Here is a 70510-nt window from a genome sequence, read left to right on the forward strand (position 1 = left end):
CTACACAGTGAGCCAGTTGCCTGGAACCAAACCAAACCAAAACGGGGCTGTGTGCCTGCAGTTAGGCCAAACAGGCACTTTTAGACCAGACTCCTATACTTAAGGCTGTGGTTGTCAACCTTCCTAATGCTGCAACCCTTTAATACAGTTCTCCTGTTGTAGTGACCCCCCCCAACCATGAAATTATTTCCTTGCTACTTCCTAACCATAATTCTGCTACTGTTATGAATCGGAATGTAAATATCTGTGTTTTCTGATGGTCTTAGGTGACCCATGTATTTAAAACATGGGTCCTGATTTAAAACAAAAATATTTTTTTAGGGGGGCTGGAGAGATGGCTCAATGGTTAAGAGCTGTTTGACTCCAAATTTGTCCAAGACTCACAGGTTGATAACCACTGCTGCCCCTTTAAAGGGCTGTAATGGGGAAAGAGAGGGGGGCCTTTGTCTCAGCTTAACTAATGCTCTTCGGAAGAACCCGTAAGTACTAAACCCTACCCTTGGATGCCATCTTTTCGAACATACCTTTATGGTGTAGAATTGCACAGGACTATGCCCCTCTGCAAGTGAAGTGAGTCTCCCCTATGTAAATGGGCACGAGCTCCCTTCTTCCTTTCTGCCATGCACCGACCTGATGCCACTCCTCTACCCTCTGGCTGCACCCATGACTGACTCCCCTTCACCAAGAGGTGAACCCTTCACCCGATGTCCCAGAACTGGAGGATACTTTGGCAAGCTTTGTTTTATTTTCCATTTCAGAAATATGTTTTTCTCTGTCTTCCTGATTGTTGTGTTGGGGCGTAGATCTGTGGTTCCTCGTGGTAGAGCGTTGGACTTGATGTCTTCGTTCTCTGTGTTTGCAGGGAGAGAAGGCTGGCGGGATGATGAGGTCTGTATCAGTCAGGGTTCTCTAGAGTCACAGAGCTTATGGGTAGTCTCTACATAGCAAGGGAATTTGTTGGTGACTTACAGTCTGTAGCCCAACTCCCCAACAATGAATGGTCAGCAGCGGCTGTGAATGGAAATCCAAGGACCGATCAGTGGCTCAGTCCCACAAGGCAGGCAGGGGGTGAGAGAATCTTCCTTCTTCCAATGTCCTTATGTAGGTCTCCAGCAGAAGGTGTGGCCCAGATTAAAGGTGTGTACCACCATGCATAGATCTGGGGCTTACTTTGTCCCAGATGACCTTGAACTCAGAGATCTCCTTGCCTCCGTCTCCTGGGATTCATAGCCACTATACCTCAAGATCGCCATGCCAAGATCCAGGTCAGAAACTTGTATCTCCCAGCCTCAAGGTCAGGATCACAGGTGAACCTTCCAATTCTGGATTATAGTTCATTCCAGATATAGTCAAGTTGACAACCAGGAATAGCCACTACAAGGCCTTTTCCTCTCTCAGGGCTATACCATAGATTCAAGGGACGCTTAGGGTTTTATAGAAAGCACAGGAGTTTCAAAGACACCGAGGATAACACAGTCACTGGTGCACACCCTCCAAAGTACAGGCAAGGGTCATTGCTGATCATCCTTACGGTTTTTGTTTATTTACTTTGTTTGTTGGGGTTCATGTTGCACATGTGGAAATAGAAGAACAACCTGAGAGAATCTATTCCCTCTTTGAACAATGTGGGTTCTAGGGATCAAACCCAAGTCATCTGCTTTGACATAAACACCTTTACTCGTTGAGCCATTTCCAGGCTCAACTCCATCTCCAGGACAGGTCCAGGTCCTGATTTAAAACAAAAATATTTTTTTAGGGGGGCTGGAGAGATGGCTCAATGGTTAAGAGCACTGACTGCGGGGTTGGGGATTTAGCTCAGTGGTAGAGCGCTTGCCTAGCAAGCGCAAGGCCCTGGGTTCGGTTCCCCAGCTCCGAAAAAAAGAAAAGAAAAATAAATAAATAAATAAATAAATAAATCTTACAAAAAATTTTTTTTTAGGTTTTATGTATATGGGTCTTGTGCCTACATGTATGTATGTATATGTACCGCGTGTGTGCCTGATGCCCTCCCTTGGAGGTCAGGGGGCTGGATCCCCTGGAACTGGAGTTACAAATGGTTGGGAAGGAGAAGCCAGGTCCTCTGTAAGAGCAGTAAGTGCTCTTAACTGCAGAGCCAGCTTTCCAGTGCCAGGTCTTGATTTTGAAACCGTGGACAGAGAGTTTCAAAATGCATAGCAACTCTCTCACAGTCCAGGTCACTCCCGACACATGTCACAAGGTGTGTGTTCTGCCAGTCCTCACAGTGTCTTATGAGGATGGATTCTCTCACTAGCACCTGAATCCCTGCACCCAGCAAGTCTGGCCCCCTGTTCAAGGTGGTAAGACTTAGCCAACTTCCTCTGTAGCCTCCTTTACTCAGTGTCTGTACCTGCCTGGGAGCCATTGGTTTATAAATAATAATAAAAAATGGTATTCTTTTTATTGGGCTAGAAATGTAATACACATGCATCTCCAGAAATAAATTGTCAGCCGGGAGGCAGCACATCCTTGATAGATTTTTCTGTTCATGTCCTTGAGCAGCAAAGGGCCCCATTCCAAATGTTCAAAGCAAATCCCCTGCATAGCAGCCCCAGGTTGAAAGCTTTATCCTCGCCTTTCACAGTCATTCCTCCCCAGGGTTCTAATCTATTTTCTCTCTCCTCGTCAACAATGCCTGGAGGTGTGATGCAATCATTTTAGGGCCACGGAAGGATAGTGCAGAGTCTTATTTATACTGTAGCCCTCTCCAAGGGACGGAACTCACCCAGAGAGGGCTGTGAAGCCAGTGAGGTTTTTACTTAATGTGTTAGGCGGGGCCAGGTGTTTTTTTTTTTTTTTTTTTTTTTCTGGAGCTGAGGACCGAACCCAGGGACTTGCCCTTGTTAGGCAAGCGCTCTACCACTGAGCTAAATCCCCAACCCTGGGACCAGGTGTTATTAAAGTTAGCTTTTTCTTTGTATTTTGGACATTTCTATCGGTGTGGAAGTAGGGAGGAGAGCATATGATAAACCTATCCGATGAGCATGCAGCTGCAAGGTTAAGGTGTAGGGGGAATCGTTTAACTGTAGGACGTGTGCTTAACATTCTTGAAGGCCTCCATTCAATCCTATTCTCTCTCTCTCTCAAACATACATACATACACACACACACACACACACACACACACACACACGTGTATACAAACCTAGCAACATTGTGAATCTTGTTTTGTCTGTTTCCCATGTACCCCCTTTTCTCCTTAAATTGCTTTATTTTCTAGTTTTTATTTTCTTTTGTTCTCATCATGCATGTGAAGCAAGTCATGTACCACTAAGCCACATTACCCCCAGCCGCCAGCCCTTTCTTCCTCTTAGAGGCAATCCCTAGACATTGTATTTTTTCAATACAACATGGACAAGCATTATCTACTTAATTTTATGGGAAAATAAAGGCATGGACAAGTTAAACTCTCACCCAAAACGATATATAGATATGTGGGAAAGATGGACAAAATAACCCCACCCACCCACCCAGGTAATCCTACAAGGTAAAGGAAACTACGCTACAAAGTATCTTCGTCCTGTACCTAAAGTAGTTACCTAGTTGCTTTTAGAACCCTCGGACAAAAGAACTGTAGCAACAATGTTCAAGCAGACCAATGACATGGACTGACTCCAGTCCCTGGTGTTTAAACACATGAAGGGTTTACTTCCCATGACCAAAGGAGGAAGTCCTTTAAAGAGTAAGTAGGAACTGGGCATAGTGATGTTTGCCTCACATCCCAACATTCAGGAGGCAGAGGCAGGAGCATTCCTATGAGTTTGAGGCCACACTAAGGGCTACCTAGTGAGACCCTGTTTCCTTTTGTTTTAGAAAGAGTGAATCAACACAACGTTACTAGGTTTCTACGAGCTCTCTCTCTCTCTCTCTCTCTCTCTCTCTCTCTCTCTCTCTCTCTCTCTCCCTCTCTCTCTTTCTCTCTCTCTCTGTGTAGGTTGGTAAATATGTGACAAGAACAGAGAGCCTCATGGATGTCAAATCTAAATCCAAAGCCACATTTACTTATAAGACTTGTTTAAAATCTTAGCGTGGGGGTTGGGGATTTAGTTCAGTGATAGAGCACTTGCCTAGCAAGCATAAGGCCCTGGGTTCGGTCCTCAGCTCTGAAAAAAAAATAAAATAAAATCTTAGCGTGAGGGGTTGGGGATTTAGCTCAGTGGTAAAGCGCTTGCCTAGCAAGCACAAGGCCCTGGATTCGGTCCCCAGCTCCGGAAAACAAAAAACAAAAAACAAAAACAAAAAACAAAAAAAAAATCTTAGCATGAATTGTCAGAAGGAGCATGTGACCAATGGTCACCTGAGACCCAGAGAGTGCGTCTTGTTTTTGCTGCTGCACACGGCATACTGCAATTTGTATTCCTGTGAGGAAAGTTTCAGTAAACACCACCCCGCTGAGACATCGCAGCAGTCAGTTTTCTCCTGACAGGTCTTCAAACGCTGAGTATCTTGGCTGACCATTTTCAGTAGTTCCCTCTCCCCTGGGGTGTGGTTATTGGGATGCATACCAGAGAAGCCTTACAGGGCCTTGCCTTTTGGTCTTCTGCTGTCTGGGAAGCTGCTGGACTACAAAGAATGTGGCTGGTCTCTGGCTCTGACTCCTAGAGGGGACAGTCTAAATGCATGGATTTCCTGGGTGACTTGTGACAGCCCTCAGACTAAACCAGGTGCATCTCATCCCAAGCCTAATGCAAACTTTAACCCTAACCCCTAACACTAACTCCTAAACACTAACCCTAAACCCTAAACCCAACCCCTAACTCTAACCCTAACCCTAATCATAACAGTAACACCAACCCCCAACCCCTAACCCCTAACCCTAACACTTAACTCTAACCCCTAATCCTAACCTCTAACCCCTAACCCCTAACCCCTGACCCTGACCCTGACCCTTTCTGCTGGAAAGAACAACCTTGCCATTGGAGGGTTGGGTTGGAAGTTTTTTTTTTTTTTTTTTTTTTTCTATTCTTTTTTCAGAGCTGGGGATCGAACCCAGGGCCTTGCGCTTGCTAGGCAAGCACTCTACCACTGAGCCAAATCCCCAACCCCGGAAATTTTTAACCTTACTGGGGCAGCCTTGGGTCACTGTGTTAAATCTAAGTGAGAACACGAGGAACGAGAGTTTTATTTGGCTCATGGTTTCAAAGGCTCTGCTGATTCTGGTCCCATGATGAGGCAGAATGTCATGGTGGACAGGAAGCAGAAAGAGGACATATAACAAGGGGCAAAAATAAGCTAGAGTTCCTAAGCCTCTCCCCGCTCCCCCATGACCTACATCTCCCAGTAGGTGTCACCTCTCAACAATGACATCATACATTGAGAGAGAATCCACTCACAAAATCAGGACCCCCAGGATCCAATTACATCCCCCCAAAGCCATCAGCTGGCAAGCAAGCCCCCTAATTCACAAGCCTGTGGGAGATAAGCTCTAATCCAAACCAGGCTGTTGCTGCCCTCTGAGAAGAAAGGGGCTGCAGACTGTGTTAAGTCAGGTGATCCAGTCCATCTCACTGTGGACAGATCTCCATCCATCAAAACTACCACTCACCAGATGAGCTGCCCAGAGAGTGGCTACATTCTATTGTGACCTGGTCATTCTGTCCTGCTATCACTCTGGGCCCACTATAGCACCCAGGAGCCTGGCCTACTCTCTGGCTACACAGGCCATTTTCTTGGGACACTATGGGATTCCTAAGCTGAGGAATGAGCTTTTCCTTGCTAGCCACTTTGGTTTTCATCTTTTTTTTTTTTTTTCTTTTTTCTTTTTTTCGGAGCTGGGGACCGAACCCAGGGCCTTGCGCTCGCTAGGCAAGCGCTCTACCCCTGAGCTAAATCCCCAACCCCATTTTGGTTTTCATCTTAAAGCAGATATTTGTTTTATTTTAGGTTTTCGGAGACAGGGTGTCTTAGTTAGGGTTTTACTGCTATGAATAGACACATTGACCAAGGCAACTCTCATAAGGACAACATTTAATTGGGGCTGCCTTACAGGTTCAGAGGTTCAGTCCAGTATCCTCAAGGCAGGGGCATAGCAGCTTCCAAGCAGGCATGGTGCAGGAGGAGCTCAGAGTTCTACATCTTCATTTGAAGGCTGCTAGCAGAATACTGGCTTCAGGGAACTAGGATGAGGGTCTTAAAGCCCACACCCACAGCAGCACACCCGCTCCAACAAGGCCACGCCCACACCAGCAGGGTCACGCCCACAGCAACTGCCACGCCCACACCAACGGGGCCACACCTCCTAATAGTACCACACTCTAGGGCAAACATATACAAACCATCACACAGGGTTTCCTGTGTAGTCCTGGCTGTCCCGAACTGACTTTGTGGTTTGGTTTTGTTTTAGAAAGCTTAGAACCTCCCTCAGAACCAAAGGTGCCCACTCTTTGCTAACAAGGAGAGTCCTTCCCATGTCCCTTTGTTAGGTTCCCAAGAGAAGTAGGAGGCCTCCCAAAAACCTCAATAAGGAGAAGCGACTGAGTCCGCATCTGGGAAGTAGCCTGAATGAGATCTGTCAACACACCTGGGCAGGCTCTGCTGCCACGCACCATTGACTTCTAATTTGGCCCCAACGAGAATCGTTTACAAACCATTGTCTGTTTTGTGTGACTTCATTTCAGTCATTGTATGTTCTCCCAACTCATGGAGTCCCATAACGCACATGCTGTTCCCATCACAGCCCATACCTTCCCTCCCCTAGGGAAAAGGGAAATGTGTTCCTGAGTCTTGCAGGATCATCCCATGATTGGCAGCATGGACTCAGACGTACCAATAGGGTCTCAGGCACCCTGGGCAGCGCCTGCATCATCCTGGTACCCGGGAGACTTTACCCGGGAGTCTCTGGATGACTGCCATAGTAGCGACACTGTCGATAATGGTGTGTTCCTGTGATCCCAGAACACAGGGGATGACCCCAACTTTCAAACATCATGGTACCATGGTATATATGGTTTCAGGGTGTGGCACTATTTGAAGGCGTGGCTTTGTTGGAGTGGGTGTGGCCTTGTTTGTGTGGGTGTGGCCTTGATGGGGTAGGTGTGGCCTTGTTGGAGGGGGTGTGGCTGGCCTTGTTGGAGTAGGTGTGCCACTGTAGGTGTCTGCTTTAATATCCTAGTCCTAGCTGCCTGGAAGCCAGTCTTCTGCTAGCAGCCTTCAGATGAAGATGTAGCACTCTCAGCTCCTCCTGCACCACGCCTGCCTGGATGCTGTGATGTTCCCACCTTGATGATAACAGACTGAACCTCTGAACCTGTAAGCTCCAATTAAGTGTTGTCCTTTATAAAACTTGCCTTGGTCATGGTGTCTGTTCACAGCAGTAAAACCCTAACTAAGATTATATATGTGTGTGTGTGTGAGTGTGTATGGATATATACATACATATATATATATATATATATATATATATATATGTATATATGTGTGTATACATGTGTGTATGGATCATTCATGTGCACTTGTGACAAAGCCAGACCCAGACCTCCCACTTCATGCTCTTCTTCTCATGGACACATAATGAGACTGTCCCCTGTCAACAGTAGGGGGGGGAACATGCCTGGAGGCCCATCCATATAGGAGGCTGAAACAGGAGATCACATGAACCCAAGACTAAACAAAAGCATGAGGAGTCATCCGTCTCCTTGAAGTCAGTGAGAAAGAGAAAATGTTTCTGTTTAGCTGACAGGCCAAGGTTCTGACTATAAGTCAATCATGACTGTCAAGTTTCCTCTACTCTACCCAGGGCCAGCCCATGGGAAGCGTCTCTAGGCTGCTCTAAGGCTTGTGGAGCCCTACCCTGTTGCTAAACTTCTGGTAACTGATGGCCTCTATGTCACTCACAACCACCTGTAACCCCAGCTTCAGGGGATCTGACATAATACCCTGTTTTGGCCTCCAGAATATCTATCTAAATCTATACCTATATATAAATATAAAATTAAAACACAAAACAATATCCTTAGCTAGCATGATGGTGCACATCTCTAATCCCAGCATTCAGGAGGCAGAGGCAGATGGATCTCTGTGAGTTCAAGGCCAGCCTACACTCCATAGTGACTTCCATACCAGCCAGGGCCACATAGAGAGACCTTGTCTCAAACACATCCCTCCCAAAACTGAGGGAGAAAGAAAAAGCCTTCATCAACGAAGCAGCCTGAATTGAGCCGGGGTGAGGATCCTGCCACTGAGGATCCCTTTGTTTTTGTTTTTGTTTTGTTTTTTTCTTTTTCTTTTTTTTCGGAGCTGGGGACTGAACCCAGGGCCTTGCGCTTGCTAGGCATGAGGATCCCTTTGGAAGGCAGAGCGACACGACCTTCCTGGCTGGCCTTTATCCATTTGTCACTGTAGCCTCTGCTGACAGTGAATGGTCCTCTCGATGGGAATATCACAAGAGCCTCTGTCGCTGCCAGACGCGTTCGGTACAAAAGTCCTCTGACTGGAAGCCAGCACCATTAGCTGAGGAGGAACAGCTGCGAGGGCCACACATCTGTGAGTCATTTGAACATTTTACGACTAACGAAAAGTCTCCATTACCCAGACGTATGCATTATATATGAGCCCGGTGCCTCCGATGTTCATAATGCCAACGGGCCCTTTTGTTGTAGGCCCCCCTTTTCTCCCCTAATGACACGCTAACTCCAGCAATAAATCCAAAAATGAAAAACTTTAAGTCTCTGGCGACACGACATAAAATGTCCTATTCTGCCGCGGCATTCCCAACAACCACAATAGCATTAAGGACAGTGTTCCCTGCAAACATACAGGCCTGGGGACCCCTGGAAGGCCAAGAGCTTGCGGTGAAAATTATGCACTTTTACGGAAAACAACTGGAAGATTAATGCAATAGCGAGCCAAAAATAAACCTTAAATACACCAGGGAGAGATTGGGGCGGGGGCGGGGCCGGGGGCGGGGCATATCCCTAAGATGCCTCCTGCATGCAGATGACCTTGGTTTACAAGACGTTTCTGGCCGAACAAGGATCTTTTAAAGGGCCCAGTACCACAGTGAAAAGGAAAGGTGGATACTGAGCCAGGAGGAGCCGGCTACCTAAAGGGTCTGAAGCCGAGCAAGGGCTTGCCCGGCAGTCCAGTGTAGCCTGCGTATCGAGAGCGACACTAGACAACTAACCTGCCCCTCCCCATCCCCAGGTATCTCAGAGAACCTCAGATCCCTGGGAGCGGCTTCTCCTCCCTCTCCCTTCCTTTCCCTCCTCTCTCCCTTCCTTCCCTCCCTGCAAACTCTTTAGTTTAAATAGCGTCCTCCTGGAAATAGCTTTGATGACATGAAGCCTTATTCCCGGTGTGGGAATGAACTGGCAGACACTTGGAGCCTTTTAGGGAAGACGGTGCCTACTCCTGGCTGGCTCAGAGCTAAGGATAGGTATGGAAAACTCTGACATTTTGAAATAACGCCCAGGCTGTGAGAAGCCCCAGTGCTGGGGTAATGTGCCCAGCCTTGGCACTTGCTCTTGGGCACTCAAATACACACACACACACACACACACACACACACACACACACACACACACCACGTGTCTCAAAAACAAAGCAATGAGTCTGATGATCTGACGACAGACTCCTGCAATCATCCTAGCACTTGAGGAAGTCAGCTGGATTGAAGGCTGGACAGTGAGTTCAAGTCCTCGGCTACACAGTGATACATTTAAACTAAAGAGAATTAAAACGCAGCCTCTGGTCCAAGGCTCTGCTGAATAGAGAGCCTCAGACATTGTCGCCTCCTCCTGCTGGGCTCCCAGTGTTTTCAAACTTGAGTCTAGGAACATAGCAAGTGCTTATAAAGAGTGGTGGGCTGGCTGGGGATTTAGCTCAGTGGTAGAGCGCTTACCTAGGAAGCGCCAGGCCCTGGGTTCGGTCCCCAGCTCCGAAAAAAAAAACCAAAAAAAAAAAAAAAAAAAAAGAGTGGTGGGCTGTGTGTCTCAAAGCGTTGACCCATCTGTCATCATATGGAGGCTGCTCTGAAGCTCTGGGAGGGCACTGCTAGGGATGTCTCCTTATTCTAGTCTTGACCAACCCGCAGTGCACTAAAAGAACCCCAGCTCTACAGAATGTCTTTCCATGCTGCTCACTTACAAGACAAAACATTTGGACCCAAGGGTTGGGGAGGGGCGACTCTGGGACATGATTCAGTAGTCTATGTTTGTTCAAACTTTGGGAATCCGACCCTGAATTCTTTATTTGAGACATATTTAAGCACAGCATAATTTGGTGAAAATTATTCTTGTGGCGATTAGCTCGATCCCACATGCTCAACAAAGCGTGTATAAATCTCCTTGAGTAACAGAGCAAGCTAAATATAAATCAGATATGAGTACACTGAAACTCAAATCCATAAAGATGGGTTCTATAGATTGACTGAAAAAAAAAAAACATTTATGATAGAGAACTAGAGGAGGGGCTGGGGCTAGAAAAGTTTCTAACCATACTGATACAAAAGTCACCAGGCTGGATAATAATACATCTGCTCCAACTTTCTAAGCAGAAAACAGGTTTTGCATTCCTTCTCTTGAAGGGAGAAGCCTGTTTGCTTAACCTTCCAGGTGTCCCTAGAGCATGTCTGTGAGTGCAAAGAACTCCTAGCTTCCTGTATCAGGGGAAGAACAAGGACTGGCTTCCGTGATTTGTCTTGCCTGCTACAGTCATTGCTGGATTCAGGATTCAGGACTAGAAACAAGGTAATTCCAACCACTTTTGATACAAAGGTTTCATTTGTTTGTTAAGCAAACAAAATAAATAAACAGAGCTGGAGAGATGGCTCAGTGGTTAAGAGCCCTGACTGCTCTTGCAGAGGTCCTGAGTTCAAATCCCAGCAACCACATGGTGGCTCATGACCATCTGTAATGAGATCTGATGCCCTCTTCTGGTGTGTCTGAAGAGATCTACAATGTATTTAAATATAAATAAATAAACTTTAAAACAAACAAACAAACAAAAAAGCCCCCAGGATCTCACTATGTATCTCTGGTTGGCTGGGAGGGACCTCCCTATGTAACCAGGCTGGTCTTTTTTTTTTTTTTTTCCTTCGGAGCTGAGGACCAAACCCAGGGCCTTGCACTTGCTAGGCAAGCACTCTACCACTGAGCTAAATCCCCAACTCCAGGCTGGTCTTGAACTCACTGCAGATCAGCCTGCCTCTGCCTCGCAAGTGCTGGAATTAAAGATAAATGCCACCTCACCTGGACCAATACAAAGTTTTTGTATCTTTTTGTTTTTTGAGACAGGGTGTAGCTGTAAAGCCCAGGTTTGCCTGGAACTTACAACCCTCCTTTCCCAGCTATCTGAGTCCTGGGATCACAGGTTTGCATCTCTATGTCCGGCTTGGAAACATTGTTGGTAACTGACACTCCAGAGGTCCACTTTCCAGGGCATCCATTTCTATGCACCCTACACAGAGCAACTGAGGGAGGGCACTCTGTTTCCCATTTGTGTCCCAGAATCAGAGTATCAGATAGCGCAGGCAGAAGGTGTCCTGTGTTTTTGTTTTAAGAATTTTCTTGGGGTTGGAGAGATGGCTTAGCCATTAAGAGCGGTGACTGCTCTTCCAGAGTTCAATTCCCAGCAACCACATGGTGGCTCGCAACCATCTGTAATGGGATCTGATGCCCTCTTCTGGTGTACCTGGAGACAGCAATAATGTACTCATATACACAAAATAAATCTTTTTTTTTTTTTCCCCCCGGAGCTGAGGACCGAACCTAGGGCCTTAAAATAAATCTTTTTTTAAAAAAAGTTTTCTTGGGCTGGAGAGATGGCTCAGTCGTTAAGAGCAGACTGTTCTTCCCGAGGTCCTGAGTTCAAATCCCAGCAACCACATGATGGCTCATAACCATCTGTAATGAGATCTGATGCCCTATTCTGGTGTGTCTGAAGACAGCGACAGTGTACTTGTATATAACAAAAATAAATAAATCTTTTTTTTTTTTTAAAAAGGAATTTTCTTCCTGGGGGGAGTCTCAATGGCAAATCTAGGTTCCATTTCACCAAAGTTAAGCCTTGGGATCCAGTGAGTTTGTTAGGCTTGTTTAGTATTGATGGTGGATATGGGCAGGAGTATCAGTGACCTTAAAATAGCCACACCGGAAGGTCTGTACCCAGTGTGAATGATAACACTCCGGTGGCTGTGTAGATGGAGACCCTTCTCATTCTCCCCAATCTACACGCTCTAGCCCCTCCATCGAACACTGGAGACCACGTGCAATCAGGACAGGATTAAATACGATTGTGGGGAATGACTGGACACTCAGGCGAGGGCCCCATGATTCTCCCTGCCCCATCCTCCTCTGAGGGAAGGTCACCAGTCAACATGCCTAGCTGTGGTGATCTCTTGCAAACAGACACAGCTGAACTCAGGAAGGTGGGATCTGTCTGGCTCAGAGGATAATCCTGTGCAACAGAGCTCTCTAGGAGAGCAGTCCCTGAAAGGCAAAGCCACTGCTGTTCCCTGGGCAACACCCAAGACTGGTCTCACACACATGTGCACATACACACACATACACACACGCATGCTGAATGTGACAAAGAAGGCTGAAGTCCCTGATTACCTAGTCCATTACCAGTACAAATAGACCAGTCCATTCCTGGAACTCTCTTTGCTGACCCAAGACACTCCTCTCAGGCCGCCATCTTCCAACACTGCTGTGTCATAAATTCAGGATTCTGACGTGTGTCTTTGGAGGATGCACACAGCCATAGGAGACAGTTTGGAGAATGTGAAAGCACAGATAGTCAGTGACTGTCCTAGCCACTGCCTTGTCACAAGCTCCTTAGTCTAGCTTACCTGACACTCTCTAGAACCCACAGCAAGGACATAGCTGAAGCCTGATGAAGCCTTTCACCAAGCCACAGTGAACATTTGTGGCCATGTTTTCCTGGCCTTACATACAGGTTTCAGAACAAAACTGTGGTGACTGTGGTGTCCCACACGGCCTGTGTTGGGGTGTCAGGTCTTCAGGAATGCGTGCTATAAAGGAGCAGGGATTGAGGGTGTTAGATAATCTATGTGGGCCTTGACTACCCTCCATTGAGTTGGGAAGAGGAAGTCTGGAGACCGCCCCAGGTTGCAGGCCACTTTGCCTCCAGCCTTGGCAGAGTCCAGACAGCTCATAGAGCCCCCCAGGATAGACCCAGAATCACCAGTGCTGGCGTGCTAAGGGGGACAATGGCGGGAGCTGTTTACGGCTGTCATCATGGGGTCTGCATCATTTTAAGGAGACAAGAACAGATGGTCCCTATCTCCTACTTATCAATGTGATACCTTCAAGGAAAAGGCAGATGTTGGGGGCTGGACAGTGGTGGTGCAGACCTTTAATCCCAGTTCTAATCCCAGATCCATCCACACAGAGAAACCCTGTCTTGAAACAAACACAAAAGAAGCACATGTTAGTGACGACGGCTTTATATTTTTTCCCCAACTCTCAGGGAAAGCATATTCATTGATTATTATTAATTTTTTTTTTTGGCCAAGGGTAGCACTGTAGCACTGCACGCTCCCAGTTCTTATTTTATTTATTTATTTTTTTTTTGGTTCTTTTTTTCGGAGCTGGGGACCGAACCCAGGGCCTTGCGCTTCCTAGGTAAGCGCTCTACCACTGAGCTAAATCCCCAGCCCCTTATTTTATTATTTTATCATCTCATTTCATTATACTGGATTACATGAGACCATGTCAGACAACTGGAGACAGCCGCACTGAGTGAATCAAGGTGGTCTCAGAAAGACAAAAACCCCGTGGATTCTAGATTTTGTACAGATTCATAAGACCTTGTACGTACAGGTGACGTGAAAACTGAATCAAAGGGGACTAATGGGAGGGGGAGAAAGGAAGGGAGGAGGGAGGGAGGGGAGGGAAAAAGGGGAGGGAGAAGAGGGGAGGGGAGAGGGGACAGGAGAGAGGAGGGGGGGAGAGGGGAAGAGGAGAGGTAAGGGGAGGGGAGGAGAAAGGAGGAGAGAAGAGGGGAAGAGGGGGAGAGGAGAAGAGAGGAGGGGAAGAGGAGGGGCAGGGGAGAGGAGGGAGAAGAGGGGAGGGGAGGAGGAAAGGAGAGGGAAAGGGGAAGGGAGAGGGAGGGGAAGAAAAGAGAGGAGGAGGAAAGGGGAAGGGGAAGGGAGGGAGGGGAAGAAAAGAGAGGAGGAGGAAGGAGAGGGAAAGGGGAAGGGAGAGGGAGGGGAAGAAAAGAGAGGAGGAGGAAAGGAGAGGGAAAGGGGAAGGGAGAGGGAGGGGAAGAAAAGAGAGGAGGAGGAAAGGAGGAGGGAAAGGGGGGGAAGGGAGAGGGAGGGGAAGAAAAGAGAGGAGGAGGAGGAATGTGAGGGAGGGGTAGGAAGGGAGGGGAGGGGACAGGAGAGGAGGGAGGAGAAAGGGAGAGAGTAAGCCATAGGGACATGCTTTTTTTTTTTTTTTTTTTTTCCGGGGCTGGGGACCGAACCCAGGGCCTTGCGCTTGCTAGGCAAGTGCCATTCCACTGAGCTAAATCCCCAACCCCGGGACATGCTTTTTTTCACATGGACTTTCCTCATCACTGTCCCTCAACCACATCACACGTCCCACAGGCACGGGCTGGATGTAAGGAGGAAGGGCTGAGGCTTTCCACGTAAGCCATGCACTTGACGTCGCTGTTGCTCTTGGACCAGCCACAGACGGACTTCTGAGAAGCCGATGGGGGAGGTGCGGGGCCCGGTCAGGAAATTCACAGAGCCAAGCCGTCCAATGTGCAGGGGACATTTCCAGCACACACAATGGGAGCGATCTTTCCACTCGAGCACTCTGCCATGTTCCCCTGGGCTGTGTGGGAGCAGCCGCTGGCTGGGAACCTGCCAAGGGAAGCAGAGCTGTCTTTGTGCCGCCACAAAATGCCATCAGTGCTGTGGCCCATAAAACAACAGATTTATCCCTCACTGTCCTAGAGTTGGGGAGTCCAAGACCGGGGAGCCGGCAGATTGAGTACGGCAAGGGCCGTTTTCCTGGTTACTTTGTAAAGTTAAATAAGAAAGGATGCGGGCCTGACCAAGCACAGAGAAGGTGACTTCCTTTTGTTCACAGTGTCTAACAAGGGGTGAGGGAAGAGAGAAACCTTGGCTCTGGACGAGTCTGGGTAGTTCTGCCTACTTAAGCCAGAAGGATGTCAAGCCTGACTAAAGTCAGAAGGCTCTCTGAGATGGGTGTGACCAGAGGATCGGAATGGGCGAGGGAAGATCTTATTGGACATGTGTATGGTCACGCTGGGCATGTGACTGTTCAAACTGGGCCATGTGAGCGTTCACACGGGACATGTGAGTGCTCCCGTTGGGCATGTGGGTGTTCCCACTGGGTGAATGTGTGTTCACACAGGGCACAGGAGTGCTCCACCGGGCATGTGAGTTCTCCCACTGGGTGCAGGAGTGCTCCATTGGGCATGTGAATGGTTCTACTGGGTGCAGGAGTGCTCCATTGGGCATGTGAATGGTTCCACTGGGTGCAGGAGTGCTCCCACTGGACTTGTGAGTCCTCTCACTGGGTGCAGGAATGCTCCCACTGGGTGTGTGAATGCTCCCCCTGTGTGCAGAAGTGCTCCCCCTGGTCATGTGAGTGCTCCCACTGGGTGTGTAAGTGCTCCCCCATATGCATAAGTGCTCCCCAGGTCATGCGAGTGCTCCCACTGGATGCAGGAGTGCTCCCACTGGGTGTGTGAGTGCTCCCCTGTATGCAGAAGTGCTCCCCAGGTCATGTGAGTGCTCCCACTGGGTGCAGGAGTGCTCCCACTGGGTGTGTGAATGCTCCCTCTGTATGCAGAAGTGCTCCCCAGGTCATGTGAGTGCTCCCACTGGGTGCAGGAGTCCTCCCACTGGGTTTGTGAGTACTCCCACTGGGTGTGTGAGTGCTCCAAGCAGGTACATGAGTGTTCAGGCTGGGCAATGGTGCTTATGAGAAAGAGGCTTTGGAGATCAGCTCAGAGGTCAGTCCCTGTCTCCGCTGAGCTCTGAGTGTCCGTCCAGCCCCTCGGTTGTTGACAAGCTGAGGTCTTGGATCTAGTAGTTGAGACGGGTATTTGGTGAGGTACGATGTGATTCTCTCAGGAAAGGTGGACTGTCCTCCAAATTCATGACCCAGTGAAGCATAGACCACTCAGGTAGCCGATGGTGTTTGGAGTCCTTTCCAAGTGACCTAGTACTGGATTAAATGGCGCCTGCTGACGGCATCTTCACATAGGAAGGGGATCCCCTTGTAGGGACAGTGATGGTCTGAGCCTCCCAAAGGCTATGCCTTTTCCCAGGGCTACCTGCCTCTGGGTTTTGTTGGTGATGTTTGTGGTGTTTGTGTTTTGTGGTGTGTATGTGTATTATATGTACTTGTTAGTATAGATATGTATATATGTGTGTGTTATATGTATCTGTTAGTGTAGGTATATACACGTGTGTATTATATGTACCTGTTAGTGTAGGTATGTACACGTGTGTGTTATATGTACTTGTTAGTGTAGGTATGTACACGTGTGTGTTATATGTACTTGTTAGTGTAGGTATGTACACGTGTGTGTTATATGTACCTGTTAGTGTAGGTATGTACACGTGTGTGTTATATGTACTTGTTGGTGTAGGTATGTACACGTGTGTGTAGGTCCGAGGTCAGAATCAGGTGTCTTCCTCAGCTGCTCACCACCTTTATTTTTAAGACTCTTATTTAGTGTGCATGTGCACGGGTGTGCATGTACAGTGGATATGCACCTGTGTATGTACATGTGTGGATACGTGTTATGGTTTGCCCTGGAGTTATCTGTATTTTGATGCTAATTCCACTGCCCCAAGGACTCAGGAATCAGGTGACTTCACCAGAACCTTCTCCCCATTGAATTTGAAAAATACAAGTGAGGGGCAGCTACAGGATAGAAGGAGGCCTGTCATTGGAGGAGAAGGAAGGATGGGCGGGAGAGAAGTTTGAAGGAGGAGGAGGAGACTGGACCGGAAAGGAGGAGACAGGAGGGAGAAGGAGAAGCCGTGGCAGGACAATGGAGGCTGACATTAAGATTCCGCTCTGTGTATTTACAGGTTGTTATTAATGTTCTTTTTTTTCCTTTTATTTGTGTAGGCTAGAAGTATATGAATAGAGTAATATTCTCTATTCAGTAATTTCCCTCAGCCAATTTCAATGTCCCAAAGTTTAATTAACAGAACAGGGAAGTTGCCCTGAACTGAACTCAACACTTTGGAGTGTTATTAATGTTCTTAAGGGATGGATGGTACTGGGCTTTGTATGTTTAAGTGGGCAATTATATCTTACCAATTGGGTCAAAGATTATTGTGTTGTGTGTTCTTTTATGTGATGGTTTGAATGTAGGAAAGTGTGTGGCGGCAGGAGACACTGGGCTGCCGTGGAGTTGGGATGTGTTTCCGCCAAGATATCTAGGAAATATCTTGGGGCACTGTGGTGTGGACCTAGCAGGATAATAGACACCTATACTTTTTTTATTTTTTATATTTTTACAACAACAGATATGCACATACCATGGTACACAAATAGAAGTGAGAAGGTAACTCATAGGAGTTGGTTCTTTCCTAGAGGGCCCTGGGGCTTGAACTCAAGTCATCAGGCTTAGCCACAAGCGCCTCTCTGCTCACTGAGCCATCTAGCTGGCCCTCACCCATCAACTTCTGCTTATCTCATTTGCTTTAGTTCTGGGTACTCAGGTGTGGTGACTTGCTTGTTCTGGAAGGTGGGTGGTGCTCTGACCTGCCATCCTACCCTCCTCCTCCCGGTTGTTGGCTTGCCTCATTCTTACTCTCAGCCTTCTGAGCGCTCCACACCATCTGGCTTCCATGATTGTTCAGTGTGAGATCTATCTGTGAGGGGGCTCTCGGGTTGACCTGTCTTTCACTGTAAGTGATGTGTACCCTGCACAGAAGCAGTGAGATGGTAAAAGAGAAGAAGGTGTACAAACCGATGTGTGTCTAGGTGAGGAAAAAAAAAAATAAAGACCGTGTATGTAGAGCTACATCACAAGACGCATGCTCCAGACACAGGCCAGGCCATAGATAATCATTCAAAGGACATGTACACTGATATTGAGACCATAGTGTGATGGTTTATATATGCTCGGCCCAGGGTGTGGCACTATTAGAGGGTGTGGCCTTGTTGGAGTAGGTGTGGCCTTGTTGGAGTAGGTGTGGCCTTGTTGGAGCAGGTGTGTCACTGTGGGCACAGCTTTAAGACCCTCATCCTAGCCACCTGGAAGCCAGTCTTCCCCTAGCAGCCTTCAGATGAAGATGTAGAACTCTCAGCTCCTCCTGCACCATGCCTGCCTGGATGCTGCCATGTTTCCATCTTAATGATAATGGACTGAACCTCTGAACCTGTAAGCCAGCCCCAATTAACTGTTGTTCTTATGAGAGTTGCCTTGGTCATGGTGTCTGTTCCTAGCAGTAAAACCCTAAGATAGACTCCGACCAGCCAAGTAGCTTGCCCTCAGGGTTCAGACTGCAGAACTCTCATCCCAATGAGCCAAGGCAGAGGTACCCATCAGACAACACACGGAAGGGACAGGCAGCCCCATGTCAGCATGGGCATGAGGTTGGAAAGACCATGGCCTGGACTGGCTTTCTTTCTTTCTTTCTTTCTTTTTTTAATTAATTAATTAATTTATTTTATGTACAGCATTCTGCCTGCATATGTGGCTGCAGGCCAGAAGAGGGCACCAGATCTCATTACAGATGGTTGTGAGCCACCTTGTGGTTGCTGGGAATTGAACTCATGACCTCTGGGAGAGCAGTCAGTGCTCTTAACCACTGAGCCATCTCTCCAGCCCCTGGACTGGCTTTCAAGATGGTGATTGAACGATGGCTGTCTTGGGCTCCAACTTTACTACCCCGTGCTTGACAATGGCAGTGTCCTGATCCTTGCTGGCGCTGGCTCAATCCTTCTTTCCTATTCCATTTGTCAGGAGACTAGCAGGAGTGTTAAAGGTCTTTTACTATGTAAGTCTACACCCAGAGTGAGAACAGAATCTTCAACCCTCGCAAGCCCTTCCAGACCCTTTGCATCTCTGCCACTTTGCCTCCTACAGTGAGAATTTCAATCAAATTATAGTTTTGTTTTTTTTTTTCCCTTCAAGATCTCCAAGAGGCCAGAGCTCAACCCTAACGGTTTGGACTAGCCTCAAACTGTGACCACAGCTGCTGACAGTCTGATGCTAGTTCAGCTCCTGGGCAAACACTAAGGCCTTGAGGACCCCTTTCCAGGGTTTCTGTTATCAATCTCATGGTGGTCTGTCTTTCTCTCTTCCCTATAGCCTGCCTCCTACCATCCTGCAGGTCCCTTGCAAAGGTAACCAATATACGGCCCCCTAAGCCCCATCCACCCCACCTCTCTGCACACCATATGATGTGTTTATAAAAAGATAAGGGGGGGTATGTTCTATGGAGGTGTGGTGAGGTGTTGGGGAAGGGGGTGCCTCTGTCGAGGCATCCTTTCTCCCTGAGGGACCAGTCACAAGACAGTATAGTATAGAATAGAATTTATTGGGGTTGGGGATTTAGCTCAGTGGTAGAGCACTTGCCTAGCAAGCACAAGGCCCTGGGTTCGGTCCCCAGCTCCGAAAAAAAGAATAATTAAAAAAAAAAAAAAGAGTTTATTCGGGGGCACAGGGAGGGGTCAAGAGGGTAGTAGGGGAAAGGCAGAGAGAGAGAGAGAGAGAGAGAGAGAGAGAGAGAGAGAGAGAGAGAGAGAGAGAGAGAGAAGTAGAGGCCAGCCATGAGCACATTGGGGGGGTAATGGGGAGAGGGGAAGGGAAGGCAAGAGCAAGAGCAAGGGGGTGGGCAAACAGCCCTTTTATAGTGTCAGGTAACTGTGGGGCAGGGCTTAGACAGAATGCTAACCTATGAACTCCAGGAAGGAGCAGTGCCCTTATTTGGATGCAAGGCCACAGTACTAACAGGCAATTAGGCATTTAAAATAAGGTTCCTACCAGGTATCTGAGGTGACAATTACTCTCATCAGCTGTTGTGAACCCTTTGCATCATATTGTTTCCAGGTTCTTCTGGCATAGGGTGAGAGGAGAGAGAAGAGGAGCGCTGGGTGAAGGCGTCAGGTACCGAAAGCACTCTACCTGTTCCAGCTTCCTTCTCTGACCAGCCCTTTGCTAAAGAACCATGGTGACACCTTGGTTCCTGGGGATTGGCAAATCACAGCCTCACAGACCAGGTCTTGTTTGCCCCGTTTTGTTATCCAAGTGTGCAAGCCCGACTTTGTCGGGGAGATCTGAGCCTGCTTGTTTGTCTTAGAAGCCAGAGGAGCACAAGCTATTCAAACACAAAGTGGGTGTTTAACTCTCTACAATGGATATAGCCTGGAAGGCTCTCTCTCTCTCTCTCTCTCTCTCTCTCTCTCTCTCTCTCTCTCTCTCTCTCTCTCTCTCTCGCTCTCTGTCTGACTTCTGTCTGTGTCTTCTTTCTGTGTTCTTTCTTTCTGTCTTCTGTCTTTTTTCTTTCTTCCTTCCCTTTCTTTCCTTCTTTCTTTCTTTCTTTCCATCTGTCTTTCTGTCTATCTTCTGTCTTCTTTCTTTCTTCCCTTTCTTCCTTCCTTCCTTTCTTTCTTTCCATCTGTCTTTCTTTCTGTCTGTCTTTTTTTCTTTCTTCCTTCCCTTCCTTCTTTCTTTCTTTCTTTCCATCTTTCTTTCTGTCTTCTGTTTCTTTTTTCTTCCTCCTCCTCCTTCCTCTCTCTCTCTCTTTCTTTCTGTCTTCTTTCTGTCTGTCCAGACTTTCTTCTCTCTTTCTTTCTCTCTCTCTGTCTTTCTTTCTTTCTTTCCATCTGTCTTTCTGTCTTCTGTTTTCTTTCTTCCTTCCCTTTCTTCCTTTCTTTCTTTCCATCTGTCTTTCTTTCTGTCTTCTTTTTTCTTTCTTTTCTTTCTTTCTTCCTTTCTTTCTTTCTTTCTTTCTTTCTTTCTTTCTTTCTTTCTTTCTGTCTTCTGTTTCTTTTTTCTTCCTCCTCCTCCTTCCTCTCTCTCTCTTTCTTTCTGTCTTCTTTCTGTCTGTCAAGACTTTCTTCTCTCTCTCTCTCTCTCTCTCTCTCTCTCTCTCTCTCTCTTTCTTTCTTTGAGACAAGGTTTCTCTGTTCTACAGTAGCTCTGGCTGTCCTGGAACTCCTTTCATAGCCCAGGCTAGCCTGTAACTCAGAGATCGACCTGCCTCTGCCGCCTCAGTTGCTGGGATTAAATGTGTATACTACCATCAACAGGCTGGCTCCTGCTATGTTTGGTTTGCTTCTGTTTGTTTGTTTGTTTGCTTGTTTGTTTTGAGACAGGCTTTCTCTGTAAAGTCCTGGCCATCCTGGAACTCACTCTGTAGACCAGGCTAGCCTCCGAACTCAGAGACACCCCTGCCTCTGTCTCTTGAGTGCTGGGACTCAAGGCGTGGGCCACCATTGCCCATCAGGTTCGTGCTGTCTTTAAGGGCTAAGGTGACTTTGTATACAACCTGCTCCAATTCGTGGGGTCTGCACCAAGTACGAGGGAGCAACACCTAGAAAAGATACCAGGGCACCGGTGACAGAAAAATAGGAACCATAATCAAAGCAAAGCAGTAAAACTCATCATCATATGTGACTTGGGTCAGAATCTGGAAAGCCATCCTAGTGTGGTGACAAAGGAATTTAAGCCTCCAGAATGCTCTGGTGGCAGTCTTTCAGAGAGCACAGAAAACAACAGACCCCCCAAAAAAACAAACAAACAAACAAACAACTGACTCTGAGGGTGCCTGCTGTATCACCACCAGATGGAAAACCCAGGGAGCACCCGCTGTGACTCAGCCTGAGGCTGCTTGTCATTGTCCTTCAGCCCATTCAGGGCAGTGAGGCAGCTGCCAAGAAGGCTGAGATAGCCCAGAGGGACCATTTCCAAGGCAAGAATGGTTCAAGTCGCTTATTTCCTGTTCAGATCGGAATGCACCTACTCTTGGGGCTAGAATGACAGCTCAGAGGGCAGGAGCTGCCAAGCCTGGTGACCTGAGTTCTGTCCCCTGAAGCCACATTGTGGAAGGAGAAAATCAATTCCTGTAGGCTTTCCTCTGATCTCCACATGTGTGCTATATGTGCACATGTATGTGTGTGCGTGCACACACACATAGATATAGAGACAGATGTGATTTATTTATTCCTCTCCACCCAAGGTTTCACAGCCCCCAAGACACACACACACACACACACACACACACACACACACACACACACACACACACACACGTGCGTGTGAGCAGGCCTGCCTGGGGTTTGAGAAGCTGTTCATCTTTTTTAATTTTTTTAAAAATTTCATGTCCATTGGCGTTTTGCCTGCATGTATGTCTGTGTGAGGGTGTCAGATCCTCTGGAACTGGAGTTACAGACAGCTGTGAGCAACCATTTGGTTGCTGGAAATCGAACCCGGGAAGAGCTGCTCTCGGCTGTCAATGTCACCACACTGTGCTTAGTGCTGAGAACCAGGGTCTGCAATGACAGCGCTCCCTGTCCCCGATGTCGGCGAGTGATGTGTTTCTCGGCCAACATGGAGTTACAGAAGCTCAGAGTTTGCTGTGGCCACCAGAGGCTCTGCAGTTCTCAAGGGCACACAGTCAATCCTGGAGAACGTGGTAGCACGTGCCTGGATCCCAGATATAGGGAGCAGAGCGGGAGGGTTGAGTTGAGGCCAGAATGGGCACGGTTACAGTTAAAATCAGTGTAATGCACACATGCTTAATTTTATGTTTAATGTAGTAGTTAAAAATCAGTGTGCCTCCTAACCCCATTTTTCTCTCCACATGTTTTTTTTTTTTTTAAAGATTTATTCATTTATTCTATATAAGTACACCGTAGCTGTCTTCAGACACACCAGAAGAGGGCATCGGATCTCTTTACAGATGGTTGTGAGCCACCAGGTGGTTGCTGGGAATTGAACTCAGGACCTCTGGAAGAGCAGTCAGTGCTCTAACCACTGAGCCATCTCTCCAGCCCTCTCCACATGTTTTTTAAACAAAATCTCCATCATTCGATTTACCAATAAAGATCAGGAGCCAGACGCCGAGGTGAAAACCCACTAACTCAGAGAAAGCACCCAGCTGACCTTCTTCCTCTGTCCCAGAAGCCATGCCCCAACCCCCCCCCAAAAAAAACCTTTTTCAAACTGAATGTCCCTCCTTTCAACTTCCTGTTTCTCTATCCATCTTCCAGACTTCCTCTTAGTCTCTATGGTGCCCCCCCCAACTGAGGACCAAACCCAGGGTCTTGCACTTGCTAGGCAAGCGCTCTACCACTGAGCTAAATCACTTCCTAGCAGCTTAACACTCCCATGTCCCATGTTCGCTTCCTGTCAGCTGGCTGGTTGCTTGTTCCACCTCTTGACCTTTGGTTGACTTTAATTAATCTGGCTTCCAATATTCAAGCAGAAAGCTCTTGGATTAAAGGTGTGTGTTAAGGCTGAGCCACACCGCAACTGAAAACAGGTTTTCCCAGTAAATCTCAGGGTCCAGTATGATCAAATATCCTGCAGCACACACGCTACCTTTTGTGTAATGTAGTCGTTTACATCAGTGTAACGCCTTTCCCGGGTTCACTCTGGCTGGGGCTCAGACCTAGCGGCAACTGCTGCTGGCCACCATACAATGTTGAGTGGGCCAACTGCACTGTGTTTTTCTCATTTTATGGATCCCTCTGGCTGGCTGTAGACCGGCAATTAGAGACGGATGTGGTACACAGCCGCTCCTAAGTGTGTTCCCCAACAGACGACGTCCCTCAGGCCTTGTTAGGGATGATGTGGTTTACCGTCGTCTCAAGGAACTACAGATTCTCATCTGGCAGAATCTGTGAACGGTTCACTGTGACCCCCTGGAGGCTGGCGGAATCACACGGATGGACAACCGGGGTGTCAGTAATTCATTCTCGGGGGTGGGGGGTGGGGGTGAGAGGGAAATGACCACATACTGGGCTTTGTGACTCTGACTTTTATTCTCACAGGCAAGAATTCAAGGGACCACACGGGGGGGTCTACCCTGAGTTGAGTTCAGTGCCGGGGCGACTCTCGTCCCGAAGAAGGCTGTGGCAGCCTGAACTTGGAGAGGTCCAGGTTCAGGTCTAGGAAGGTGAATTCGTTGTAGTCATGATGTTGCAGGTTCTTGTAGGTGGTGGTGTCACTCGACTCGGGAACCAGTGTGGGCTCTGTAGGGGAGAGTGAGAGGACAGCTGTCAGACACGCACATCTGTCTGGGCGCTTAGGAAGCAGAGGTCTCCACGCCACCAGTTTATAACGCGTGAGCACTCTAACTAGAACACAGGAGACCTTGAGAGCCCCGTGTCTTCTGGAGCAATGTGAAAGAGACACCTGAAAAACTTATGCTGAAGCTTCTGCTCCGTCTTACCAGTTGAGTGTAATCGCAAAGTACTTGGAGGCAGTGCTGTCACCGTAAAAACTCTAACCCTGCCACAGAAACCTTCCCCAAGATTGCGGCACAGGCCTGCCAGGAGATGGATGACTCTCTGCTTTTTTTTTGGGGGTAGTAAAATGGCAGAGTCTAACATCTCCGAGAGGGACAGGACAAGCTGCTTTTTTTTTTTTTTTTTTTTTTGGAGCTGGGGACTGAACTCCAGGGCCTTGCGCTTTCGCTAGGCAAGCGCTCTACTTTTTTTTTTTTTTTTTAAAGAGTAATTTGTTAATTAATTTATTTTATGTATGTGAGTACACTGTAGCTATCTTCAGACACACCAGAAGAGGGCATCGGATTTCATTACAGATGGTTGTGAGCCACCATGTGGTTGCTGGGATTTGAACTCAGGACCTCTGGAAGAGCAGTCAGTGCTCTAACCGCTGAGCCATCTCTCCAGCCCAGGTGCTTCATTTGTTATACAGGATTGCAGTAGTACCTTACCCTTCCTTTGTGTATTTTTAAGCCCTGGGCTCACACCATGCATTTGGAAGGATCCAGAATTATGGATACATTCCTAGGTCACGTAAAATTACACAGGAGAGAAATCACAGATTTTGGACCTCTGTCTGTGATGGAAATAACCATGCACAGACATGAGAAACACCCGAGTGTTACAATAATGGTGACAATGAGCTCCGGGACCCGGGAAGAGCTTGTGGCTTTGTCATTTTAACTTTTTGAAGAAAATTGTTATCTTCCAAATCATAGACAAAAACAAACAAAAACCCCCCAAGACCCCCTTTAATTTTGTCTTTTATCTTAAATGGGAAAAATTAAATCTATATACCTAAGTTCTCGATAATCTTAAAATTCAAAGCTTGGGAAGAAAGCAAAAGATGCGGGCTCTTTCAAGCCACAAAAGGCAGCAGGAGACAAAGCAAAGCCTGCGGCGGTAGCCAGTGGGCAAGCTCTCTAGGAATCATGTCCGTAGCTGACACAGTTTCTACTCACACTGCACAGCACAAAAACAAACACACACCCCAACAACTTGAATACATATTTCTCTATTCCAAATCCAAAAGCCGTTAATCTTCGTTTAACTTCAAGAAAGGAAGGAAGGAAGAACAAAAGGATGTTATATAGAGCAGGCAGCCGAAGATCTTCAGTGTCCCCGGATTACATAGTCACGCAGGGGAGGTGACAACTGATGGGGGCGGTGTTAGAAACTCAGTAACAGCCCACTGTAAGCAAGGAGCTTTGGGCAAGGACCACTTTGTGAGCGTCAGCTGCCAGCAAAGAAGGCTGGGGGTTGGAGGAGAGGCAAGTTTTTGTTTCCGCAGTACTGGAAACTGAGCCTGGGACTTTGCTCACTAGTTTTTTTTTTTTTTTCCGGAGTTGGGGACCGAACGCTCGCTAGGCAAGCGCTCTACCGCTGAGCTAAATCCCCAACCCCTATGCTTTTTTTTTTTTTTTTTTTTGCTCACTAGCCAAACTCCATGTTGTTACACCAGCAGCCCTGTGTCCTGGTTGTTTCCCGAGAGACAACCTAGAAATCCCAAGTCTGAAAACTGCAACAGGGTCGGAAAGGCAGGTCCCGAGGTCTTAGAAGTCTGGCGTGCACTGGTACCTGGCGTATTAGTGAAGGAGGAGAAATGGGAAAGGAAGAAAACAGAAATGCTGTAAACAACCTGGAAGAGCGATAGTTAGCACAGGGGGTGATGCAAATTAGGCGAGAAGGGGGCGGGGCCGGGAATGACTCGCAGGTGCAGGAGGCCTCGTTAGCGATGCTGCCATCTTAAGGTGGACTCGGGAACTGCGGAACCCTAAAAAAAAAATCAAAGAATTCCTGTTTCCCAGGGAGCTGCCCAGAGCGTTGTCACCCAGGGGCAAGACCACTCAGTATGATGGGAGTACTGTCCCCCTTGAAAAGCCCCTCATTAGAAACTCACTGTAGAAGATTATACAGCCAACTATGCTGGGAAAAGCCCTCAGATGCTGACCGTGGTTGCCTGCCTGGTTTTTTTTTTTTTTTGGAGCTGAGGACCAAACCCAGGGCCTTGCGCTTGCTAGGCAAGCGCTCTACCACTGAGCTAAATCCCCAACCCCTGGTTGCCTGCCCGTTAACACTCGCTTCAGTTCACTAAGGCACCCGTATAGTTCAGGTTAACTGAGGGCTATCACTGCCGAGTGTGACTGCTGCTCCTGACCTACGAGAGCGCCACAGGATTTCTGCTGTGAGCAAGTTCATGAATTACGTGTGTGGATACCCTCCAAGGTTATGTGTGGTGATGCTAGACTATCATAGTTTCCATAAGTTAAGCCGTCAAAGGAATAGTTAAATGAGGCCAAGCGCTGCACGAGAGATCCCAGCACCTGGGAGTCGGAGGCAGGGGGATCAAGATCGCAACGCCAGTGTTAGCTGCCTGGCGAGTTTGAAATCAGCCTGTGCTAGGAGAGACTCTGTGTCCAAAAAAAAAAAAAAAGAAAGAAAGATACTCCTTTCTAAACACACAGAAACTCAAGAGGGTTCTTTAGGGACAAGGAGGAGTCTGAACCAAGGCAAGGTGTACCCTGTGTGTCGCCTGGGGCTTCCTGGGGTGGGCCTGCATCAGTGGGCGGGGCTTCGCCGGCTGGCGCCTGGAACGTCCCCTCCAGTTGTGGTCCAGCTCTCTCTCCAAAGGTATCTTTCTCCTCAACAGGAACTGTCTTCGAATACCTCCCTAGTGTCTGATCTCCTGAGGTCTCCTCCTCCTCCTGGAAGCTCCCTTCTGGCACCTGCTTCTCCAGGCTTTCTTTTCTGACCAGGGGAGAAGCGGTCTTCCATTCGAGCTCTGGCCCTTTGGCTTCCAGTCTAGCTCCCCACCCGGGGGCAGCGGCTGGCCGGAGTTCAGCGCTGGCCTCTTGTGTTCCGGTTGTGGGCTGTGTAGAAACTCTGGCTTTCCTGTGGCCGGGTAAAATTCCTTCAGCTTCAAACGGCTCTGTGCTTTCCTTTCCCGTCTTGTCTGGTCTCCGTTTTCCCTGATGCTGTTTTTCCTTCATTTTTTGCTCCAAAACCTCACTGGACTGTGGCTTGGATGTCATGAGCTTGGACCTGGTTTCTTTGCTATCTTCTACAGGCTTGGTGGAAGTCCCTTTCTTCTTAGGCTGCAGGGGCTTCTCTGGGTAGGTGACATCTGCGTGTGGCTTCTGCACCTTGGCCTTCTCTTTTGCAAAAACTGTGATCTTAGGGGCTCCGTTCTTCGAGGGACGAGAGGCCTCAGGTTTGGAAAACCCTGCCTTGCTTTTGCTTGCCACTCGGGGACCAATGTCAGAGTCACGTTCCTCCCCATCAGAGTCTGAATCTGAGGAACTGGATGAGGAAGACGAAGATGAATCTTTCGTCACTTTCTGGACATGCCGCCCAGAGTCAGAAGCCCAGGCTTGGGGTGGAGGCGTAACTTTCTGAGGAAACGCTACCAAAGTCTTTCTTGACAAATGCTTCGGAAGCCCTTCGTCTGTGAGCGGCAGGCCTGCGACAGCCCCACCTGTGTTCTCCACTGATGGGTAAGAACTGGGTGGAGGGGAGCTTTTGGACAGTGCCGCTGCTGTGTGAGTGTCTAGGAGCTTGGCCCTCTCCTCTGCTCCCACCACATCTGGGAAACGGCACAAAGAGGAACATTCGTTATTCAAGGAACAACCCAAAGCCATAGACATTGCATCGTGCGCCAGCATGTCATGTCATAATGCTGTCCAGGTAACTGACACGAAGTAGGTTCCAGGAACCTTTCCATGTGCCAGGGTAGACTAGTCTCTGAGAGGAACCTTCAGGGAAGGGGCATTTCTCACCAACAAGAGACACCCTCTGACTCCGTTTCTCCCACATGGTGCTTCCCAGACGATAAGCGTTCTTTTTTTTTTTTTTTTTTTTTTAAATAAGTGGTATGTTAGCAAGATTTATTTTTTTATGTATATGAATACACTGTAGCTGTCCTCAGACGCACCAGAAGAGGGCATCAGATCCCATTACAGATGGTTGTGAGCCACCATGTGGTTGCTGGGATTTGAACTCAGGACCTCTGGAAGAGCAGTCAGTGCTCTTAACTGCTGAGCCATCTCTCCAGCCCCACAATAAGCGTTCTTAAACGACCTCGCTCAGATTTACAACAGGTAAACCCTAGCGAAGATATTTTCCGTTGACTACACTACACAGGTTTTACAAACCCAGGGTTTCTTGGGGCGCTAACTCCACTCTGAGTATCTGGGTACTTCTTGAATATATTAACAGGTTCACAGTTTGACCTTCCTGAGGAAAACACCACCAGAGGTCTAGACAAGAGTCTGCTTGGCACATCCCTGTGAGAAGAGTCAGTAGGAGGGAGAGAGTGGTAATAGCTTTTCAAGTAAAGTTGTCCTAAAAAGGAAGAAACGTCCAAAAAAAAAAAAAAAAAAAAAAATCACACAGGTCACATGGGGACTTCTTCAGCCAAGAAAACGAGTTTCGCAAAACCCGAAAGTCTGAAATAATTTAATACCACACATATCACTGCAAACAGATGTTAAACTGCAGAAACAACAACAAAAAAAGCCCAACAGAGTAAGTTCTAACAGAAAAAAATCTAACACTTCATGGTCATTTACGAAAGGGCAAAATTAAAAAAAAAAAAAAAAAGAGTTTCTCCAGCTAGAGAGATGGCTCAGTGGTTAAGAGAACTGACTGCTCTTCCAGAGGTCCTGAGTTCAATTCCCAGCAACCACATGATGGCTCACAGTCATCTGTAATGAGATCTGATGCCCTCTTCTGGTGTGTCTGAAGACAGCGACAGTGTACTTTTTAATAACAAACAAATCAAGACCAACCTGAACTACATGGAAAGCTCTGAAGGAAAAAAACCCAAAACCAGGGTTGGGGATTTAGCTCAGTGGTAGAGCGCTTGCCTAGCAAGCGCAAGGCCCCTGGGTTCGGTCCCCAGCTCCGGAAAAAAAAAAAAAAAAAAAAAAACCAAACCAAAAACCAAAACCAAACTGACAGAAAGTAATGTGAAAATTGCTTAGCCAGTAACTTACAGATCTATACAATGTGCCCTGGTGACTGGATTCAACAAACAGCAAAGAAAACTCAGGCATATCTCCAAGAAGGGCCTGAGGGAGCATCCTGGGAGTGACCTGTAGTGACAGCTTTCCTTAGGAAGGAAGTTTGTACCAAGAGATGGGAGCCTCCAGTGTAGGGAAGAAAACATTGCCCCCGAGGGTGGGCCCTGACCCACTCCTAGTGGCTGGGGACTAAGAGATGCAGGGAGCCCCAGGAACTCCCAAAGCTACACTGGTTCCGATGGTTTCTAATCCACGGCATGTCGAGGGAAAACACAGGCCCGCCTGTGGTTGTTTGTGAGCACGAGTTCTTTTTCTCTGCACAGGACTTATCTTAAATTAGAATATCCAAGTGTCATATGCACAGAAGAGAATTTATTTCCGAAGACCATATTCCACCCTGAAGTACACGGCCAGTCACAAAGTGGATGAGCGTGTCCGTGAGTGTACATGCACACATCACAGCTTCTTCAACCTGGAGCACCCAGGGAGGTGGCAAAGCTGTACGCTCAGATGGCTGCGGAGGGCCAGGAGTCCCCTGGGAATCTAAGGCCAACTCCCTTCCCAAACCTTCCCAGGATGACATCCCTTCTATCCACACAGACACCTGCTCTTACATAGAAGACTCTTGGGTCCTAAAATCCATGTGACCTAAAATCATATATCTAGAAGATAGGATTATGACATAACTTGAAAATCCACCAGAGGAGAGGACACGGTTAGTATTGAAATCCAAGTCACTCACCAGTAAGCAGTCACAAGCAATCCAGGCTGTGCAAAGCCCTGGGTTCAATCCACAGCATGCAAAAATAAACTAAAGCCCAGGCCAATACAGCACACAACGTAACTGACATTCTTGTTGCAGACCTTTTTTTTAAACGATTTATTTATCTATTTATTTAATGTACATATGAATACACTGTTGCTATCTTCAGACACACCAGAAGAGGGCATCAGATCCCATTTCAGATGGCTGTGAGCCACCATGGGGTTGCTGGGAATTGAACTCAGGACCTCTGGAAGAGCAGTCAGTGCTCTAACCACTGAGCCATCTGTCCAGCCCCCGAAGGCATGTCTTAAGTGTACTGAGATTATATGTTTTGTTGTTGTTGTTTTAAAGAGTCCTCATGCTTAAGATTTCAGTTTCTCGATGCATCCAAAAGGAAAAGAGAACTGTATTCGAAAAATCAGGCGGGTTTAGGCAGAACTGAATCACATCCCTCTGGAATTCAGGCTAGGACACCTTTACTGTGGGGCTGACAGAGGTATGTGTGTAGAGCAGGAAAGGCTGGGTGGGTAGGCACTGTCTAACAGTGCGAGCATTTAACATTGTCAATGGTCGATACCCAGACGGGGAGAAAACGAAGGAATCGCTGTAGCTTCACACACTCAAGCAGAGGAAATGCTAGTTTAGTGAAACTCAAACTGAACTCAATTACCACTCCCCAGTCCTCTGTTAGGACGGAAGATCTGCCAAGAGGCAGCTCTGCACACATGTTCAAGGGTAGATCAGGGCTCCATGAATTAAGAAACTAAATTCAGGGGTTGGGGATTTAGCTCAGTGGTAGAGCGCTTGCCTAGCAAGTGCAAGGCCCTGGGTTCGGTCCCCAGCTCCGGAAAAAAAAAAAAAGAAAGAAACTAAATTCAATGGACCCAATACACGAACCCTAAAAAACGTACAAGGCATAGGAAATAAAATTATCCCCAGGAGAGAAGCATTTAAAATATACAGCGTGGGGTTGGGGATTTAGCTCAGCGGTAGAGCGCTTGCCTAGCGAGTGCAAGGCCCTGGGTTCGGTCCCCAGCTCCTAAAAAAAGAAAAACATATGGAAAACTAGAAACCAGGGAAGGGAAAGTGTGTGTGGGGGGGTGTCTCACTATTTCATGCTAGCGTGTGTTCCTGAGGGCTTGGAAATGCCAGAGCCCTTCTGCTCTCCCTGTTGGGTTGGCCATTTAAAAAGCACTACTCCCACAACTAGAGCTAACAGAGGGTCAAACCAAAGCCTTTGCCACCACCGATGAGGTTCAATCTCCCATTTAATTATGATTTGGAGTCTTAGGTTATGTCGCTGGTCCAACTCATTTCAGGCTATTGACTTTGCATTTTTTGCCCTTGAGACCATCTTTAAAAATCTCACCTTTGAACACACTTTCCGTCTTGCTAGTTGGTCCTGCCGCCTTTTTATTATTCTCGGACTCTGTGGACAGGGGCACTGTAGAAGCCAGTTCTCCTCGGAACACCTTTGCCTCGAGAAGGGCAGCCTGGGGAGTCAACAAGGAAAGACACTCACCTTGATAACAGCCATTACAATGTTATATATTAATATTCATGCAGCACAATTACAATGTTCATCACATATGGGAATTATGAACATTCTGATAAGTACCCAAAAAGCTGCAAGAAAAATATACCCCAAGTTCCAGGAAAATCACTGTTAGCATCTGGGTAAATAAAAACATCCTTATTTCCCTAATCTCTGCAGAAATTTCCCAAGATAGACACTTGGAAAGTTTTTATTAAATAAAGACATTGCCAGCTTCGTTATACAAAACTTCAGGGGGTTGGGGATTTAGCTCAGTGGTAGAGTGCTTGCCTAGGAAGCTCAAGGCCCTGGGTTCGGTCCCCAGCTCTGAAAAAAAGAACCAAAAAAACAACAACAACAAAAAAAAAAAACTTCAGGATATCTTGGAGAAGGAGCCTGGTCCTGTGTTCTGCAGAAACCTGGGGTTCAGGCAGTAGGAAGTAGGTAGGAGACATGATTTCTGAGAAAAGCTCTGGCTGTCACATGTCTTGCAAAGCCTCATTAGACAAGACCTGTGTTAGCATGGGGGAAGGAGGAACGGGGGAGGGAAGTGCTGGTCTCTGGACTTCAGTCATCACCTAGATGGCCAGCGGTAACCCTCATGCCAGTATCCTGGATGCAAGGCCCAGTTGGTTCTCAGCCCAATTCAGACTACTGGATCCTAGACAGGACAGCAAGTTTATTCTGATTATCTGGTTCCTCTACGAAATACTATGTTTCTTTTTGCAAAATTATCTCTCGACACTTAGTAAAGTTGCAGAAACACTATCTACTAGTAGATACGATGTAGATAATTGCTTCAGAAGTGTTACAATGTAAGAAGAATCTTACTGTAATTCCGCCGGCAACCGCTAAGGTATGGCGCTAGATCTTCATGTCCAGGCCCCAAAAAGAACCGGAAAAGTTCTATTTATATTGATGATTCTCCGCATATGTACAAATGATGTGTACTATAATTTGGAAAAAAAATCGCTGGAAGTTATACCTGAAGGAGTAACTAAATAGTGTTCATCTGACGACGGCGGCCCTCTGTCATCTGTATTTTATTTTGCTTTGAGCATTTCCTACTTTGGGGCCGGTTCAATGACAGCTCTTGACAAGCAAGCGCAGGGCCCTAGATTTCAAACACGGAACCCAACCCAAACAAACCCCAACACTGATTTTGCAGAGAAAGTCAGGTTTTGCTTTTTAAACAGCCAAGGAGCCTCGGCTTCGCTCCTGCAGAGAAACCACTTCTCTTGGGGTCAGGTGAGCACAGGCCCTGGGACCTCCTTACCGCACCGAGTCCACGCGTGCAGCTAAGGGCCAGGCTAAGGGTCGGGTAGGTCTCTCCCGTTCGCTTTTTACCTTCAGCGCCCGGATTCGTCCTCCCCGCAGCAGGAGAGAGACCGCCATGGTACAGACGCCCAGCGCCGAGGTCGCACCTAGGTACGTGACCTGAGCGTGCACCCGCACAACCCGAGGCTGGGCCCCGCGTCCACGTTCGCCAATCGCACACCAGGGTGGGGCCAAGGGCTTGCGCGCGCATTCTGGGCGGGCTCCCAGAGGCCACGCCTCTGACTGAGTCCACTAATCCCGGGTGAGAGTGCTTGGGGCCCGCCCCTTGGGCAGGTCTGGGTGGAAGTCCTGCCCCTGCGATCTGGGCCTGTCCACCTTGCCCTGATCTCACCCTTAACTCTAGTCTGTAACCTACCAAAGTTGTGCAACTAGGATCGTGTCCTTTGCGTTTCTGGTTCGTCTTGAGAGTCTTCTGTGTTTGGTGAGATTTTTGTGAGTTTGTTGTTTCTTGGAGATACAACTAGGTGGTAGGGCGTTTGCCCAGTAGGGGCGTGGCCTTGAACAAACAAACCAGAAGCTGGGAGTGGTGGTGCCCACCTACCTTACCAGCAGTAGGACTGGTTCAAAGATCTGTATTTTACAGATCAACTGTAAGGATTATAATCAGTAGATAAATTCACTAATGAAGGCGCGCGCGCGCACGCACACACACACACACAACCTCACCAGTTGTAGACCAAGTCTTCAACACACGAGGCTTTTCAGAGAACCATATACAAGGCATGGAGTATGGAGTTATTGGTTATCAATTCCTAATTCCTCTGATTGATTGGTGCCCCCTCCCACGTTGCCCAGTGCACAGTATTTCACACAGATGGATATGTCAACACCTCCAATTTCCACCAAGGAAACTTCAATGTCAATAAAAGGGTTCAGGACACTGAAATACATTACTGGGGAGAAAAAATTTATTAGCACTATTAATGTTGTGTAAAGGCAAGCAGGGGGACAACAGCATAACTGGAGCTCCGAGGAGCGTCCAAGCCCCAGAGACAGAGCGCATGGCCAGGTCTTTGAAAACTGGAGTCAGTACAGCTTTGCGGATGGGAGTTTTTTTTTTTTTTTTTTTTTTTTTTTTTTTTTTTTTGTTGGGGGCCGCACCCGGGGCCTTTTTTTCTCTTGGCGGGCCCCCCCCCCCCCGGCTAAATCCCCAACCCCCTTTTTTTTTTTTTTTTTTTGGTTCTTTTTTTCGAGCTGGGGACCGAATCCAGGGCCTTTGCGCTTCCTAGGCAAGCGCTCTACCACTGAGCTAAATCTCCAACCCCGGGAGTTTTTGTGACATGAGATTGCTACCTATATTGTGGGCTGAGAAGAAGCTAGATTCTAACAGGGCAGCCTTACAAAATCCCTTGAGGTTGACTGGAAATGGGCCCTTGAACAACATCTAGAACCTCATTCGGGTGGCCAGATAAACTGCCAGCATCAAGAGCCACTTGATCTCGCAGAGCTCAGGAAGGCAGAAAGAGCAGATGCAGGTCTAGACAACAGTGTGGACACACCCACTGTCTCTGAAGGAAGAAGACACACAAAGCATGCTAACAGAATTGACCTTTTTCACCTAATCTTGTCTCCAAGGGACTCTCCCGTTCAACTTCCTTTCGTGTGCGGAAGGGAACGAGTACTACCTGTCCTTTGCGGGACCAGAGTTGGAACTTTAAGATCATGGGACTCAAAACCTTCACTTCTCACAGCTGACCAGTTTAGATGTTGGTGGAACTGGGAGACACAAGAACAAACGAAAGGGAAAGACTCCTCAGTGGGAGAGCTTGGATGCATTTGCCCCTCTGAGGGCTCATGAGCTGGAAGCTCTTGGTCTCCAGGTTGGTGATGAGGGACTAGAAGCAGTACAAGGTGGGCCCATGGGAAGTAATTAATCATTATGAGTACAGCTCTTGGAAGGGACTAATGTTGCTCGTGTGGGAACCTGGTAATTCTCATAAGGAGGGTGTAATGTTTTGGGGTGATTGGCTTGGTTGATTTGGAGGTTTTTTTTGTTTTGTTTTGTTTTGAAACAAAGTTTCCCGATGTAGCCTAGATTGCCCTTGAACTTACTCTCCTTATGACTCTGCCCTTCCTCCTTCCTTTCTTCCTTCCTCTCTCTCTCTCTTTCTCACTCTCTTTCTTTCTTTCTTTGTTTTTTGATTTTTCAAGACAGAGTTTCTCCAGCTGGAGAGATGGCTCAGAGGTTAAGAGCACTGACTGTTCTTCCAGAGGTCCTGAGTTCAATTCCCAGCAACCACATGGTGACTCACAACCGTCTGGAATGGGATCTGATGCCCTCTTCTGGTGTGCCTGAAGACAGCTATAGTGCACCACATACATGAAATAAATAAATCAAAAAGAAAAAAAAAAAGAAAAAGACAGGGCTGGAGAAATGGCTCAGTGGTTAAGAGTACTGACTGTTTTTCCAGAGGTCCTGAGTTCAAATCCCAGCAACCACCTGACAACCATCTGTAATGAGATCTGATATATATATATATATATATATATATATATATATAATATCTCCCTGGATGTCCTGGAAATCTCTGTAGACCAACCATGGCCTCAAACTCAACAGAGATCCACCTGCACCTGCCTCAGCCTCTGGAGTGCTGGGAATAAAGGTGTATGCCACCACCACTCAGCCCACTATTTTCTTTTTTTTTTTTTTTTTCTTTTTTTTTTTCGGAGCTGGGGACCGAACCCAGGGCCTTGCGCTTCCTAGGCAAGCGCTCTACCACTGAGCTAAATCCCCAACCCCCACTATTTTCCTTACATGCCGCTCAACCACAGCTCTTTTGTTACAGCAACAACAAATGGACTAATACACAAAAGTATGGCCACAAGCCATGCTGTTAGAGGAAGGGATATGTAGGTGAGAGGGAACCCAGAGGGGAAAGAGATAGAGTGTGGAGGGGACATAATTGCAATGTGGTTATTTCCTCTGGAATGGACATGGCCGTTGCTACTTGGAGTCAAAGCAGATGTGAGCTCCCACAGGGGATCCTCATAAGATTTGGACAGTTAGCGTTTCCTCCTAGAGGGAGCATGAGGCTCATGGGGCCTTCCTCAATTATATAAGAAGTAGACAGTTTATTAGCAGTGGAAGTCATGAGTCTGCAGCCGTTTGTGAATCCTCCATGATGGGGTGGGAATCCTTAGTGGTATGGCCACCTGTGAAGTGTGCTGAGTGAGGGCTTCCCCGTAGATGCCCCCAAGTCAGTCCTGCTCCTGTAAACAACCAAAAATAAATTCATCGGTCCGCCACACACTTGGGATGTGTGAAGGAGACTCGCATGGGAAGGTGCTGTGTAGGCAGAAACTGACTGACTGGTTCAACTGCAGTGATATGGGGTGGTGGGAATGTTGCTGCTCCAGAGCCTGATTACAGTTTTCCTGGGGCTAGCTTTAGTTCCCTAAATAGCCATTCCTTGTACCCCTGTGAGTGGGACCTAACATACTGACAAATTGATAAAAACCTTGGAATGTATTAGCTTAACCAGACCTCCTTTCACCCCAGTCAAAGGACTAAGAGTCATCAGACAGCATCTCAGCTGTAGAGCTGAGACTTCTCAGCGCTGGGTACCTCAGGCTGTCAGTCCTCTTTGTTCTTTACTATTAAAACTTCGTGAAACCGCTTCCACATTGGAACATGGAACCTGAATCCATGCTCTTGGGATGGGGTCATGCAGAATAAACTACCTCTTAGCTCCTCGGAGGTGGAAGTTGTGGTTGTTTGTTTGTTTGAGACAATCTTTTTTTTTAAAGATATTTATTTTATTATATTTATTTATTTATTTTCGGAGCTGGGGACCGAACCCAGGGCCTTGTGCTTGCTAGGCAAGCGCTCTACCACTGAGCTAAATCCCCAGCCCAGATTTATTTATTTTATATATGAGTACATTGTAGCTGTCTTCAGACACACCAGAAGAGGGCATCAGATCCCATTACAGATGGTTGTCAGCCACCATAGGGTTGCTGGGAATTGAACTCAGGACCTCTGGAAGAGCAGCCAGTGCTCTTAACCAGTGAGCCGTCTCTCCAGCCTGGTTGTTTGTTTGTTTAGGGTTTTTTGTTTTTGTTTTTTGTTTGTTTGTTTGAGACAGAGTTTCTCCGTGTAACCCTGGCTGTCCTGGAATTTGCTCTATACATCAGGCTATCTTTGAACTCACAGAGATCCACCTGCCTCTGCCTTTCAAGTTTTGGGACTAGAGGTGTGTGTGTGTAATTCACTGAGTCTACTTAGGGTTGCCAGTAAATGCAAGGATGTGGAACCTTCCACTAAATCATAGGTCATGTGGCTTCTCAAAGGTTGTATCTTTGAAGAAAACCCACTCTCCCTCTCCCAGAAGCTATTAACTGCCAGGGACTTCTCAGCTATGCTTAAACGAGAGCCCATCTTTTTTTGGAGGGGCATTGGGGTGGAGTTAATACTGAACAGCCTTCCAGGAAGCTTCAATAAAGCACCACCAACTGATGCAAGACAAACTGGGTAATTGTGCGTAGTTTAACACCAACAAAGGCTCCTGAGTTCCAGATTTCCTAAGGGCAGGAAGGGGAGAAAATCTGCTCAAAGGTCACGTTCTTCAAAGTAGCCAAGAAGGTTCCGGAAAAGGAATGGCACCTAAGAGGGCAGATCTCAGGCCCAGTGAAGGCCTTACCTGCTTGTGATTACTAAGAACTCTGTCCAGTGGGCTTCAGAACTGGGACAGACCAAGGATCCTGTGCTTTGCCTGACGCCACTGTCACGTTAGTGTTTGCCTTGAGTGAGCTGTTGCCTAAATGGACGTTCATGCCTGTATGAGGGCATGGTGACTGGGTGGGGGTGGGGTGGGGATGGGGTGGTGGTGGTGGTGGTGGTGGTGGGGGTGGTGGCGGTGGTGGTGCCTTAGCATTAGATCATTGCTCTCTGTAGTCCTGGCAAAGGGCTTCCATTTCTCCTTGCTACGGTGTTTGATAAACTCAAGATCCGGCTTCTCTGATACAATTTAACTTCACCCATTATTTACATTAATTACATTTGTAGGCGGTGGTCTCATTTGCACAAGTGATTTTTTAGTTGTTTGTTTATTTATTTATGATTTATTTATGTAGAGACAGGGTTTCTCTGTCTAGCCCCGGCCATTCTGGAACTCAATGTGTAGACCAGGCTGGCCTCGAACTCAAGAGAGCTGCCTGCCTCTGCCTCCCAAGTGCTGGGATAAAAGGCGTGTGCCGCCACCTCCCAGCTTCCTCAAGTACTTCTCATCAATCCATGCTGTTAGACAGATGGTGTGTTACTTGCTCGAGTAAAACGAAGAGTCGTTCTGACTCAGTTTGAGGTAAAAATGTAGCCAACGGCTGCTTTATAAGATGGATTCATCCAGAGAACCTCGCAGCCTAGAGACAGCAATTGTACACAGTATAATAAGTGTGACTTTGAAACAGGTTTACTTTCACTGGGGTGTGTTGGGTGGGTGGGACAGGTAAACCATCTCTTTAGGAGCTGTCTTGGGTGTGTGTGTGGGGGGGTCTCATCCAGAGACCACAGCATTCTGGACGTTGTAAGTCACTGGGATGGATGGAACGAGTCTTTTGGGGAGGCACACCGTTCGATACACACGTGTGACAGTTGGGGTCCAAGACGTCTTTGTCTTTTATGAGGACCGTAAGCAGCACATTTCCAGCGACTTGTAATCACACATGGTCACATATTGGGCCTGGCCATCCAGTACTAATGTCACGCAGGTTTTGTTTTTTTTTTTTAAAAACGGCACAAACTGAGTACCAGGCTCTGTCCAAGAGGAACCACGTAACCTGACGGGCGGAAAAGTCAATCAACGCGAAAGGCACGCGGGGAATCTATAGCATCAGCACCTCCGAGGTACTCAAATCAAATGCGACCTCTCCCTGTGCGCATGCTCCTACCCCACACGCCATTCGCGCGGTGCCGAGTGACGTCACTGGCCGGCGCCACCAGGAAGGGCGCTGAGCGTCGCACGTGTGCGGAGGCGGCGGACGGGCCCATGGCGAGCTCTGCGGGGCTGGCACTGTGCGCCCAGACGCTGGTGGTGCGGGGAGGCAGCCGGTTCCTAGCCTTCTCCACCGCAAGCAGGTAAGAGGCCCGGGCTGAGGGCAGCGAGGCCGGAGCGGCCTTGTTCCATGTCCTCCCGGATTCTGGGTCCTCGGCGCCCCTTCACCCGGACCCATAGCCCCATAACCTGCACGGCAGGTCCGGGGCGCGCTCTGGGTTTAGAGTAGGGGCACTTCCGGACTCTGTGGCGCCTGCGCGGCGTCGGGAGGGCTAAGTCACGTGGGTGTCTCATTGCCCAGGCTTCTGGGGGTCCTGGCTTCAATCCTGACCCGTTTGGAACCTTCCTGTTGAGAATCATGTATTAGGGAACCCTGCAGGTTCTTACTGAGCGCAAAACGTGCTCCTTCTCCCTGGTCTGCGTCCAGCAACCCGACACCTTCCAAACCCAGGATGCTTGCGGAGCCTGAAGTGGGCATCTCCCTAAAGGCCCCTCACATGACATAACGTTTTGCTTTGTTATTTCTGTCTTTATGTATACGTCGTGTTCGGTGATAGGATACGTCGTGTTCGGTGATAGGATTCTTTGAGCAAGTAGTTGATTACCACCAACCTAGAGAATCAGTGGCAGTCCGTGTCGGCTTTTTTCCCCCCTATCCCGTTTAGCTTTGGTACTTAGATGTTTGAAGATTAGGAATTGTTCCTCAGTTTGTGCCTTTTGGGGAATGCCCAATAAAGTCTCGGACTTGGAAGATGATTTCTCTTTCTGCGGTTAAGTGTTTAACTGGAAAAGTCTTTGATGAAGCCGCTTTATGGGTTGTCAATAGTACCAGATGCTTTAATGTGCTAGGTTACAGGTCAGAGCAAAAGAAGGGAGCTTAAGTTCTGATTTGGAATGTGATTCTCATCTGAGTAAGGGCCAGAGGCTCATGGGGGCAAGTGAGACTTGTTTCTGAATTATGTAAGGACAACCTCAGCGGTTTTAAATTTGGGAGCAAAGCTGAGTTGAAAACAATTATCAGAGGGCTGGAGAGATGGCTCATAGGTTAAGAGCGCTGGCTGTTCTTCCAGAGGTCCTGAGTTCAACTCCTAGCAACCGTATGGTGGCTTATAACCATGGATAAAGAGATCTGGTGCCCTCTTCTGGTATGCAGGCATGCATGCAGAAAGAACATTACATATATAATAAATAATTTTTTAAAAAGAAAATATCAGAATGGGTGGGTGGCCGGGGGGGAGGGGAGTGGGGGAACTGGGGTTCGCTAGTGGACACCTTTGATCCCAGCACTCAGGCAGAGGCAGGTGGATATCCCAAGTTTGAGGCCAGCCTGGTCTACAGAGTGAGTTCCAAGACAGCCAGGGCTACACAGATAAACTACCACCATAACAAAAAACCGTATCAGAACATAATTTAGAATTAACAGGTTGGTGGCTGGAAGAAGACTGCATTGATTCCAGGCTTGCACCACCATGCCACACTGAACTGATTTAGAACAGGACCATGCCGACTGTTCATGATGTATCTTGATAGGTTAAGCAGTGGCAGTCCTTGGCTCTTCTCTGTCATGGATAAGACCCATGATGTAATGACAGTGATGTGTTTTTGTTCCCAGGGTAAGATGCAGTAATCCCGTGTGTTTGTTAATAACTGTTCACGCCTATCTCTTCCCTTTAGCGACGATGACTGCGTCTTCACATATGACTGCAGCACTGCCGAGAAGAAGTCCTCGCAGGAAGATAAAGGGTGAGATGGTGGGGAAGTACGGTCGCTTGTGGTTTGAGCGCTGAGACTGGTGAGCCTGCACAGGGATTGCGCACCTGCTGAAGTCCTGGCTCCTGTTCCCTTGTTGTGCGTTCCAGTTCAGAAAGAAACATGGAAGCAACTTTGACTGTGGGCATTCAGACTATGTGGGACCTTCCCGGGGAACTTTTAGGTTCTTTTGTTTTAATTTCTTTAGTACTCATTTCTGTTACTGGCTCCTTAAAGTAAGAGTGACCGTTTCAAACGAAGTGCACTGAGGGCAGGTGTGGGGAGTTAACTAATTGAAAGGTAAGAAGCAGCGTGTGACTGTTTTGTGTGGTGGCCTGGACTTGTGACTCAGTGTGTCATTAATTTTATCAACCCCTGCTTCTAGCCTTGGATTAGTCCGTGTCTATGAGGGCTAGGCCACATGATCGCTGAGAGTCCTTCCAGCCCACACTGGATATTAGCATTTGTGTTAGGTTTCATGCTTGGGTCCCCTTAATCTCTCATCATGCTCTGGCTGCACGAAGTGCCAGACCACGCGCCTTCTACCTTACCTGTGTTAGAATGGACAAGCCCGGCAACTCACACGGGGCCTAATTGTTTTCCCTTTCTTCCCCTGCCCTTTCAGGGAGGACGGACAGCCCGCAGACAGGGGGAGTGACACGATTCTGGCGTCCACCTTCTCCAAGTCTGGCCGCTATTTTGCTTTAACTGATGACAGTAAGCGTCTGATTCTTTTCCGTACAAAACCATGGCAATGTCTGAGTGTCAGGTATGAAATGCTAACACCGAGTCATTAAGATGTCCTATGCACTCCTTGTACTTGCATGTCAGTAGCCGTAGTGACAGTAACCACTGTAATAAGCAGCTAACATGACGTACCAGCCATGAGTGAGACACTGATCGCAGAGCTTTACGAGTATTAACTGACTGAGTCCTAACAGCATGTGGGGATGGCATGGGCTCCTCTCTCACGTTGGGTGGTGTAGGGGTTAAGTGGGCAGTCTAGGGCTATTCAGTTGGGAGAGGCAGAGCCAGCCTCTGTAGAGGCCCCTGTGGCTGCAGCGCCAGCACTCAGTGCCACTGTGCCTTCCTGCTGTCCACTTTGCTGCAGCCTCATGCCCAGCAGGCTGGGACTGTTAGCTCACGACCCGGGCGTCGGGGCTTTGGGGAAGTAGAAGCGGGTGGTGTGCATTTGTAAGCTAGGTGATGAGGTGCAGCCTTGTGTGTCTGAGGAGAAGATAATGGACGAGCTAGCTGCTGGGTGAGACCAGCAACTGGGCAGGAGCACGGGTGGCTCTAATGGTCCTCTCCCCAGGAGTTCCACAGGCAACTCTGCATCACTCACTGTTGTTTCTGAAGGCGGTGTGCAGGGAGGGAGATGGAGGTGGCCATAGTGAGGAGTAGGAGACCGTGTGTGAATCTGTGTTTCCCGAGATGCTGCCCTTTCTCAGAGCCACCTTATCCCTGAGCGTGGAGGTGGGTGTCACTGTGGTACTCAGACAACCAAATACAGATGCTCTGGGTCTCCTGAATCTCTTGATTCTTCTGTGGCATCAGCCCACCCCACCCCACCCCACCCTCACCCACCGGTATAACCGAGCCTGAGTTTATCTATCAGTGTTTCTGTTGCTGTTAAATCCCTGACAGAAGCAGCTCGGGGAAGCAGGGTTTGTCCTGGCTGGTCGCTCAGAGGATGCACTTTCAGGACAGGTGTGGTGCTGGTAGTGTCAGGATGCATGGATTGGGAAGGAAAGGCGTGCCAGGCCGAGCTCACGGTGCTGATCTCTGGGTGTGTTAGGATTCGGAGAGCAGGGCTGGACAGTGTCTCTCATGGTCTGCACTAGGGCCTTATATTTGCAGCTAGGCCTTATCTTAAAGGCCCTGCAACCTTCAGAACCACACCACTGCTGTGGATGAGGTGTTTAAGCACGTGAGCCTGTGGGACATCACACACTCATCCTGTCAGGGTAGCAGTGGGTGCGACATTTGAACTACTGATGCTCAGGAGTGTCAGCTGAGCTTTTGGAGTTTTAGTTCATCCTGTTTCCTAAGAGATGAGTTTAAAAAATCAAAAACAAAAAAACTAACTCTGGCTACTAGGTGGTATCAAGAGCGTACATCCACTCCGCCCTCTCTCCGTCAGCTTAGAGAAAGAGGCCTGAACCGCTGCCTGTCAGTGCATAAGCTCTTGCACCTTAGACGGGCGGTAGGTAGGCACTGTTTAGAAACAGCACAGGAACTTAACAGGAGGACACTCAGTGTACCAGGCTTCCTCAGGCCCTCCCACAGACACAGGTGACTCCAGCAGGACGCTGGCTTTCTGTTTTTAAATTTCTTATCTGCGTGCGCTGGTGTGTGTGTGTGTGTGCTGGTGTGTGTGTGTACTACGTGTACATACATATGTGTACCTACATGTGTGCTTGGGCCACTTCTCCTGTCATGTGAGTCCTGGGGATAAGACTCGGGTCCACTGGCTTGGCAGCAGGCGCCTTTGTCCTGGAGCCCACGTAGGGCTGGACATGAAGGCGTGCCTCCGTAATCACAGCCCTCCAGCAAGGATGGCAGCTAGACACAAGAGAACTCTGTAGGTCTCAGACAGGCTAGCTTTGTGTATGCAGTGGCAAAGAACAGGAGCTGCTGCTCACACAAAATGAAAGCAAGAGTACTGCCTGAGGTTGCCCTCTGACCTTCATGTGTGTACTGTAGCACACACATGGTTGTATCCTCACGGGAGAACCCACACATATGCACAGAAGGTTTTTAAGAGAGTGTGATGGGGACCCTGACCGAATGCAGAGGTAGGCACAAGAATCACCTGTGACAGTACAGGCTCTGATGTGCCAGCCTGGGACGGGGTGGGATGGTCTGTGACTTGTTAGGAGCTGAGGACATGGCCCCTCGTGCTCAGAGTGTGTTCTCCCTCTGGCCTGCACTCTTAGCCCCCAGTATGTGGCTCACATAAGCTTACATGGTGGTTGTGCCTGTGGGCTGTGGGCTGTGGGCTGCACTTGGGTGTGAGCTCAGACAGACTCTGACCTTGGGTTTTTAGATCATGGGGGTGCACAGCTGGCCAGCAGCTCAGCTAGGGGACTTGACAAGGAGACCCGGCGCCTCCTAGGATGAAGGCGTATGGGAGAATGCAGTGTCATTGCCATGTCTTAGAAGGCAGCAGCAGTAGTGCAGGCTGCAGGCACGGAGAGGTAGCATTTGGGCGGGCCCACAGTGTGCTTGTCTGTGCACACTGAGTATGTGCATGGTGCCTGAAGAGGCCCAAAGAGGATGTTGGAGCCCCTGGAACTGGAGGTCAATGACTGTGACCTACCACACGGGGCCTCTGCGGGAGCAGCAAGCTCTTGAACAGCGGAGCCATTTCTCCCGCTCCTGTGGGGGTTTCTAAGTGTTTTCTCATCACTCGGCATTCTCAAGTCTCCATCTCAACTGCCTGTGAGGCAGTGTGGCTCTCTGCACGCTGGACAGTCGCTCGCTCTTTGCGAACTTCTTTTTGTATCTTTCAGGGGTTTTGTTGTTTTTTGTTTGTTTTCAGCAAGAGGACTTTCAAACTTTTGACAGAGGTGTAAGAGCTTTTTGGAAAAACGGAAATTGAGAAAACAACTCCTTTGGAATTTTGGGTTCACGAAGTTAGTAGGGCAAGGTAAAGTCCTTCCCTCTCTGTCTGGTGGGACGTCTGACGGCAGGGCATGTGTAGGTGAGCATGGGAAGGGAAGAGAGAAGGGAGGTCTGATCAGGAAGGCCGCAGGCATGTGGGAGTGGGGGTTGCTCAGTCCCCTTTACACTGGAGGCTGTCATACTCCATGCTGTGGTGTCACTGTACTTCGTGGGCACAGATCTCCTTGGACTCTGAGCCTGCTCCCTTGAGGAGACCTTTACACTCCTGTCGTGCAGCCTGGCTCCAACAGTTGCATGTATTTGAGTTTGTGTGTCCTGCACACCATTGGGGAACCCCAGGCTGCTCTGGGCTTCCTGGCTGAGGCCTGGGTGCTATCCAGCTGCTGCCTTCAGTCTCTCTCCTTTCCATTCTCTCTCCTCTCTTTCTCCCCCTCCCTCTCTCCCTCCCTCTTCTCCTTCCTTCCTTGGTTTCTCTGTAGCCCTGGCTGTCCTGAAACTCCCTCTGTAAATCAGGCTGTGCCTTAGTCAGAGAGGGCCAGGTTTAAAGGCATGGGCCACCACACTTGGCTTCTTCCCTCAGTCTTATGTGGGGGAGTTGTGGGTGACAGTTTGTCAGTTGAGAGTGGTAGCCATATAGACCAGAGACCAGGGTTGTCAGCTAAACACGAAGACACAAAAGGACAATGAAACCTTTTGTTTTGATGGTGTTTTATGTGTGAGAAGTCGGATTATTCTAGAAAGTGTTCTGCAGAAAGTTGTTTTCGATTTACTATCTTTTCTTTTTTTTTTTTTTTTTCCGGGGCTGGGGACCGAACCCAGGACCTTGCGCTTCCTAGGCAAGCGCTGTACCACTGAGCCAAATCCCCAACCCCCTGCAGAAAGTTGTAACAGCACAGAGGAAGAGCCTGTTTGCTCTGCACTGGGTTGCTGGGGATATGAGTTGACAGAGCTATGGCCGGACAGCTGTGGCAGGAGTTTTGAGATCCTTAGGGCCTGGCAGGACATAAACATTGTGTCTTTGAAGGATGGCTTGGGGCAGCACCATATGTAAATGGGAGCTTCAGGGCTCCTCAGGGAGACACATTGGCAGAGACCAGCCTGTTCCCTCTCTACTGGAGCCCACCAGAGAGGAGAGGCAGGACTTGTTCTGTGGAGCTCTGGGCTGCAAACCCTGAGACCAGAGGATTAGGGAAGTGCCTAACACCTGCTGTCACGCAGTGGGGTTCAGTGGGGCTTCTGCCTCAGCTCCTGAGTTCTCCCTGCACACTTCTCGTCTGATGATCGGACATGGGCCCTAATTCCAGGCTTGAGCCCACAGCAGATACCTTCCTGGTGCCTCTGTGCCATAGTCGGAGAGGTTGGCAGTGTACCATGGATGTGTCTCCCTGGAGCTGTGTAGCAGCAGTGTGGCGCGGGAATACTCATAGGAAGCAAGTTCTGGGGCAAATGGAGTCCTCGTTCGTCACTGTTTGTCTTGACCTGTGTAGAGCTTGTGCTTGAGTTTGGCACAGTGGCACATTGAATCCACTAACACGGATTGCTAGGCAGCTCAGGCCATTTGTTTTGGTTCATTGGCCCCAGAGCCTAATTGTCCCTCTCCTGTTCTCCATTGTGCCCCTCTGGAGCACCTACTCTGCGGCTGCGCAGACAGATAGAGGAAAGCAGCATTGCAGCCAACCCCTTCCCTTTTCTTTTTGTCTCTTGTGGACACCGTCCTCAAGCTTCAGGCTCTGCCTCAGGCCTGCGTGTGGCCAGCCCACTGCTGTGGGGGTGTGGGTCCTGTCTCAGGCCTGCGTGTGGCCAGCCCACTGCTGTGGGGGTGTGGGTCCTGTCTCAGGCCTGCGTGTGGCCAGCCCACTGCTGTGGGGGTGTGGGTCCTGTTTCAGGCCTGCGTGTGGCCAGCCCACTGCTGTGAGGTGTGGGTCCTGTCTCAGGCCTGCGTGTGGCCAGCCCACTGCTGTGAGGTGTGGGTCCTGTCTCAGGCCTGCGTGTGGCCAGCCCACTGCTGTGAGGTGTGGGTCCTGTCTCAGGCCTGCGTGTGGCCAGCCCACTGCTGTGAGGTGTGGGTCCTGTTCTGCCCCAGCATTAGCTCCTCAGCAGTGGCTACTGCCAGTGCTGAGCAACAAAGGAAAGGGAGGCAGGGTTTCTGTGGTGAGGGTGTGTGCACTGCAGAGCAGGCTTAGAGCGATGGGTGACGTTACCAGGGAACGCCATCTGGGTGCCTTCTCCTGGGACCAATGCTCCTTACCTGGACCAGCTTGCAGCTTGGACTTACCATGGGGCCTGGGCCAGGGAGTGCTGTGATTTGACATGGGTTGATTTGACAGATTTAAGTGGTCTCCAACACTGTCCCTGTGTCTTTTTTTTTTTTCGGAGCTGGGGACCGAACCCAGGGCCTTGTGCTTGCTAGGCTAGCGCTCTTCTACCACTGAGCTAAATCCCCAACTCCTGTCCCTGTGTCTTGTACTGGGAATTCTGACTGACTCATGGCTGTCCTGTTGCCCATGGCTCACGTTGCTCTGAGTATGAAGGGCACCTACAGCCACTTGAAGGTCTGACAACCTGATAGTGCCCATGGCCTTCCTGACTCTAGGCTCAGACCTAGCAGCAGAGTCACAGATGTGGTGAGCTGAGGTGGGTTGGGGGTAGGTAGAGCCAGGTGGTCCTGCTGGTGGGGAGACACCAGGGCTCCGGGGTCTAGAGAGCATATATGCTTTGTAGCATAGCTAGCACTTGGGATATCAGGTGTGTGCCTACCTGTCTGTTTTTATATTAGTTTTTTTGAGACAGGGTTTTTCTGTGTAACCGTGGCTGTCCTGAAACTCACTGCCCTAAACTCAGAGATCCACCACCTCTGCCTTCCTGGTGCTGCGATCAAGGGTGTGAGCTACCACACCCAGCTATGTCTTTCATTTTTTGAGGGGGAATTGTAAAAGTTAAATAGGTTGAAGTTATTGTTTTAGCTGTGTGTTTGGGGCACCACCTTCTGCAGTGTAAGGAGCAGATTCTGTGTAGACTTAGGTGCTCCTAAGCCCATCAGCTCTTCTTAAATCAGAACTGTTAACACACTTATTACCCCAGACCTATGGAACAGCCCAGCCTAGATATGGTCAGCCTGCAACCAAGCCAGGCTGTGTAGGAGAAACCTGCTTTACAGTACCATTGGCCACTTGGAGTTGAGTGGTCAACAGTGAGAGCTGGGTGTGTGCTACTCCTTTGCACTAGGTGACGTCAAAGCCTTGTGCGTGTAGCCATTTTAAACTGGGACCATCTCTGGCTTTAGGGTCTGAGGAGGGCCTGCGCTGACTTGGGGCCCGAGGCAGCTCAGCTCTCTGACTCTGCAGGACGGTGGTGCGGAGGTGCACCGCCCTGACCTTCACAGCCTCCGAGGATCGAGTCTTGGTGGCTGACAAGTCTGGAGACGTCTACTCCTTCCTGGTGCTGGATTCGGGTGGATGTGGCAGGCTGGAACTTGGGCACCTCTCCATGCTGCTAGATGTGGTATGTGGGAACACACACGCAACACTGCGTGGGCAGGGCCAGGTGGGAGAAGCATGGGGATCCCAGAGTAGGAGACTAGAGTGGAACTGACAGGCGAGTGATCCTCATTGTGCACCTCTGGTCTCAGTCTGGGCAGTGTAGGGTAGTGGTGAGAGCTACTTGGCCTGTGGTCTCCCCTCTAGGGTTTAGCTGTGACCCTGGCCTCCAGTCTGCAAAACTGGGGCAGTCCGAGGTGGGTAGCCTCAAGGGCTGTGCGCACTGCTTAGTATGGCTGGCTGCTGCTGTCATACTAAGTGGAGGCTGGGAAGGGTGCAGCAGGCATGAGTGGGTGGCATTGGACCTGGACTTGGTGTATAGAGGGAAGGGCTCTGGCCCTGATTTAAGCTGAGGAATGGGAACTGGGCGCTTCTGAGGACGCTCTCACAGTAGAGAAGCTCCTTCTGTCCCTGCCAGCTCCCATTGCCCTTCCAAGATGCACTACAGCTCCCTGAAAAGCCTTCAGGGAAGCCTGGAGAAAATCCAAGCATTCTGATATTTGCAAGGCCACCCAGTGAGTGGCTCTCTTTCTGTCGCCCCTGCCTGGTGATGTAGGCTGTGAGTCCTGATGACCAGTTTGTGCTCACCGCAGACCGGGATGAGAAGATCCGGGTCAGCTGGGCTGCCGCCCCACACAGCATCGAGGCTTTCTGCCTGGGCCACACGGAGTAAGTGCCACCCTGCCCCCTCCCCAGACAGGGAAGTCGGGCCTAATAGATGAGGGTGAGCCAGGGCACTGGTGCTTGGGTAGACTGGTAGGGGCTTCATGCTAAGGGCTACTTGGAGGCTCCGATGGCCGTGTCAGGCCCATGGCTCCCATAGATGTGAGAGCTGCAGAAACCCAGGGCCATGAGCTGCGGGAAGCCCAGGGCCAGCATAGCTCCTGGGCTGGTGCTGCTCAGCCTGTTTCCACAGTCCACACTGCAAACTCTTCTGGGCCCAGGGACCAGTGTTCCCTGGTAACTGCAGGCTGTCGGGAGGAGTTAAACGTCTGGGTCTCCGCCTGTGCTCTCCTGGCAAGTGATCTTTAGACGGGAAGCCTTGGTGGAGAAAACTGCTCTTGGGCCAGAGGTTGATTGCAGGGTGCACAGGGAACAGCACTTAGTGTGTCTGCACTGAACGGAAAGCACGTTATTGCAGACAGTGGGAAGGAAGCCTGGAAGACTTCAGTTCTGAGCCGGCTCTTGACTTCTCCAGTGGGATGCAGAAGTTGGCCCTGGAGAAGGCTGTGTCAGTCAGCTTGTGCCTTGCCACAGCTTAGCGTGACTTGTAGTTGTCTCAGTGGATGCGCTGGGTTCCGCTGAGCCTCAGTCCAGTGGGCGTGCACTCCTGCCTCAGGTTCTTGTCACATTGTGGTTCGTGGAACTGGTGTTTATGTGGCAGCCCTTTGCTCCTCTTTGTCATTTTCTGTTGGCGCTGCCTACTTCCTTGGGGACTTTACCCCTCTACCTTCTGCAGGAACCTGTCGCTTGTGTACAGTGACTTGAGAATGAACTGTACCTGTTAGCCCTTGGGGTTTCTGCAGTGCAGGGAGGGAACCCCCGTGGCCTTTATACGATGCTTCAGTTTAGTTCAACTTTGTGCGCACTGGTCCCTTCTTAGCTGCTGAGGACTTGGGGTGACTTAGGGATGCACACAGCTTATTCCTCTTGGAGGGCCTAGGACTACAGCCAGGGCCCCTCAGAGATGGCAGCTGCAGGCCAGGCCTGGGTCAGTTGGCTTGGTATTGGGGTAATGGAGATGAAGGGAGCTATGTGAACCAGCTTGTGGTAGGAGGCCTGGGTCTTGAGAAAGATAAAGTCTCTGATAAGGGCTGGGAGAAGGGGCTGGAGAGATGGCTCAGTGGTTAAGACCAGTGGCTGCTCTTCCAGAGGTCCTGAGTTCAGTTCCCAGCAACTGCATAGTGGGGTGGCTCATGATCATCTATAATGGGATCTGATGCCTTCTGACCTGCAGGCATACATGCAGACAGGACACTCGTACATTAAAAAAATAAAAAACTAAAAAGGAGCTGGGAGAAGGGCAGCTTTCTTGACTGCACTGGAGATCGTGTGTCTGGCCAGGAGGATTGCAGGGTAGGTGTGGGGTTCCTCAGGTACACGGCTGGTGGCATAGTGGCTGCTGTCGTCCTGTGCAGTTGGAAGCCACAGAACTAGGCTGGGTTTTGCGGCTAGGAGTTTCTGATTGGTTTCCTGGGGGCACTGGTATGGACACAGAGGCCTCCTGGGGACTTCTCTGGTTTCCTGGGGGCACTGGTATGGACACAGAGGCCTCCTGGGGACTTCTCTGGTGCTCAGTAGTATGGCTTTCCTCTTCTCTGGTGCCCTGCCCTCTGAGACTCACTGACCTTGGGAGGAGGCAGGTTTGTGGGACAGAGTGAGGTGTGTCCCCATGCAGAGCTGCACGCGACAATGCTCTGGCAAAACTGGGCCCTGCCACCCTTGGTCCAGATGTAATGTCGGGGACACAAACGTGCCCAGCCATGTTCTTAGTACCTGCTGGTGTGGGAGGGCTGACCGTGTTCTCCCTTTCTGAGCAGGGCCGAGAGGCTCCCTCCCATGCTCTGGGTGACTTAGCCTTGCTCCGCAGGTTTGTGAGCCGCATCTTTGTGGTGCCCAGTCATCCTGAGCTGCTGCTTTCTTCCTCCGGGGTAAGTTCCCTGCTTGCTGCTGGGTGGTCACAGCAAAAGAAAGTGTCCAGCCTCTTGTCCCCAACTAGGATGCCAGGTCCACCAGTTCGTTGGTTGTGGCCACTAGAGGGAGTGTCTTCCAGGCTCTTAAAGTGGCCCCTTTCTTCAGGGCTGTGTGTATAGTTTATGTGCCCGTGTGTTTGCCTGCCTGGTCCCGGCACAGCAGGCGGTGTAAGTGGACTTTGCTCAGTAGGGTGCTGGCCATCTTGGTTCCTTTGCCTCTGTGCCATGGCTAGATGTCTTGACTCGCCTGTCATCCTGGAGGCTTTCCTAGGTGTGGCACAACTGCTTAGCTTGCGGTGCTCTACAGAGAGGGTTTTCTTCATAAGGGAGCCCTGGCTGTCAGAGGGCTCTGTCTGCACCCAGCCATGTTCAGCGCCCTGTTCCCCGGCCCTCCCCCAGCCTTTGTTGCTTCTGGGACAGGCCTCTTGAGCCCACATGCTAACCCTTCTGTCTATGTACAGGACGGCACCCTGAGACTCTGGAAGTACAGAAGTGGTTGCCAGCTGCAGTGCTGTGACCTGGCCAGCCTACAGGAGCCTGGCGAGCATCCAGTCCACAAGGTAGCGTCATGCTCATCTTGGGCACCCCGGTGTTTGCCAGCCATCTCCTATTGCTCTCATTATGGGGAAGTCATCTTAGTGTGTGACTTCTTAGGGCTTGGGGGACACACACAGGATTCCCAGTTCTGCAGTGCCTGATGGAAACAGTTCACATCGCACTGCGTGTGTGCACGGGGCTAGCTTACAGAAAGGCCTCCAGGCACACTTGAATATTAAAAGATGTTGGCAGACAGCCTCACGATGTTCTGTCAGTGTTGGCGGCATGCCAGCATTCTTTGTGCTCATGGATTCCCCCTGGTACCTGCTGTACCCATGATTCCTCTGGCATCAGGGATGTTCCGGATTGCTTAGCTTAACATTGGGCCAGCCAGTGAGAGGCACATTCTTTTTTCTACACTTCGTGAAACTTGGGACTTTCAGAAGCTTCTGTGTGCATCGCCTCCTGTCCTGGGAAGCCTGGTAGCACAGTGGACAGTTGTCTTTATCACAGCCACTCTTCCCGTGTATCCCTGCTTTCCCACTGTCAGAGGCCTGCGGGGAGGGACAGGGGCGTTGGCTGCTCCCCTCCTGTTGATTCCAGAGGGTTTTGCTCTAACCCTGCGTGGACATCATACGGGACCCGCGGTGCCCGTGCTCTTTTGCTCTGCTGAGAAGGAAGCATAGGTGGCCTGGCTAATCAGCTGCTTCCTCTGCAGGGGTTGGCCGCATCCAGGATTGCATTCTGGGGACGGGAGAGCTACGTGGTGCTTCTGTGTGAGTGGTAAGAACAGGTTTCACTGTCGGTGATGAGTTAGCACCTACAGGGCAGATTGGGGGGCCTGGGTATAATCGAGGGGCTCCCTCTGCTGCCCTGCATGCTCTCCTGTGAAGCCTGGGGATGCTCTTTCCTTAGACGTTAGAATAGTACAGGTTTGCAGAGGAGAGAACCTGGCCTTCTGTCCACACCTGTGGTTCACATCTTCCAACACTGTGCTGACCCCCAACCATAGTTACTTTTTTTTTAAAGATTTATTCATTTATTATATTCATTTATTATATATAAGTACACTGTAGCTGTCCTCAGACGCACCAGAAGAGGGCATCAGATCTCTTTACAGATGGTTGTGAGCCCCCATGTGGTTGGTGGGAATTGAACTCAGGACCTCTGGAAGAGCAGTCGGGTCTCTTAACCGCTGAGCCATCTCTCCAGCCCCCCATAGTTACTTTTGTTGTTACTTCATAACTGTAACTTTGCTACTGTTAAGAATTGTAAACGTGCGTTTGCCCATGGTACCGGGTGACCCTTGTAAAAAGGATCATTTGCTACCTCCAGGGATCACGACCCAGAGGTTGAGAAACACTTACATGTACACTTAGAACTGTATGGGTGGCCATCTCATTTGTCCTGTATTAGTTCTTGCTATAAAGCAAGTTGCCCCAGAACTCAGACCACAAACACGTACCATCCCCCAGGGTTTGGGTGACTCAGCATCTTCAAGGTCGTAGAGGCAGGCCTAGGGCTAGGATGTCACGTGCACGTGCTGCTGTGGTGGTGACCTGTCTCTCTCTCTCCTGGACAGTGTCCCTGCGGGCTTCGTCTTCCAACTTGATGCCAGCAGACAGCAGCTGGTGTTCAGACAGCGGCTGACTTTCCCTCACCGGGTGTGGGATGTTGTATTTGAGGAGACTCGGGGCCTGTGGGTTCTGCAGGACTGCCGTGATGCCCCTCTGGCGCTCTGGAGGCCTGTGGGCAGCGAGTGGCAGGTGAGAGCATGCAGCATCTCCGTGCTCTGAGCCTGTTGTCCTGGTGGGGGTGGCAGGGTGTAGATGAGATTTCCTCACAGCCTTGAACCTCTTCAGCTTGATCACACCAGGTCCCAAGGCTGTATCTACCCTGAGGCAGCTTGTCTGCCCTGGCTTGGGTACTGACCGGTTCCTGTGTACAGGAGGTTGAATTGCCATCAGTGATGGATCCCGACCCCATCTCATCCCACACTGCTGAAGGCAGCGCTAGGCCTGACGTGGGTGTGCAGGCCCGGGGCCCTGCTGAGTACTGATGTGCAGGGGAGCACTGGGGGACATCCCAGCCAATCCCATAAGGCTTTGGGTGGGGTAGAACAGCACTGGGAACTCTGGAGAGCTTCTTGGAGGTGCCTGTGCCCGGGGCTATCCCTGCCAGGCCTCTGCCTGCTCTGAGACCCGGCTGACTTGTCACCTGCAGGCTGCTCCTGACAATGCTGTGTCCCAGAGACTCTGCCGCCATCTCCGTGAGAACTGGGCCATGCTGGAAGGTGAGAACTGTTAGGTGTATAATACATACAAGCTGTGCTACTGCGAGTGCAGTGAGAAGACCTGAGAATAGGACTCAAAAGTCCAGCACTCAGTTGTATTTCCTGGCCAGAGGATGCTCATCCATGCAGAAGCACCCAGACCCAGTCTTTATGAAACAAAGGATTACTCAGAAAAGATGTTACAAAGCCAATTCTTAGAAACTAGTGTTCCTAGACTTCCAGGGCTGTGCCCTCTGAGGCCTGCAGGCTCACTCACCACAGGGCCGTCCAGTGGGTGTTTTCTCAACTGAGAGCCCCTCTTGGAGCATGACTGGCTTGTGTTGAATTGAAAGAAGTGTGGCAGGCAGGACAGGCTGCTCACTCTGAACTGACTGCAGTGTGTCCTTGGCGCAGTCTGGACCTGCAGCTGCTCACCCCTGGACTCCTGACTGCAGCATGTGTCAGAGACAGCCTCTGCAGAATGTGGGCTGAAACTCAGGCTGTCAGGCTTGGCGCCGGATCCTTTCCCCTCTGAGCCATTCTGTTGGCCTCCCACTGTACTTCCTCATGCTCTGCCCGGCCAGCCCCTCCGGGTCTTCTGGGCCTTGCTCAGTCCTGTCGTTGAGGGTTACCTGTGCAGACCCAGATCAGAGCCTGTCTTCACAGACAGACACTCCACACACAGATGAGCACGTGTGGATAGGGCGGGGAGGAGCGCCACACTAGCCTGTGCATCCTGAGCCTTGGCTGCTGGAGGTCGGGGACCACACCCACCTGCAGGGAAGGGTGACCTAAGGACACTCTAGCATGCAGCTGGTTGTCCTTGGCATGTACCTCACCAGGGTGAGACTGGCTGAGGGGCTCTGCCCGTAGTACCAGAGCTAACACTCAAGGAAGCCTCCTGCAGTGTTGCCACCCAGAGCCACGGCTCGCTGGAGTCCTGTGGCCTCCGTAGACCACCTGCCATCCACTGGTGTTGACTGACCCTGGCTGGTCTTAGGTTCCCTTGGGCAGGGTCCATTCCCACTCAGGAGGTGGTTGGAGGATTTAGGCCTCACTTCTGTGCTCCCCTTGGTTCAGGACCTGCAGCTGGCTTTATCAGTGAATGGGAAAGCGCAGACCAGATGTCAGCAGATCCCTTGACCCTGCTTCCCACCTCTACCCTTCCCTTCCATATTCTGTTGCAACAAGTCCCCAGGTCCAGACCGAGCGTGGGTCACATGAGGTGCAGGGTCTTTGAGGTGTCAGGGAGGTAGAATTCCAGAGACCAACCTGTGAGACGAAATAGGTCTGGCCCCTGGGCTATGTTCCCAGTCACTTCACCTGGCATCTCCACTTGTCCTTGTCATAGGCTCTGCTGGTGCAGATGATGGCTTCCGCAGCCTGTACAAGGCCACCTTTGACAATATGACCTCTTATCTGAAGAAAAAGGAAGAGAGACTGAAGCAGCAGCTGAAGAAGCGGCAAAGGAGCCCCCTCCCAGGGTCCCCAGAACAGACCAAAAAGGCGTGCCCAGCCAGGGCAGTCAGCCCTTAGCTGCTGACCTCGGCTTGGTCATCTCATCCCTGGGGCCGCACGGCCAGCTCTCCTCTCCCTTCTGCCTGGCTCATCCCTCAGGAGGGAGATCGCGGCAGCTCCGTCCCTACCACGGGCTCAGCAGCCTCTGGTCTCCAGAGACGGCCTCTGCCACTGAGCACAGTCTCCTGCCCAGCGGCAGGGGAGACAGACCGTGTTAGCTTAGCTAATGAGTCTCTCTTAGCTGTGTGGAAGCACCTTCACATTGAAGGATATGCTGACCACAGCACCACGCACGACTGTCAGTGCCTAGAGTGGTGCCCTGGGGATCTCTAGGGAGGCCTGTAGGCAGGACCAGCCATCACAGGGTGCCTTCGCTCCCTTGGGGTGGAGCCCTGAATCACTCACGTAGCTGCTTGCTGTTGTGAGGCAGATGGCGCTGTTTCTCTGTAGCCTCAGTCTGGGCTGAGCAGACCAAGCAGGCTTCAGGGCTGTGAGGGTGTGGCCTTGCCGGGCCAGCCTTGTTTACAGGGAATGACTGGTGACCTCGTGGGTCTGCTGCTTTGACCTCTGCACGCGCTGCAGAACAGAAGTGAGTGAAGAGAATACACAGCATCAATAAAGACAGCTTTGCATAGCTTTCTGGAACGTTCAGCAGCGGCCTCCAAAGCTGGTCCTAAGACAATGGCTGTGGGCATGCTGCTCAGATGACATGGCTCTTGGTGGCTAGAGGTGTCAGCTAGCTCTGCCCACCCATGCTGTGTCCCAGACCAGCTGCAGGGAAACCATCCCGGGCTGGAGAGATGCTTGGCAAGTAAACAGCTACGGAGAGAGAAGACCAAAGTTCAAGGCCCCCCCATACAGAACAAAGGCAGGGCAGAACTAGCACCCTGTAACCCTGATGCTGGGGCGGCAGCCTGGTCTAAGCAGTGACCTTTTAGCAATAGGAAGATACCAGTGTGATCCTCTGGCCTCCACGTGGACATGCATACATGGTAGGAAGCCTTGTGGCCACCAGCAGCTATGCTGTTAGTCAAGTAGGTGGTGTGCACAGAGCAGGACGCTCACTGCTATAGGAGCTAATGTCATGAGTTGTGGACACTGAGATGTTTGGTCCCTGGATAAATGCATATGCAAACTGGGCTGGGTCCTGTGACCCAAGTTCTAAATAGCTGGAGATAAAATGTTTCATGACTATGTAAGCTCAAGTCTGAGGGCCCAGGAATACAGCTTTGCTGAGACAGTGCTACGTTCACTCAGCCCTTTGGTCCTGTGCTAACCACATGCCATGTCCAGCCCATGCCTGCAGGGCTGGTCCTCACAGGGCCACCATGGGCTGTGGAACAATGCGAGGAACCATGAGAGACCAAATGCATGTGTTGCCGAGAGGCAGCTGAGGTCCCTGCTGTCTGGCTCGTAGGCCCTGAAATAGCCACACAGTGAGTGAGGGGGAGTCCTCATGTCCAAGAAGAGATGGTGCCTTCATGATGGGGTCATTCCTGAGGTCAGCCAAGCAGCAGTGAGCAGCGCATGGGCCCACCCCAGTCCTGTCTCCATGGTGTTCATGATTGTTCCCACCTGACGGTGACACCATTCCACCTGTGGATGTCCCTGGGTCCACTTACCTGTGTGTGTGTGGCCAGTGGAAGCACTCGGGTGTGGGTTAGAGGAGGTTGTGGGCCTCCATGTCCTAGCTGGGCCGCAGCTGACTGGCAGCAGGCTCCTGCCTACCCTCTGGCTTTCCTGGCCCCTGTTCCCTTCAGCGAAGCTTCTGAGCCTGTAATCGGGCCTACTTTCAGGTGCCTTAATGCCCGCAGGCTGGGTGCACAGCATCATGGTTTTATAGGGCCCTGCTAGCTAGTAGGCTAGTCCACATACCTACACTTGAGGTTGTTCCAGAAGTTTCTTCCATAGTGGAGTGAGTGGAGCCCTGTTTTTGTTGGGACGTCTATTTAAGGGGATTTGTGCCTTTTATCTCATTTTAGGCCAGTCTGATCTGGGCAGTTCATCCCACAGTTTCAGCTTCTGTCAGGACATATTCACCTCTGACAGCAGCTCCCCACTTCCTCCGTGATGCCTTGTTGCCAGGGTCGTTTATGTGAGGCTGTCTGTTAGTCTCTGATAAGACACTAAGGCAATTTATAGGAGATTAACCGGCCTTACAGTTCCAGAGGGCTAGGGACCATGCCGGTGGAAGGGAGGCATAGCAACAGGTGGTGGGAGCAGCAGCTAAGCTCACACCTTCCACAAGCAGAAGGCAGGGCACACTGGGAATGACACATCTCCAACAAGGTCTTAGTCCTTCTACACATCTCCACCCCTGGGGACTGTTCCCATCCAGACCAGTGCGCAGAGCCCTCCCCTTTGTTGGTTAGACTTGGCCTCTGTACCCTCTAAGCCCCCTGCCTCATCAAACTTTATCTTCATTCCTTAGTACCTCATCGTCTGTGCACCTAGCTTTGAGAGAAGTCCCTTGCCCTCTGCCCCACCTCTCACTGATTCAGTCCCTCCGCCGTGTTCATAGTTCTGTTTCATTATGATGGGAGGTCATGTGGCACACAGCTGAAGTGGATACTAAACAACATGTCACAGTCCCACCACTGGGATTCACATGTATGAGATGCCCTCAGGATCAGGCATTTGCTGCTACTGGGACTCCACGCTCCCCATGTACTTACCTACCAACATGGGCGGGCAGTCTGACCTCCGCCTACACTCCTGTACTCTGCCGCTTTCACTGAAGCCTCTGAGAAGCACACATTGCACGTGGCTTACAGTGGTCCATCTGTGAGGATACCAGTCTGCTCTACCCACAGGTACTGGATGGCTTAAAATTGTTGGCCAGTAGGAAGACCGCTGTTGTGAGCATTCGAGTCTCTGCTATTCAGTCCACAGGGAAGCATTTCTGTCGAGTACAGAGGTATCCATCAGTGTTTGTAGGAGATAGCACTACCAGGATAGCAATACCCTATATTCTTCAGATACTCAAGTCCCTTGCACAAGTGGCTTTTGTAGTAGGCTCTATGTGCCCCTCCAACCCCCTGAACTCGATTTTGGTGCGGTGTGAAAATTCTCCCTTCAACCCGAGATCCTGAAGATTTTCTGATTTTTCCAAAAGGCTCCTGGTTCTGATTCACTTTTTTTCCAAGACAGGGTTTCTCTGTATAACAAACCAGGCTAGCCGCCCCCCCCGCAATGCCTCTGCCTCCCAAGTGCTGGAGTTAAGCCATCTGCACCGCCACACCCAGCTTTCATTCCAGTTTTAAGATCAATCTACTCCGATCAGATGTGAGCTCTGAGCTTGACATCCCATTGAATTGCTTGTTTCCTTGGGTACAGTTCTAGATCGTGAGTTTACAGTCATTTTCCCCCCTTAGACTTTACTGCCATGCTTCTGGCCTGTAGATTTCTCCTCTGCTGTGTTCTGTGAGCTGAGTCTTGTCCCTCAGCTCCTGAGCCCCTTACCTGCTTTGCTTTGTTGTCCTGGAGACGTGAACCCCCAAGGTTTCTCCTTTGTTTGCAGGCACTGTGCTGAGCTCTGCCACTAGAGGGAGCAAGAGGCACACCGAGGATGACGGGCCCTTATTTGCCTGCAGTGACTTTTCTAGCTCTTCCTAGGGAAAGGATTCCAGTGTGGGCCTTGGTTGTCAGCTCTTTGACAGCCCCACCATCCTGTGCGACACGGCCACGTTCAGCACACAGGTTCTGCATCTCAGATGCCGGGGATGCTCAGGGTCCTCAGCATCTAGGCTCAGCACGTCTTTGTGCCTGTCACCTACCCAGTGATGGTTGGCTACCACTGAGAATACACATTTTCTTACTGGGCACAGGGTGACTTTTCCTGCTGTTTTTGAAGCTTTTTCTTATTTGTTTTCTGTGATTTAGTATGTGTGTGTGTGTGTCTGTCTGTCTATGTGTGTGTGCACATGTACGTGTATGCATTCTGTTTGGGGCTTCCTGATTGTTGTGGAACCAACAACATTGCTTTTTGTCAAGCATGGGATAGCCCCAACTCCTACCTATTTCTGTAGCTCTGACTCTGGTGTGGCTGGCTTGGTGACTTGCCAGCCTCTGCTCTCAGCTAATCTTCAGGCTTCGTTTTCTGCTATGCCTCAGTTTGGGTAGATTTCAGTTGACCGACCTTCCCTTGTGGCATCTAAAACGCTGTTGCTCAAGGCCCAGGATTTCTTTAGTTCAGTTTTGACCTAAGCCTTCCACGTCTCCGATGATCATAACTGAAAGCTTCACATTTGTTCGTCTTGTGCATTGGGGTGTGCAGGGCTTCTGCTTGCTCCGCCATTTGTGTCATTTCTACATCTGCTGCTGGGGACTGGCTGAGAGGGAGAAAGGGGAGAGAGACGGAGGGAGTATGTGTGTATTCGTGTGTGTAAATGCCTTACATTTTTTGTTTCTCTCTCTCTCTCTCTCTCTCTCTCTCCCTGTGTATGTGTGTGTGTGTGTGTGTGTGTATGCAGAGAAGCTCCTTATGGAAGTTAACAACCCAAAGGTTTCAGGAAGTCCCTGAAACTGACCAGATATTCTAGGCCTCTACCTCCCCAAGTATATAACTTATAAGGACTAGCTAGGCAGTGGTGACACACACCTTTAATCCTAGCACTCGAGAGGCAGAGGCAGAGGCAGCTGGATCTCTAAGTTTGAGGCTAGCCTGGTCTACAGAATGAGCTCCAGGACAGCCAGAGCTGCACAGAGAAATCCTGTTTGTCTCCCCCACCCCCCCTCAAAAAAAAAAAAAAAAGATAACCCATAAGGACTTCTGACAGACATGGTCAGACAATCTGAGCTTACTAGAAGAGGCTCAGGCCAGCCAAATCTCTTGGAAGGAACAGGATCAGTGAAGATGCCTGGATAGGCTCAGACCACCTAAACTGACCACAAGAGACCTCTCCACCCTATCAAGCTACTTGCAGGCTGCACAGCGCACTCTAGGTTTCACAAACTCACCCAGCATGGGCTTGGGTGAAGCAGCAGTCTTCGAGTCTTTTCTGATCTTGTAGTTAACCCCAATAACACTCACCGGTTCACCACATTGGCTTTGGTGGTGTCCATCTGTCCTTACTTTCAGCTGCCGTTGGTCCCATCTGGGGTGCAAAGACATCGGTTCACATCTCCCCAAGAACAGTCTTACAACAGGGCTCAGTAACGATCTTGGGTATGGGTCTTCTGTGTTGTTTGATGCAGGGAACCTTCGTCAATGGTTGCTTTCTCTGGGTGAGCCAACTCTCGAGATTCCAAAGAGTCTCTGTTTCCAATCTTCCCAGCAGAGGCAGGCTGGGGTTAGAGACATGCGCACTACTGTGCCCGGCTCATACCTGGCTTCTGAGGACCCAAACTCACATAGCCAGGTTGGCCTGCCTGGTACTTTACCCACGAAGCCTCCCAGCCTCTAAGTGCGCTCTTTCATTATGGATGCTTGCAGCCACACTGTCAGATTTGCTCATGGCTCCTCCGAATGACGATATGAGAGCTAGCTCTCTCCACTCTCTCTGAAGTGACTGGTTGGTAAGCACGCAATGACCATGAAAGCCACTGGGTATGAGCTTGTTTTCTTACCTGCAAAATGGAAGTCGAGTAGGTCTCGGCAACTAGCCATAGGCCTGTTTGTTTTGAAACAAACAACTACAAAATTAAGACTTTGAAATGTCCCCCAAAGCTGTAGCCACAGAAGGAACATATCTCTGGATGCCAGTCCAAGGCTGCATCTGCACCAAGACCAAAAGCTGACATCTTAACTTTATGCAGAGGACCAACCGCTCTGATGTACACGATGAAGAGCTGGAGAGCTGGCTCAGTGGTTAAGAGCACTTGTTGTTCTTTGAAAGGACCTGGGTTCAATTCCCAGCACCCACATGGTGGCTCACAACCATCTGTTAACTCCAATTCCAGCAGATGCCACATCCTTCTCAGACCTCAGCAAGCACCAGGCATACACGTGGTACACAGACATATGTACAACGCAAAACACCTATACGTGTAAAATTTAAAGTTGACAACGATGAAGAAGATGGAGAAGGAAGAGGAGGAGAAAAGGAAAGAAAAGAAAGATGAAGAAAAGCTTCTAGCACCATTTATTTCTTTGCTTAACCTCAAAGACTTGGAAATGGGCATATATAGGGTATGTGGGGCATGTGGAGAGGGCTGGGAGGGGGTGTTCTCACTCTGTCTACTTCCCCAATTTCATCTTAAATGTGCCATCCCACGTGGCTAGCTATGGATCAAATCCACATCTGCTCCCTTCCCATCCAGCCATAGCTTCTGGCTAGGGTCACCCTACCTCAGTTTCCCCTTTCCCATGTTGAAACCTACCTGTGTCCCAGTCCCCTTGGGTCAATTTGCCGGCTGTGTAGGTAGCACTGTCTGATATACAAAGGACGTGGGCCATAAATACCAGCCACCCTGTGACTGAATGCTCTCAGAACCATATTAAATAGCCAGAACTCAGGAGAAATTAATAAGCTTTTTAATTAAAGCAACATGGTCAAAGGCTATCGTTTCAATAGGCAATTGATATAAAATTAATGAGATATTTTGCACTCTCTCATCATCCTTGAATGCTAAACCTGGTGGCTTCTCTGCCTCTTCTGGGGGCCTCGCGTGGCAGGCACAACAGCTCTGGCTACCTTCGCAAAGGAACTGGACTACAGACACAGGATGGCACAGGTACACAGTTACACTGAATCCAGGACTTAACGCTGTCACCAAAGTACACCCGGGGAAGGCAGGATCTGCAGTCAGTGGAATGGCCCTGGGGAAAAGGAGGAGCTAGATAGCTGGGGGTCTTGAGGGATCTGGGAGCCAACCAAGACCATTGACTTTGCCTCTGGGTGTTGTTCATCCCTGACCTCTTTCTCCCTTACCTTGCTCCAGGTCAGGGTTGCTTTGAGCAGAAAAACAGAGATGAAACTAGACCAGGCAGTCCAACGTGTAGGGGCGAAAAGTGCCAGAGGCTGGGGAAATCAGTGCTTGGGAGGATGGAAAGTTCTAGATGGCGATGTTGATGACTGATAAGTGTTATGTGTACAAATGATTCCATACCTAGGCGCGCTTGTCCCTGCATGGTTGAACCCTAGCTGCAGGTGGCCATTTCTAGAGGATTCTGAAGGCACTGACAGGGAGTGGCCAACTAGAGGCAGTCCTGGTCCTCAGTGGCAGTGACATGGTCTGGAAACCCTAGGGACATACCTTTATGGGTGCTTAAGGCATGTAGGAGACACATACATCCTGACCTGTTTCCTGCTGAGGCAGTGCACTCTCAGACACTACCAGGCAACCCCCGAAGTGGGAGTTAAGCTGTTTTGCTTAAGAGGGTGATCAGATAAAGACACCTAATCTTGGCTCCCCAAATCCCCCAGCCTGTTGCCTTGCAAAGAGGAGTCTCCTCCCTCCCCTCGGACCACCCCCCTTCACCTGGATGCCCCACCTCCTCGTTCCCCCAAGACATGGTTTCTCTATGTAGCCCTGGCTGTCCTGGAACTCACTCTGTAGACCAGGCTGGCCTTGAACTCAGAGATCTCTCTACCTCTGCCTCCTGAGCGCTGGGATTAAAGGTGTGCACCACCACCACCACTACCTGGTTACAAAGAGATGTCTTCAAAGAGAGGGACTGAAGAGGGCAAACCTCATAGGGATCTGGCTAAGCAGCAAGAAGCACAGGCCAGTGAGCTCTACCACCCCACAGTCCAGCTACTCGGGCCACGATGGAACAACCTTTTCAGGAAGGCAGTCAGACTGGATGGGGGACATTCTGGAGGACAAAGGGGGTGCCCTAAATGGTGGAGAGGGTCAGGATGTGGGTGGAAGCTTCTGGGGTCGGTTGAGGCCAGAGGGGTGGGTCCTGCCATCAACAGTCTCTGAGTGCCTGGAAGCTCATCGACCCACGTGAGCCGTGAATTCAGTACTTGAGGTCACTTGCTCCCCTTGGGGTCTGCTGAGGTGCAAGGTGACCCTTCCTGCCCACCCATAGCACAGCAAAGATCTGTCACTCGGGTCTTGATGTGATCAATGATGCCAGGGTTTGGAAACATTTCAAAGTGGCATGAGGAACACAGATACGAACCCAGACCGTTGGTACGTGGGCAGGCTCAGGGGATCAGGAAACATGACTGGAGCCCCGCAGACCCCTTTGGCACCCTTCCTACAAGCATCCCTCCTCACCCATGAGCTCCCTTACGCTTTAGCGTCACCCCAAGGGCGTACAAGGGAAGGTGGGTCCTGGCCTCGAACTTACTCCATCTTTTTTCCACACCCAAACCCTTTCCTGTCAGCTGCCATCAGAGCTGATCTCCGGAGGGAGATGGCTCAGTGGATAAAGGAAGACTTCACTTTGATCTCCAGCAATCAGGTAAACAGGGGGCATGGTGGTGCCCACTTGTAATCCCCATGCTGGTGAAGCAGGGACAGGGGGAGCCCTAGGGCTCTCCGACCAGCCAGCCTAACCTATTGGACTTAAGGTCGGTGAGAGAGAGACTGTCTCAAGGGACATGGATGGAGTTCCCCGCATTGACACACGAACTCCCCTACTCAGCTTCCACTTGCCCACACATATGCACCTGCACACATGCCTAAAGGTAGAAGGATCACAGGATGTGATTCCTATAGCGAAAGACAGGAGTTGTAGAACAGAGTCTCCTCTGACCACACTAACGGCCAACTTCTTCAGAGCAACCGTGACCACTTGCAAGCTACCGTCAAGATCAGGTCTGTGGATTAGCTGCCCTCCTTCACAATAGGAAGGGAGAGAGGGGGACACTGGACCCTCCTTTGCACCCTCCAGACAGCTCTATGTGACTGCCCTAATTGCACACAGCCTCATGGTCTCCAGGGGGAATGCATACAGAGCGGTAGGATAGCAGAGGAAGGGATTCCTGATAAAGGGAAGCGGTCACCCCTGCTAGGTGAGACTTTCTGGTGCTGTAGCTGCTTCGGGTCACTCATGTTCCTGTAAGTAACCCCTGGCCTTTGCAAGCAAGTGCAACAAACTCACTGGGCCCCAAGTTGGACTTTGGTGGAATTGGACTTTTGTCAGATCAGGTGTGTGTTGTGTTCCCCTGGAGAAAGAGTTCATGAAACATCGGGTTTCCCTACATAGCACAGGCTGGCCCCAAACTCAAGGGGCTCTTGCCTCAGCCTCCCAAGTGCTTGCTCTTGAAAACAAAAAAAATTTTTTTTGAAAACAATCAGAAAATTTCCAGTCCAACAATAGCCTATTCTTCCCTGGAATCCCTCTCCTTTCCAAATATCTAGGCAAAGAGGACCAGGCTTTTGTTTTTTGTTTTTTTCTCAACCCCAGAGTTTTCAACCTGTTGTGCCTCAAAGTCAGGACACACTTGTGCGGTTTTGTTGTAGTTTGTTTTTTATAGATTAGAATTGATAGGTGCCTCTGTCTTTCCCCTTCTTTATATTTTAGTAATAGACCGTTCCTTATACAAACATGTCTCTGTTAGGGGAAATGGACTGGTGTTGTCGTAAATAAATAAAATAAAGTAAAAGTAAAAATGTATAAACGAAAACCGGGGGTGGAATGTTTTCCCTCAGGGTGTTTTTCCCTGCTAGGGTTCCACACCTCAGTGCCCCAGATATCTGCTGGATATCTTGGCATAAACTCAGCCCAGCCACACTTACTTAAATTGAGACTCTTTCTTAAAAAAAAAAACACACTCATTTAGCATTAAAGCAATCCAGCGTCTAGATTTGGCAGATCCACATTACACTGTCCTAATCCCAGTTCCCAAATTACTCATCCCTGCACCTTTTATTTACCAAGTCTCCAGCTTCTTCTCCCCCCTGGTACCTCTAACTCCTCTCAGTTCCCCATCGTCTCTCCAACTCCTCTCTTCTTCCTCCTGGCTTCCTTCTCTAACCCCTCCTCCCTCAACTGTCAATCCTCACCCCCCCCTCCTCAGGTTCCACTCTCTCAACTGTCTCCAACTGTCAACTGTCAACCTAACCTCTGAATCTAATCCCCCTCTCACTCCCAACTCCTACCTCTGCCCAAATCTCACGCTCTTGCCTTTATTTAACAAATTCAGAGAAAACCCCAAGGCAAACCACAACATTTCCCCCTTTTTGTCCAGTTAAAAAACTTTTTCCTATACATAGGTGAACTAAGCATCATTATTACCATTCTGCAATTTATAAAACCAACAATATGCTGATCACCCAGTTCACCAACTCTGTTCACCAACCATGTTATCCACACCACATCTTGGCAAGGCAAACCACAACATTTCCCCCTTTTTGTCCAGTTAAAAAACTTTTTCCTATACATAGGTGAACTAAGCATCATTATTACCATTCTGCAATTTATAAAACCAACAATACGCTGATCACCCAGTCCATCAATTTTGTTCATTAACCATGTCATCTATACTAAAAACTATACTTGACTATATCCTGGTTCTAGATCCTATGCCACCCTAAAACTACTCTAACAGATTTATCATCTTCTCAATACTAAACCATTCGGGTTGTCTATGAGACTACTAGTCTCCAACCACATCAGAAATCCAAGAATGATTAATATTACCTGAAAACATAGGAAGCACAAAACATGGCTTCCAAGCTTAGCCAATTTTATAAAGACTGCTGATCACCTGGACAGTCCCCTTATTCCTTAATATGCTGGAGCATCAGTCTTCAGCCTTCTGGCCCAGGATCATCTGACAGACCTTATCAATGCAGATTTTGAAGGGCTGATCACCCTACCTCGGCAGAGATTATCAATCGACTATTCTGCATAATTTGTCCCTTTCTGGACAGTGTCTTGTCTGTAGATGAATTGAAGCAATTTGCTCAGTGGCTGGCGTTACCACGATTTGAGCAACTCCATTGATGCTCAAGTTCTTCTTCTTCTTCAGTCTAAGGGGCCCTGTCAGGCAGACAAGTCTCTAGTAAAATGATCTAGATGAAGAAATGTCCATAAACAGGTTATTCTTTGGACTTCTGATGCCCTTGAAGATTTCCTATCTACATAGGCGTTTCTGAACTGTTAAGCATAGAGTACCGTTGGCCCTCTCTAATCAGTATTTACAAAACCCATCTAAACTGACTTAGAACCATAACCTTGCCATCTGGCCCTTAGCTGGTACTGGTTAATCAACTAAAAATAATGTATAACAGCAGTTATAGGACCGGGTCTAAGACTTGTATTCTTAGATGCATAGTGGAGGCACAATGCCCATGTTAAAGTAGCAATATTAATCTCAATTATAAATCAACAAGAAAGTATACCATTGAAAACCTCGCATTTGTGTAAAATGCATTCTATACCAATGAAAAGATTACAGCTTCAACTTTGTATCAATTACAAACATTTCTATCAATGTAAAATATAGCGGTAAAATTTTGTTTAAGAGCAAGTTTGCCAATCTATCTGTTTGTCTATTTCTCTAATTTCTATATATTACTATATCTAAGAAGGATACAAAAAGGAAAGGAAAAGTAGCAATCCCTGAGTTTACATTCTCTAGTTTCCCCTGCCCAAAGCTACATTTGTATTGTATCCCTAAAAGAAAACTTATCCACAGTTCTTAAAATAAACAGAACCATCCACCCCAACATAAGGAAATGGGACGATGATCTTCCTTGTCTGCTTCTAGCTGGATTGGGGCGAAGAATTCCCTTCTGGGGCCCAAGGGTATTAGGAAAAGTTGGCTTTGTCAAGTAGAGAGCTAGCCAGGATTTGCCTGCCAGTCATTCTGTGCTGAGAAAGTTCATCGCTTAGCTGACATCTTGACTATGACAGTCTGAAGGGCTGGATAAGTAAGATGTCCATTCTGGGAAAGTTCTGAAAGCAGGCCTTTAAATCAAGCATCTTCAGTGTAATTAAGGGAGAATCAAACACGAAGTTGGACTGGAAAGTCCCGAATCTCAGCATCCCAGAGTGTGTATCATTTCAGAGCTATCTTTCTCTTCATCCTGCAGCACACAAAACTTTACAAGCATTATATAGTTCTATAAGCATTTTCAAATGGGATAAGCAGGGTGCACAGTTTAGTAAATAAAGATCAAAAAAAAAAAAAAATGACTACCTTTTTTCAGGTTAAGTTAAACATATAATCAAACCGTAACATAATTTTTGTAATACATACGACATTACAAGTTATGAGGAATTTGCACTCAAAATATCACTGGCTGTTTATAGACATTTCAGTCTCAGCCAGTTCATACACGGAGACCTAAACAACCTCATATATACATCACCTATTTGTTGATCGTCTTAGTCTCCTTTTTCTTCTGTGTTGCCAAGGACTTCAGGAGGTCTCCCTCTGTCATTTCTGATTTTTATCAGCTTGGAAGGAACCCACAGCTTTTCTTCTCCTGTAGAAACATAGGCATAACCCTTCCCCAGCGTAACACATTTCCCATTTTCCATTCTGACGTCAGAATATCCTTAATATAAACAGGCTGGTTTAGTTCAGTAGTCTTTTCCACAATCCAATGTCTTTCAGCAGCTGTGCTGTTTTGTTCATCAACATTTAAAAAATTTAAGGTTAATAAAGCACTATGTATCCTATCTCTGGGAGTTTTTGTTGACCCCTTTTGCCTGTTAAGCATCTCCTTTAGACTTCGACAGATCTCTCCACAATCGCTTGTCCTGTAGGATTGTGTGGTATACCTGTAACATGTTTTATATTATAATAGTCATATATGCGCTTAATCTTGTTAGAGATAGATGCTGGACTGTTGTCCGTTTTAATTTGTATAGGTATTCCCATTATAGCCATAACTTCTAACAAATGTGTAATTACAGAATCGGCCTTTTCTGACGTTAAGGCAGTTGCCCATTGAAATCCTGAATATGTATCTATAGTATGATGTATGTATTTCAGCTTACCAAACTCTGTAAAATGGAGAACATCCATTTGCCAAATTTCATTTCTTTGGCTACCCTTAGGGTTAGTTCCTGTAGGCAATGGAGTTTGATTATATAACGAGCAAGTAGGACATTGCCTCACAATCTCTTTGGCTTGTTGCCAAGTGATAGAAAATTCTTTCTTTAAGCCTTTGCTGTTAACATGGTGTTTTTTATGAAATTCTGAAGCATCTAGTACACTTCCTATCAGTAGCTGGTCAATTTCATTATTACCTTGTGTCAGAGGGCCTGGCAGACCTGTATGGGATCTTATGTGTGTTATATATAGTGGGTAACTCATATTTCTGATTTTTTGTTGTAGCTGAATAAATAGTGATGTCAATTCGGAATCATCCTGAATAAGTTCAGCAGTCTCTATGTGCAAAACAACCCTTTCTGCATATTGAGAGTCAGTTACTATATTAAGAGGCTCTCGAAAATCTGACAACACCATGAGTATTGCATACAGTTCAGATTTTTGAACTGACTTATAGGGACTCTCAGTCACCTTGTTTACATTTTCCGATTTATATCCTGCCTTCCCTGACTTACTGGCATCAGTGTAAAATGTAGGGCTCCAGATATTGGAGTTCCCTTTACTATCACGAGGAGGATCCAGTTAGTTCGTTTTATGAACTGAAGTCTTTTTGCTTTTTAGGGTATTTGTTGTTAATGTCTCCTAAGAAGTTACTGCATGCTCTTTGCCAATGTTCATTTTGTACCCACAAAGAGTTAATTTCTGCATTAGTAAAAGGTACCACAATTTCAGCCGGATCCATTCCAACTAATTGTCGAAGTCTCAATTTTCCTTTAAGTATCAATTCAGAGACCTTCTCAATGTAGGTTTTCAGTTTCTTACTCTGTTTATGTGCTAAAAATATCCATTCTAAGATATAATCTTCCCTTTGCATGAGAATTCCTGTAGGGGAATGAGTAGAGGGCAAGATGACTAATATGCAGGCTATCTTTGGATCAATACGTTCCAGATGTGCGTCCTGCATTTTCCTTTCTACCAAAGCTAGCTTTTCTCAGCCTCAGCTGATAGTTTCCTTGGGCTATTTAATTCTTTATCGCCTTGTAGTGTTTGAAATAAATTGCTCAACTCTTGAGTGGTCAAGCCAATCACAGGCCTCAACCAGTTAATGTCTCCAAGTAGTTTCTGAAAATCATTAAGTGTCCTTAATTTGCTTCTTTTGATTTGCACCTTTTGTGGCCTAATTCTTTGTACACTTATTTTATACCCTAGATAATTAATAGAATCCCGGCTTTGTATTGTCTCAGTGGCGATTCTGAATCCCCATCATTGTAATGTTTTTTTTACTTCATCAAACATTCTTTCCAGGATATTTATATCTGAATCAGACAATAAAATGTCATCCATGTAATGATAAATAATAGATTGGGGAAATTTTTTGCTAATTATATCTACTGGCTGCTGTACAAAATATTGACACAAGGTTGGGCTATTTAACATTCCTTGTGGAAGGACTTCCATTGATATCTTTTATGGGGACCTCTATTAAGGTAGGCAACTAAAAAGGCAAACCTTTCCTTATCGCCTTCATGTAGAGGAATAGTGAAAAAGCAATCTTTTAAGTCAATCACTATAATAGGCCACTCCCTAGGCAACAAAGAAGGCAGTGATCCCAGGCTGCATGGAACCCATCAGCTGAATAATCTTATTAATTGCTCTGAGATCTGTCAATACCCATTTGCCAGACTGTTTTTAATGACAAATACTGGAGAATTCCAAGGGCTGGTGGACTCCTCTATATGCTGAGCCTCCAGCTGCTCCTGGACTAGCTGCTCTAATGCCTGTAGTTTTTCTTTTGTCATGGACCACTGATCAATCCAGATGGGTTGGTCAGTCAGCCACCTTAGTGGCAAGGCTGTTGTTGTTTTAACAGCAGTGGCTCCTTGGGGTAGCACTAAATTGTCAGCCTCTGCTGTATCTTGCTTATGGACAGCTTGGACAGTCTCTAACTGTCCTTGATAACATTCCCTGACTAATTTAAAGTTTTTATTAGGAGTCTGATGAATTTTAAGGCCAGAACCTGAAACTGAGGGGATATTAATTTGAGTTTTCCACTGCTGTAGTAGATCTCTTCCCCATAAATTAATGGCTATATCAGCCACGTATGGCCTTAATTTTCCTACCTGACCTTCTGGTCCTATACATTTAAGCCACCTGATGCTTTGTTTTATTTGGGATAAAGTGCCAACACCTTGAAACTGCATATCCACTCCTTGAAGTGGCCAACTAATGGGCCAAGATTTTGGAGAGATGATGGTAACATCTGCTCCAGTGTCAACCATTCCTTCAATTTCGATATTATCTACCAGTATTTTTAGTTTTGGCCTTTGGTCCTCTATAGACGTTAGCCAAAATATTCGTTTTGAAGTCTTTTTGTTTAATCGTTCTGAGGAGGAGAACTCTCCCTGCCTGGTATTGGGGCCTGCGAGAGGCCCCCTTTGGGAGTTTTTTTGTCAGGATGCGTCCCATCTGTCTGTTGTTGCTGTACACTTCCTAGTCAAATGTCCATATCTGCCCACATCTTTGACACATTCTAGGAGGCACAGTCCCCCTTTTTTATCACTTTGGTTTTTATTACAGTAATATCTGAGATGGCCCTGCT

General features: G+C 48.8%; 2 protein-coding genes and 1 non-coding gene across 4 annotated transcripts; 1 reads left to right on the forward strand and 2 right to left on the reverse strand.

The window, feature by feature from the left end:
* Positions 1-17073: 17073 nt before the first annotated feature.
* Positions 17074-17204, reverse strand: LOC116887781. The gene has a single exon (XR_004386278.1). It is a non-coding gene; the product is annotated as a small nucleolar RNA SNORA36 family (small nucleolar RNA).
* Positions 17205-23933: 6729 nt separating this feature from the next.
* On the reverse strand, positions 23934-33242 carry Ndufv3 (NADH:ubiquinone oxidoreductase subunit V3). 2 transcript variants are annotated; one of them, XM_032888723.1, is made up of 4 exons: positions 33091-33242; positions 31579-31702; positions 26944-28005; positions 23934-24167 (listed from the first exon to the last, which is right to left on the reverse strand). In XM_032888723.1, exons 1-4 carry the CDS (start codon positions 33136-33138, stop codon positions 24013-24015), a joined length of 1389 nt encoding a protein of 462 aa, XP_032744614.1. In that variant the 5' UTR covers positions 33139-33242; the 3' UTR covers positions 23934-24012. The 2 variants fall into 2 exon arrangements, with proteins under 2 accessions (XP_032744614.1, XP_032744615.1); XM_032888724.1 differs by lacking the exon at positions 26944-28005 and having other exon boundaries at positions 23936-24167; positions 33091-33224.
* A 5582-nt stretch (positions 33243-38824) lies between these two features.
* Wdr4 (WD repeat domain 4) lies at positions 38825-55031 on the forward strand. Its single transcript, XM_032889188.1, is given in 12 exon segments — positions 38825-39157; positions 40749-40817; positions 41449-41592; positions 47795-47951; positions 48543-48655; positions 50577-50637; positions 51141-51239; positions 51935-51999; positions 52799-52982; positions 53440-53509; positions 54840-55000; positions 55002-55031. Coding segments are annotated over 12 exon segments (1371 nt in total). The 5' UTR covers positions 38825-38939.
* The last annotated feature ends 15479 nt before the right edge of the window (positions 55032-70510 follow it).

The sequence above is a fragment of the Rattus rattus genome, chromosome 18 (assembly GCF_011064425.1).
Source record: "Rattus rattus isolate New Zealand chromosome 18, Rrattus_CSIRO_v1, whole genome shotgun sequence".
Classification (NCBI taxonomy): domain Eukaryota; kingdom Metazoa; phylum Chordata; class Mammalia; order Rodentia; family Muridae; genus Rattus; species Rattus rattus.

Bases quoted from the DNA above. Each gene is read 5' to 3' on its own strand.
- Ndufv3 (XM_032888723.1), bottom strand. From the start codon at position 33,138: ATGGCGGTCTCTCTCCTGCTGCGGGGAGGACGAATCCGGGCGCTGAAG. The intron at 28,006-31,578 runs GTGAGATTTTTA...GCCGTTTCCCAG, and splicing joins GACGGAAAGTGTGTTCAAAG to ATGTGGTGGGAGCAGAGGAG. The intron at 24,168-26,943 runs GTACACCTTGCC...TCTCCCCTACAG, and splicing joins AGCCCCAGGCGACACACAGG to AGCCCACACTGGTTCCCGAG.